Source organism: Adiantum capillus-veneris, chromosome 5, assembly GCF_014529385.1.
Source record: "Adiantum capillus-veneris isolate H3 chromosome 5, ASM1452938v2, whole genome shotgun sequence".
NCBI lineage: Eukaryota > Viridiplantae > Streptophyta > Polypodiopsida > Polypodiales > Pteridaceae > Adiantum > Adiantum capillus-veneris.
Window position 1 is genome coordinate 128,282,228 of NC_140935.1, and position 72,089 is coordinate 128,354,316.

A 72,089-nucleotide genomic window follows, 5' to 3' on the forward strand; every position below is an offset into this window, starting at 1 on the left:
TTTCCATCAATAAAAGAAACACCTCATGCAACAAAAAAATAAATATTCTAGCAGATCCCAAATTAACAAGAGGGTTGCACGTTACTCTAAGCCTAAAAATAGGCATGGTTGTCGAGCCATGTGCAGGAAACTTGGACATTCTCCATGGATTGACTAATGGCACAGAAATTCAGTATAAGAATTTCACAAAAACAATAAACAAAACAATACTCTAGGATTCATTTTGCAAAACCTATCATTGGAAAGAAAAAAACGCTACGAAAATCAAACACTATACTCATTGAGCATTATGAGAGAATGGAGTCCAATAGAACATGTGGTGCGTGAGTTTCAGATTGGCAAAAATTACTTGAATACAATGTCACAATCATAATTCCCACTGCAACCAACTAGTGCATGAACAATCCACCGTTCCCAAGGCCTCACATTGGAAACACTAGCTTTCAATCCCGAACACATACAAACACATGGCCTTGCATACACATCACTATCATGTGTTTGAGACCCATCAAACCTTCACCTGGTCGAAAGAATATAACCTTCATATATCAAAGTTGACCAAACCATGCTAGAATAATTAAATTGCTTACAAGTACAAGCCAAATGGATCTCCACCGAGAAGACATTGGAAGATTACTTCACTACAAGAGGCTATTCATATTAGCGACGCTCACACAGCGACGCTTTAAAAGAAAATTCCCGGCGTCGCTATGAGTGTCGCAAATTTCTTTGTAAATTTGCGACGCTCATAGCGACGCCGGCTGGGCTAAAAAAATAACCGAGCGCGCCCAAAAACTCAGATCTCAGATCTGAGTTTTTTGGCGCCCTCAAGCAAGGAGCAGGTAACGCTCTCCCTCTCTCTCTCTCTCTCTCTCTTTCTTCTCCACACACACACACACACGAGGAGAGGAAGGAGAGCCAGGTATGCTCCTTCCCTCTCCTCATTCTCATGTTCCCTTCCCCTCTTTCTCTCTCCCTCTCTCTCTCTCTCACACACACACATACACACACACACATAGTGTTTTTGAGAGAGAGAGAGAGAGAGAGAGAGAGAGAGTACAAACATAAACAAAAACGCACACACACATTGAGAGAGGAAAAGAGAGAGAGAGCATGCATAAACAAAAAAGCACGCATTGAGAGAGGAAAAGAGAGAGAGAACATGCATAAACAAAAAGCGCACACATTGAGAGAGGAAAAGAGAGAGAAAACATGCATACGATCCAAAAAAACGCACACACATTGAGAGAGAAAGAGAGAGAAACTAATTTAACGTCGTAGGAAACTAATTAAAATTAAAAGACCTAAAGATCTAGCCGACGAGGAGTTGAACTCAAGACCTATTATTCAAGAGGGAAATGGCATAATCAATCTATCATACTTGGCATGGGTGATAGAAAGGTTATACCATGTATCTCTTTTTATTGGCACACACATCCACACACGCGCACACACACAAGAAGAAGAGAGTTATAACGTCATAGGAAACTATCCTAAAAGACGTTAAAGATTAGGTTAGATGTAGACTTACGTTAAATTAGATTTAGGTTTATTTAAGTTAAATTAGATTAGATTTAGGTTTATTTTTAACTAGATTTACGTTTATTTACGCTAGATTTAGATTTACGTTATATTAGATTAGATTTAGGTCTCCATAGACTGCGATGCCTGCATGAAGCGGGTGAAGAAAGCCCTCAATGGAATATAGGGTATTGCTGCCTTCACTCATGGTGGGCTCCGTCGATCCAAAAGTAGTGGTGAAATGTCTTCAGAAGATAGGGAAGAAGGTGGATCTTCAGGGCGGCAAGAGTCACTACATCCCCGACACAATGACCATCTAGACAACCTCTAGTCATTCAACAGCAACTTCAAAGTTAGTAACAAGAGCAAGAACGGTCTAAAGGGCCAATTGCTGTCGTCACATGTGGATGGAGATGAGGCAGCGTCACCGCCGGAAGTTAACTCTCACATCTTTAGTGATGAGAATGCCAACTCTTGCCGAGTTATGTGAAAAATTATGTGTTAAATCAGTTTTAAGGTTCTTATAATCCCTGTTAGTTTAGTTCTTTGTTTTTAATATAACATAATTTACGTTAGATTTAGATTTATGTTATATTAGATTAGACTTAGGTTTATTTAGGTTTACCCACACACACACACACACACACACACACAAGAAGAATAGAGTTTTAACGTCGTAGGAAACTATCCCAAACGACGTTAAAGATTAGGTTAGATGTAGACTTACGTTAAATTAGATTTAGGTTTATTTTTAGTTAGATTTACGTTTATTTAGATTTACGCTTATTTACATTAGATCGAGTCCACGCAACAATTACTTACGGTTTAGGGTTTAGAGCTAGATGAACAGTGAAAAGATGTTAAGATGCTGTGAAGTGCTATAGCTAGAGCAGAGGCAAAGGGGTTTTGTCCACTACATGCAGTATCATGTAGACGTGGGTGTGTAGATTTCTTGTACCCACAAATATAGGATTGACCAATAAAGACGAGATTATAACCCGGTGGTTTTGATCTCCGTGCACCTCTAGACCGAGGTGTGCGGGGATTAGACATGACTAGAGAATGTGAGGTAAAGAGAGAGAGAGAGAGAGAGAGAGAGAGAGAGAGAGAGAGAGAGAGAGAGAGAGAGAGAGAGAAAGATAAGACGAAGAATTCCAATAGAATATTAAATTTGTTGTCCAGGTTATAAGATCTTTATCCTCATTATGAGTAGTGACGAGGATGTGGGACCGTCCAACCGAAACACCTATCTCTCAACGAGGGTCTTATGTCCTTGTAATCAATGCAAGCATGCTGTGCGACGGACAAGACGTGTTTCTTTGCAGCACATTCGCGAATTTGGCGAGTTCGATCCATCTATTATAGATCGAGTTGTTGCCAATTATAACTCGTCGGACTCTGACGCTGGCCAACAACCAGCAATCTTGCAACCCAATAGACGTGTTCGCAGGCGCTTTGGTCAAGCAGCATATGTGAGGCCACAAGATGTAGCCTCTGACAGCTCGGGGGATGATCATGCAGAGCACATTCCCAACGAGGCAATGTTTGAGCCCGAGATTGATGAAATGATCGAGACGATCATGGATTCAAAAAGGCTTATCTATGATGATATGAAAAGTGAAGCCGATACGCCATTGTATAATGGAGCACGTATGTCTAGATTGAAAGCACTACTGGTTCTTCTCAACATGCAGGCAAAGTTTGGATGGAGTGACACTAGCGTCACAGCGCTTTTCAGGTGATCTATTACAATTAGTTTACTTTAATAAAACTCTAAATGTATAATGATCTGATAGATTTTTACACGACTGTATCGTATTTTTATCTTGTGTAGATTGCTTAAAGAGCACATACTTCCAGCTGACAATGTGATGCCAGATTCCCGAGATGAAGCAAGAAAGATTTTGCAAAACTTGGGGATGGATTACAATTCTATCCACGCTTGTCCTAATGACTGCATTCTTTTCAGAGGGGAATACATAGACATGGAGAAGTGTCCAAAATGTGATTCCGAAAGATATCGAGTAGATCTCCACGGGACAAAAATTCCACAAAAGGTTTTGCGACATTTTCCTCTGCTTCCTCACATCAAGCATTTCTTCGAATGTAAGTCCATGGCCGCCCTAGCATCATGGCATGAGGAGAATAAATCTTCGGATGGTGTGCTACGAATTCCTGCAGATTGCGCAGCCTGGAAACATATAGATGGAACATGGTTGGATTTTGCCAGGGAAGCTCGAAATTTGCGCTTAGGCCTGGCTATGAATGGCGTAAATCCATTTGGTCAAAGATCAACATCTTACAGTGTATGGCCCGTTGTCATCGTCAACTACAACATTCCCCCGTGGTTGACTACGAAGAAGGGGCACCTATGGCTAAGCTTGATTGTGCCAGGGCGATATAAAGTGGGGAATATGGATGTGTATCTTCGTCCACTATTGGAAGAGATACAACAATTGTGGATTGGCATAGAGGTGGTGGATATGAGCCGACACACAGGACGACGGAATGCTTTGATCAGAGGCATTCTAATGTGGTCCATGCATGACTATCCCGGGCTAACAGAATGCTCAGGTGATCTATTGACACTCCTCACTCAGACAGTGTAAATCTTGTTTTTTCCCATAGTTGATCTATTATCATGTGTATACATGCAGCGCTTCAAACAAGCGGATACAGAGCATGTGTCACATGTGGACCTAGACTGAATGCACGTAGGGCACCCTCACTGAAGAAGAAAATCTACGAAGGTCATCAAGCGTATCTTCCAGAGAATCATGTGTTACGCGACGGCTTTTTGGGAAGAGAGCCACCAAGGATGTGTGCACAAGCATGGTTAGAGAAGAAGGAGATGTGCGATGACGGATTGCCTCCAGGGATGAAGAGACTATCTCTATGGTACGAGTTACCATACTGGCCCCGACTCATGATCAATCACTTGCTAGATCCAATGCACATATTCAAGAATGTGGGTAATGTACTATGGGACCATCTGACCGGCAAGAAAGATACTTTGGGAGCCACAGTTGACCTTAGAAATGTGGATCGTATGGAGCAATATTGGCCGCAAACAGCGTCTGATGGATCGATTAAACTCCCTAAAGCACCATGGATTTTCACAGGAGCCCAAGAACGCAAAGTAAAAGAGACCATTCGATCTTTGCGGACCCCCACTGGCGTAATGCACTCGCTCCGAACGTGTTTTACTAAAGAAGGAAAGCTTACCGGTTTGAACTGACACGATTGGCATAAAATGTGTCAGGTACGTTCATAGTGGACTTTAATATCATTGCATAAAATGTGGACTTTAATATCATTGCTGCACATACTTTACAGTTTATTTTACCGGTTGCCATTGAGGGATGTTTGTCTCTCGACATCCGTAACACAATCTACAAACTTGCAAAGCTGGTGCAATGGATCTCACAAAAGGAGATCAACGTAGACTCCATACCATTCGCCAAACTAAATGCTGCGGAGCTTGTGTGCATGTTTGAGAAACATTTTCCTACTACCATGCTAACCATTCAGGTGCATCTTCTTGTTCACATAGTTGATGAGGTGGAAATAGCTGGCACAGTTCATTCTAGATGGATGTTCTTCTTAGAACGTTTCATGAAAATGCTTAAGGGATATGTGAGTCAAAAGGCACGTTCGGAGGGTAGCATGGCAGAAGGTTGGTTGGTATCAGAGTCCCTAGTGTACATTGGAGAGTGGCTAGACGGATTTCATAAAGCCCGGGACACGCTATGGCGAACCATAGATGATGAGCGCATATCTGGGATTGTCATGTGCAATCTCGGTGTTGAGAAGAAGATGACGGAAGATCTAGAGGCTAAAATCAACCGATTTTGCATGCTTCACAATCCAGTGATGCAAAAGTGGATTTCACAATATGAGGATGCAAAACAAGAGCGACAAAGGGTACGAGTCGAGTGGAGACGGGGAAGACGACCACCGATGCACTATCCAGCGGTTCTGGAGAGCCTACCAACCTTCATGAGCTTAAGATGGTTGCACAACCAATTGAAAAGTGCACAACAATGCGGTGACGAAGTGACTGAGGAAGAGTGGGAGTACTCTCGGGGTTGCGCGACCAAGGTAAGTTTGCAATGTACGACTAGCAAGTGACTTTATTTATAAACGTTTGAACGGCCACTCATAATCTTTGTTCGTTGTAGTATAAGTCATACACATCAGCATGGTGTAAAGGTCGACATTTTAGGGTGGAACGAATCGACAAAAAGCGTTTTACTCAAGATTGTGGAATCATGGCAAAATTTGAACAGTCTAGTCGACGACGTTCCTCTGATGCAGATCCTGTGGTGGAGGAACTCACTTACTTCGGCACGCTGCAAGAGATTTTGAGGATCGATTACAGAGGATTTTTTGTCGACTTGTTCGACGTGCAATGGTTCAAGATAATCATGGAGGGTCGCAACGCTACTGTGCGTAGAGGAGAGTCTGGTTTTCTTGAGGTGGATTCTACTAAGAAATGGACTGACCTAAGAGACACTTTCGTACTACCCGAGCATTGTGAACAAGTAAGTATGTAAATAGTTAACATCCCCCTTTTACAAGTTATGTGCTTGAAAGCTCTCATGTAAGTTATGTGGGTCTGGCAGGTAATATTTCATCCTACAAAGTCTACATCAAACTGGTGGTACATCATAGAGGTAGCCCCTCGTAGTGCAAGGACGTATGAAGGCTACCATGTGCCAATCACAATGGCATCAATGGAGGAGATCAGAGAAGATGCTCAATCAGAAGCCGCTGCGGTGGTGCCAGACGAGCATCAAGATGCTACTACTCTATATGGGGTGCATGCAGAGGAGCTACAAAATGAAACAAAGGATATGTGTTTAAACGGAGAGCTCTATATAGATATAGGAAGTTATGCTGATTTATGCGAGGATGAGAGAGAGATCTCTTAAAGCCACAAATATTGTATTTGAACAATTTTGCTCCGTGTTGTAAAAGCTCTGGCTCTCTAAGTACCTTCCATGGTGTATAACGCTCTTTTCTACTCGCGCTCACATCTTTTGATTGAAAATTCTGAGTTTTCGAGTTTAATACAGGTATGGATGATGAGGAGTTTCTTTCTTCTTTGTCACCGTAGCAGAGACAATGGTATGTGGAGCGTCATCGCTCTAGCGCATCATCGCGCGTTCCTACTCCATCCGCATCTCCCTCTCTTTCGGAGCATTCGGCGCGCTCCGAAGCTTCGGCGTCGACGAGACGAGCTTCACACTCGTCCAGACACCGGCACTCTAGTGGTGGCGGTGGCGGTTGTTGTGGGGATTCCGCCACCGATGCCTCCACACCGCCTCGTGTTCGACGAGGCTCTTTACCCTCCCCTTCTTTGCCCGCCCCCACACCAGCCACAGCATCGCCATCTACGCCAGGTTTTGCACGACTGACTGTTCCTAGAAGCTACACACCTCTACCTACTCCGCCAGTAGCCACCCCACTCGACACTCCTCGCTTCGGGGCCCAGACGCCGTTGGAGACACCTGACGTCCGTACCCCCATCGACAGGCCGCTAGAGACCCCTGCCGGGACACCCAGGTTCACGCGTCACCGGCCAGAGGTCTTGTCTTACTCCGTCGACTTCAGCGGCGGCATCATCATGGATGATGACGGCAAGAAGGTGATCTCGCGCATGCGTGGTCTTTGCTCTCAGTTGTTTAGACACTACATACTAAACAAATGGAGTGAAGTACCAAGTGATTTAAAAAACAGAGTCATCAGCATACTTCATGATGAGTTTCCCCTTCCAACACGGGATCAGTGCTTCAATGAAGACCTGATGAAGATTCGAATGCGCGAATACTGCAAACACAAGCGTTCCGAAGTGCAAAAATCAATCAAGAATGGGTGGAACAGGCCAGATTGGCTGGCCAAAGAAGATTGGAAGAATGCGAAGAAAGCAGCGCGCGAGAATCCCAACAAGTGGAAGCAACAAAAGGATGCAGCCAAAGCGCGAGTAGAGGCAGGGAGCTCGCACCACTTGGGGAGCGGTGGATGGGCATCGTTTGAGGCCGATTTTGTAAGTGTTTTCGCATTGCTCTTTATGTTCGATAGTTTAGGGTTTATGAGTTTTTTAATTCTAACATAATGAAATCTTTGTATGTTTTGACAGTGGTCGATGACAGGACGTGATCCCACACCGTACGAGCGCGAGTACGCAGGCAGGAAGGGCTTAAACGCCTTGATGGACATTCTCAGTTCTCGCGGCGGCATGGTTAGTATTAGGGTTTACTCTTTTCTATTTTTTGTATTGTTTTATAAATGTCGTTATATGTTTATACTTACTGAAAGCTGTCTTATTGTCTTTTTTTGCAGAATCCGACAGATACGCTGCTTGGACGCGATGAGACGTCTGACTAAACGACGTCAGTTTAGTCGTAGCTAGATAGCATTAGTTTAGGGTTTCTCATAGCTTATGTATCATGAGACGGATTTTATACGTCTTTTTGAACCATGTATATTATTACATTTGTCACCGCAGTTCCTTTTGCCAATCAATTCTTTATGCCTATGATGTTGTATAATTGTCATTATTACATTTGCCAATCAATTCATTTTGCCTATGATGTGTACAATTGTCAATTTTGCAAACAATGCGTCTTGTGGGTGACTATTTTGGGTCTATTATCTACCCTTGCACTTTTTTTAAAAAGTGAATCAAGTACAATATGGTTGATGGGTGGCCGGGCATTCAATGCCCTGCCACCAAAAAAAAATTCTCTCGGGCGTCGCTATAACCGTCGCTATTTATGGCTCTGTAGCGTCGCTATAACCGTCGTTATGACCGTCGCTATAAGCGTCGCTATGAGCGTCTCTATATAGCGACGCATATAGCGACTCTCTCGTAGCGACGGTTTTAGCGACGTCGGGGGTTATAAAAACCTAGTGTATTTCCGTCGCTAACAGCGTCACAAGAGCACACAACCTCTTGTAGTGCTTGAACACACATATCATCATTCAATCACTAAGTGTCGTGTCTTTTAATAAACACATTAACAAGGTTATCACAAACTCCATGCTAATGGCATCACACGTGCTTTGCTTGCAAGAAAAAGACTAGCAAATAAGTGTGCCACATGCCAAACCTGGCTACTTGCAACATCAATTTAATGCAAATATGGGTGTTACACTACTCCATTGACAAAATCTCCCCCACTTGAAATCTAGCTATATCTCTCATCCATGAGTAGAGATATTGCATGCAACTATTAGGATCATAGTACCATAATCATTGAGGTCACCTCCCGTTATAGTTCCCCTGCAACAACACTACCAAATTTGATTAATATATTATCTATAATTCTCGAAAACCACAAGAAATCAATTCAAAGCATTATCTTGGGTGACTTCAACTTTGACATTAATGCTCAAAACACTTCATACAACTGTCTGTCCTCCACACTAAACAAATGGGACATCAGAAAATTAATAATAAATGTAACAACTATCCATGGATCCTCCCTAGACCACATCTAGGCTACCTCCGCAATCTCCACCTATGAAACGGGGAAGAACTTCATGTACTGATCAGATCACTCCTCAACATACATTATGATGCCCTATCAATACCTTTAATATTTCCATTCCACACTCAATCAACCTTGTGCAGGACATCGTGATTCTTTAGCTTGTTATAGAAAGGAAGTGGGAAGAAAAGAACTGTAAAGCATCATTTTTAGGGTGATCTTTTAGGGGAAGGAAAAATGAAGTAGAAGGGACATCAACTTTGAGGAGCAAGCTTTTCTTTTTGGGGTGGAAGAGGAGAATCAAGAAGAGAGTTTTGTGTGCTCACGGGTTTGAAGTCGGCACAAGAGGACGAATCGTCGTGAAGCGGTTGCAAAGGGAGAGAGCTGTGCAGAAGAGGGAACCAACAAGAGCTGCCGATAGAGTCGAGGTTGTGCCGATAGAGTCAAGCCGAGGGCAGTGTGTCCCTCTTGTATAGCAGGGTATATGGTAGTTGTACATGGAATTTTGTCAAGAAAGAAGCTAATCATTGCCAGGGTTTTGTGCCATCTATTCTCCCTTTCCCCTCTTTTATTCTTTTCTCTGCTCGAAGCCATGTGTGTACCAGTGTGTGAGCAGTGTATTGCCAGGGTTTTGTGCCGTCTATTCTCCCTTTCCCGTCTTTTCTCTACTCCAAACCGTGTGTGGTACCAGCGTTTGAGCAGTGTGTGCCCTTGAGCCGTTTGTGTGTGTGAGAGAGGTGTGTGTTATGAAATTGTGAGAGTCAAGAAAAATCGGGATGATATGCTATCTGTCAATTGCAAAGCGTGTGTGCATGGGTATGCATGAAAATGGTGATGTGCTTGCCAAAGTGTGCAATTTTGATTGTGATTTCTAGTGGATGGGGGTGTTGTGAGTACCTTAGCCTATAGAGAGGCGTCTATGTTGTGTTTCCATGTGTGTTCTTACTCCCCCTCTCCATCTTCTAGTGCTCCCACTGTGGAGCATCTAATTTCTCCTATTTGAAGGTGAAGTCACGGTTTCACAAAGCCAGAGGTGTATTTTTTGAAGAGCCGGTGTTGTAAAATATGGCATGGATATGTTTTCCTACTTTCATTGGGGTGGAAGATGGTGGAGGCTTGGTTACACAATTATGGTCTATCTGTGCTATAACACTCTTTTAGATGAAATGGGAAAATCCCACAACTTTGGGACCGATTTCACTGCCTATGGATTCCTATTTCCCATTTGATTTGGGAAAATTTCATTTAATTTGGGAATGTTATAGATAAGTTTTTTGTTGAGTACTTCTGTATTCTCAAGAAAATGGTGGTGTTGAGAAATACCCTTTTTTGTCCCATCCAAAATTTTATTTTCATGTTGGTGTTAATTAATACTTTATAAAAAAATCATACGTAGACACGCATTACAAGAAAAAAAAATGAAATTGAGATGCTGTTCAATTTCTCCTATTAAACTAGCTTGTGCTTTCTCCACAACATTGGATGGGATTTTTATTGCTTCTATAAGTCTTCCACCCCTTGGAGTCCATGACCAACAACTACATAAACACACTCCCAACTCTTTGGGTCGGCAAGATTGCAACACCAATTCTTTTTCCAACAATCCTCATATTGTTCTTGGATTGTAAATTTTTCTTTTCGATGTTTTGGTGACCAATATTGAATGAAAACTTTCTTGTAGTTAGGAAATGAGATGTCTACATCAACATCCGACTCTGCAACTCCTAGTCATATCGGATATTCTAGATTTGCGGGCCTCACAAGAACAAAATCCCCTTTCCTTACATTAATTTGAGGCCTAAAAGCTTCCTGCGGCCTTGCACTTTGAGGACCAACATAGTGATCATTCAATTCTTCATATCCTTGAAACTCATATGTGTCTTCCTCTATCTGCTGCATTTGATGACTCCCTATAGTCTTTGGCCAAAATGATGTATATTCACCAGTTTGTTTATTGGTTGGTTGTTCAAGCTCAGTAATTATGTTTTGACAATAAATAATAATTGGCTACATGTATTTTGTAGAATCGTGGTCCTTTCCCTTTAGTACAGTCCATATTTTCTAGAATTCAAGATATGTCTTAATCCCTTGAAGAACAAGCAGACTATCCCTCACATAGTCTGCTATAGGTACCATATCTGGATAGCCTATTGGCAGTTTTGGTTTCCCTTGATCATGTTTTTTCACAACTCAATTCCTGACTCCCTCATCATCCAATCAGGTGATTTTGGGTGAATTTTGTACTGCATTATTGGGATTTCACCTTGCATAAAGAAACAAAATTGAAGTGGCTTAGAGTGTCCAACAAGAGCATCTTGTCCATCACACATGTACCCTTTAACAAACGAATTGAAGTTAGGAACTTGCGTCATCAGAAATGGTGCTGGAGATGAGCTTTCACATTTTTGAAAATGTTCCATCAAATGTGGAAAAGTGAATGTCATTCCTCTTCGAAATCTCTCTGAGAACTTGCTAAACATTGCATCTATGTCCTCATGTGTATGACCCACCGTTAAGAATCCCAAATGCACGGTCTTGAAAACACTTTTTGCTACTAGCAAGGATAAGTATGCAAATAAATATCGATTATTATTTTCTTCTGCACAATTATCTAGCTGTAGCAAAAGATTCTCACGCAATTTTTGAAATACGGGAGTGGACATGGTATCAACAACACATTGAGAGGAGGATGATTGCAAGTTAGCAATCTCTTCATTACATCCTTCAATGGCCAATGGTGGTGTTATTGTTGATGCATTCCTCTCATGCTCTTGCCTCATCCTGTTTTGGTGGTTTAGAGTCGTCCTTGAGTTCAATGCATTGAATAATGTTACATTGTTGTGTGGCATACCATCATGGCATAAATATCCTAGTCCATGATTATCTGTTCTTTCCAAATTTTGTAAGCATAATGCAAGGGAACCAATTGTAGCATTGGGATCTGAAGGCCATAGACCATAAAGTGAGAAATGACCATACATCCCATGACCATGTCCATGTGTTATCATATCTATAATGATACCTATAGTTGATATGCATTTCCGTAGTCTTTTGAGTTCACATGCAATCTAGGTATTGCTATCTTTGTTTGGTCCATTTTATCATGTATAATGCATAAATACTTATCCTTTTGCAATTGCAAAAACTTATGCCATGTGTAGTACACATTCCTACTACAAATTTGTTGTTGCATCATGTGAATTCCATGTTCATCCTTCAAACATGCAATCAGCTCATCATCCTTTGTTGACTCTAGCTGAGACTTTATCTCACTACACACAACACATTTGGAGAACTCACTTGTTTTTGACAAAGTCACATTAGCAAACTCAGTATTCCAAACCCTATTGAATGTAGTGATAGACATTGGCTTGAGACTCATACTCTCAAGCATTTTATTGATATCATGTAAAATGTCTATTTGCTTGTATGTGTTTGGTATTGCAAGAAAGGTTTCCCTAGTACCATCTTCCATAGTTCTACTCTTATGTAGCATTCTCTCTGAGTTTTCCTCCACAAAAGAGCCTATCGTTGCCCTTGTGTTCGTGGAGGGTACATGTAAAGCGTATGGCCTTGAGCCCATAGGGTGCTAGCTATAGGTGTTTCATGGCTGATAGATATACATCCTATGGCCTTGGAGCCATATATAGGGTGCTAGCAATAGGTGTTTTGTGGTGGGTACATGTACATGCTATGGCCTTTGGGCCATAGGGTGCTAGATATAGGTGTTTCTTGGTGGCTATATGTACATCCTATGGCCTTGGGGCCATAGGGTGCTAGATATAGGTGTTTCGCGGTGGGTGCATGTACACCCTATGGCCCTGGGGCCATAGGGTGCTAGCAATAGGTGTTTCATGGAGGATAGATGTACACCCTATGGCCTTTGGGCCATAGGGTTCTTTATAGGTATTTCGTGATGAGTATATTTACACTATGTGGCCTTAGGCCTATAAGATGTTCTATGCAGGTGAAATATAGCGTCATATAACCATGACCCTAGGTTTTTAGGAGGCCAAGAAGGACTATGACGAAATGCTCTTTGTCAAGCTCTTAGGTCAACGTGTTTGTTATGTTTTTTTGTTGTATTTGTGATTCAAATATAAATGAAATCCCAATAGATCAAAATTGCAAAAAGAAATGTAATTTATTTTAAAAATTAAGATTTACTATTATCTTTTTTGTGGAAAATTTGATTTTTTTTGGGCCACCCTTAACTTTGTTGTAATGGGTTTTCAAGCTTGTTGATCGATAATGAGCAAAAAAGATAGCACACATTTTTGGAGCCAAAATTTATGAATTTTGACTATTTTTAGTGTACTTTTTACTATGAAGATTTTTGTCCCCGGGGTCTGAAATTGCTTCATGGGTGACGTTCCACTCGTGTTGTTGAGATAAGGACACTAGCAAAACCTTTTGCCAACATTTTGAAATTTTTTGGAGCCAAAATTTATGAATTTTGGCTATTTTCAGTGTATTTTTTACTATGCATATTTTCGTCCCGAGGTCTGAATTTTCTTCATGGATGTCGTTCCACTTTTATCGCCGAGATAAGGTTGTTGAAAAGCTATCGGAGTTTCCGACCCGACATGAGCTATGTCCCACTTCGAGCAAGTGCCTAGATCTCTAGTAATTAGAATTATACTATACCGACGCCAAGCATAAGCGTGTGAACAGCCACTACTTTCAAAATTTGAAATTTGAAGTGACCTAACCTGTCCTTATCTCTCTTCATCTCTCTCTACCACAACTTTTCGGTGTTTACCCTCTCTCTCTCTCTCTCTCCCAGTTTCTTGTAGAGAACCTGTTGCACACACAAAGCTCCGTCGCCCTCTCTCTCTCTTCTTGTACACACAACACCATCTCCATCATTGCCTCCCTCTCTCTCTTCCTACAACGTCGCCGCCATCACCCATAGCCGTCGATTTGTGCACAGATCTACCGGTTTTAGCAGTGGTCGTTGTCGTCGCTGCACAAATTTATGCTCACGGATCTTCCACGAACATCATCACGGCCGTCATCGTCGTTGCCACCATCGCCATCATTGTCACTGCAAACTGTCTGTCGTTGTTGCCGCACCGTAGTCTACTTCTCTCTTCTACTTCCACAAATCCCTCTCTGTCGCTCATTCATTCCCAATCTCACACTCAAGCACATAGGTAATTACATTCTTGATTACATTCTAGTTACTGTCTAATTACATTCTGATCACATTTTAATTGCTTTCTAATTAAGTTCTAACTAGATTCAGATCCCCCTCTCTAAACACAAAAAATAGAAAACACAAAAAACTCTAAAACTTTGATTAAGTTCTAATGGAAGTAAAATTTGTAACTCCTTGAACAGAGCACTGAGAGAGACAAATTGGCTACATTGTGGTCCTAGGGCCATAGGATGCCAAGAAAGGAGCCTCACAGGGGCACCTGGCCCCCAAAGGTACCTATAGACCATGAGAGACACAGTGGTTGTACTATGGCCCTAGGGCCATAGGGTACCAAGAAAGGAGCCCCACAGGGGCACCTAAGCCCCCAAGGGACCTTTTGACCATGAGACACACATTGGCTACATGGCTACAATGTACTGTTTAAGACTATGAAGGGGTTAGAAACAAGAGAATAGAGGCCCTTGAGGGGTCTCTGGGACTTCTATTTGCTTGAGTTTGAGCTCATGAGGTTGAGGGCACCCTATGGCCCTAGGGACATAGGGTGGCCTATGTGTCAATATAGAAGCTCTCAAAGAGAATTTGAACCACTAAAGGACACCTACATATGAACCACTACAGTCCTATGGCCCTTGGTGCATGGGGTCTCAAATTGGAATAGAGAGCAACCTTTGGCCCTTGAGATACATTGGCACCCTTTGGCCCTAGAGCCATAGGATCTCTCATTGAAATACAAGGAAACAACCTATGACCCTTATCCTTATACATTGACACCTTATGGACCTAAGGCCATAGGGTGGACTAGGTGTCAATGTAGAATCTCTCAAAGAGCATTTGGACCATTGAAGGGAACCTACATATGCACCATTGGAGCGCTATGGCCCTAGGGTCATAGAATCTCTCATTGAAATAGGGGGCAACAACCTGGTGCCCTCGAACTTATACATTGGCACCTTGTGGCCCTAAGGCCATAGGATCTCTCATTGGAATAGAGGGCAACAATCTAGTGCCCTTGAGCTTATACATTGGTACCCTATGGCCTTGAGTCCATAGTATCTCACATCATACTAGAGAGAAACTTATGGCCTTAAGGCTAGAGGATGTCCTACGGGTCAAAGAGCATTTGGGCCACTCAAGGGCACCTATATATGCATTACAGTATCCCTATGGCACTAGGACCATAGGATCTCTATTTGCAATAGAGAGAAACCTATGGCCCTTGATCTTATGCATTGAGGTACTATTTAATAGCGATTGATAGGTACTATGTAAGATTATGAAGGGGTCATAACCAAGTGAACTGAGGCCTTAGAGACCCCTCTGGGGCCTCTATTCGCTTGGTTCTGACCTCGTGAGGCCCTAGGCTTCGCAATGCTATATCTTTCAAAATATAGCATTTTGAAGCTTAGGGTCTCATGAGATCAGAACCAAGCAAGTAGAGGCACTTGAGGGGTCTCTGGGGCCTCTATTTTCTTCGTTTTGACCTCATGAGGCTCTAGGCTTAAAAATTCCATATCTTGAGCTAAAGACATTAGATTTCAGCGTTTTAAAGTGCTATTGTAAGGTTTTTGACGTTCCGGATGCATCTGTGCCATTATTTTTGTATTTTGAAAACATCTCTTATATGTTTTCTCTCATCACACATCACCATCCCTCATTAAGACTCACAGACATGGATTTTTGTGTATATTAAGTTGGGCTCTCAAAAAGCAACTTGTACAAGCATGCAAGCAAACTTTTACATATGTACTATGAAAAATAGAATTCCAAAAACCTACTTTTGTATTTTCTAGAATTGTAACATTTAATGGCCTAATAACTTATGTGTAGCGGAAATTAGCATGAACATAGTGGGCATTTCATTAGAATAGACTCCTAATGAGAATTACAAGATCGAGTGCTTGGGTGGAGAGAGCAACAAAAAGCATAACACCTAGTTAGATAGCATCAACAATACTTTCAAAAGAGAGAGAAATTAAGCTATTGACAACAGTTGAGGACCGGATTTTCATGGAGCCGGTCCCCCCTCCAAAAGGCTTTGTATTATGGTTTCTCCCATCAAGAGAGACATTGTACAATACATTCTTTGTGTTACTTCAAGACTAGCTAGTGCAATGAAGATGGAAACTTCATGCACTAAGCAAAACACTTAACAAACACAACTTGAATTATCCCCGTTCTCAGACCCAAGACCTCACACACCTTCGACACACCTTCGAAGATGGTGAGAGCTAGCAGGGTATGAGAAGAAGGAGTATCTTACGAGAAAGATGTACATCTCCTCACATAATCACTCATATTAGCATAGCTTAGCTTAGTAATTAGCTTGGTAGAGAAGATGAGCATGCATTGAAGCTTGGCTCTTGGTTGGATTTGCATCCACATGCCAAGAGAGTGTTGATGTAGGCTTCTATCTCACAAGCTTGGAGTAGGTGATGAGCTCTCCATTAAAGCTTGGGAGGAGATAGAGTATTCTTTCTTCACACATGAGCTTGTGTGAGTGTGTGTGTGATAATGCCTTGCAAAAATCAGCCCCCCCCTCTCTCTTGGGCGAGCCCTTCCTGCTAAATTGGTCTAGCTTTTGCCTCATTGGACCTCCCCAAGTCAAGCCAATGGGTGTTAAGCAGCATAAGTGATAGCCTTCTGACATGTGTCCCCCTTTCCCCTTTTGTGAGAGCTTTAGGTAATTAAATAATTAAACTAAACTCTCATTGGACCCCTTTGCCTCCTGGCCAATAGGAATCAGGCAAGCCATTGGGCTCCTGAATGCTCATTGGACCCCTTGGGAGACTGCCCAATAGTCTTCTAGGAGACTTAATTCTCATTGGTTTCTTTTATTAAATGTTTTTAAATTAATTAAACTAGATTTACTCTAGCTTAATTCTCATTGGTCCACTTCAAGGGTCTTCCAATAGGAATTGGGCACACCTTGTGGGCATCTGGCCTAGGGAGCTGACATGTGTCCCTAATTCCCTTTGTGTAAAGGGAGCCTGTGTGTGTGTGTGTGTGTGTCTTTCTCTCTCATCCCCTACTAAATGGGCTCGCCCCCTCCTTTGTAGGCTTTGAAGAAGACTTTTGTACACACACTAAGCATCCAATTAATCCTAGGGTTGACCTTTGGACACAACCTTTGAATTTTGGAACCTTAGCATTTTGGAAGTCTTAATGGGCTGAACCTTAGGGTCTTTTTAGCCCATTGTTGCACATGGATCTTTTGCAGATGGCCCCCCCTTTTGATCCCTATTTTCCCTCCTTTGGATCCCTACTGTGGCCGGTCTGCTAGTTTAACCAATATTCTAGTTTTTTCTCCCCTGGTACCTCCCCACATTAAATGATCAGTTTAATATGAGAAAATCATTTAGGAGAATTAGATATTGATTATTATGACAAGAATTACCTCTCTCTATGCGGATTTGGCATTCCAAAATTGAGTCCAAGTTTCTCCTAATGAGGATCTCTCACTGGAATAAAGGGAAACAATCTATGGCCTTTGACCTTATACATTGGCACCTTATAGCCCTAAGTCCATAGGATCACACATTATACTAAAGGAAACTCTATGGCCCTAGGGACATAGGGTGGACTATGTGTCAATTTAGAAGCTCTCAAAGAGCCTTTGGGCCCTTGAGCATATACATTGGTACCCTATGGCCTTAGGGACATAGGGTCTCACATCATACTAGAGAGAAACCCATGCGCTTAAGGGTAGAGTATGGCCTAGGGTCAATGTAGAATCTCCCAAAGATCATTTGGTCCATTCAAGTGCACCAAAATATGCACTATGGTAGCTCTCAATAATCATTTGGGCCAGCCATTCAAAGGCACCAACATATGCACTACGGTACCCCTATGGCCCTAGGACCATATGATATCTAGTTGCAATAGAGAGAAACTTATGGCCCTTGAGCTTATGCATTGGCACACTGTGGCCCTAGGTCCATAGGATCTCTCACTTGAATATAGGGAAACAACATATGGCTCTTGATCTTATACATTAGAATTTTATGGCCCTAAGTCCATATGACTTACATCATCGTAAAGGGCACTCTATGGCCCTAGGGCCATAGGGTGGACTATGTTTCAATGTAGAAGATCTTAAAAAGCCTTTTGGACCTTGAGCTTATACATTTGTACCCTATGGCTCTAAGGCTATAGAATCTCACATCATAATAGAGAGGAATCTATGGCTTTAAGGCTAGAGGATGGCCTAGGGGTCAGTGTAGAATCTCTCAATGGGCCATTCAAGGGAACCAACATATGCACTATGTTATCCCTATGGCCCTAGGATCTCTATTGCAATAGAGAGAAACCTTTGGCCCTTGAGCTTATGCATTGGCACCCTATGGCCCTCGGTCCATAGGATCTCTCACTGAAATAGAGGGACACAACCTATGTCCCTAAGTCCATAGGATCACAAATCATACTAAAGGGCACTCTATGGCCCTGGGGCCATAGGGTGTACTAGGTGTCAATGTAGAATCTTTCAAAGAGACTTTGGTCCCTTGAGCTTACACATTGATACCCTATCGCCCTAAGGCCAAAGGATCTCACATCATAATAGAGAGGAACCTATGGCCTTAAGGCTAGAGGACATCCTAGGGGTCAATGTAGAAGCTTTCAAAGAGCATTTGGGCCATTCAAGGACACAAACATATGCACTACATTGGCCATATGGCCATAGGAACATAGGATCTCTATTTGCAATAGAGAGAAACCTATGGCCCTAGGGTCAAAGAGTCCCAATGTAAAAGCTCTAAAGGGAATTTAGGCTACTAAAGGACACCTACATGGGCACCATGGACATATGAAATCTAAGGCCATTAGAGGACACTTATGGAACTAGGGCCATAGGGTGCCAGTGTGGAGGCTCTAGTGGGGAATTTAAGCCATTCAAGGGCTACTACTTTGGTACCCTATGGCCACAAGGTTCCTCTAATTTCATAAGAGATACTATTATCCTAGGGCCATGGGGTGGTCTAGACGCGCTTGTATAACCATTTTGTTGGCACCCTTTGGACCTACGGCCATAGGGTTCCTCAGAATAACATATAGGAGACTTTATGGCCCTAGGTCTATAGAGGTGTATTAATATCCATCTTGAAAAAATATATGTTGTTATTTTTATAGAAAATGGAACCTAAGATAATATCAAAGTGAGTTGATGCAACATGCTCAACACCAAGTTCTTGGTATCTAGATTTTCACTTACCAAATGGTGGAAGTGATGAAAGGGTCCATTTATTCTTTCAAGATAAATAGCAATCGCCCTTCAAAGACTGTGGGGTTGTTAAGGAGCTAAAGAAAGATTGTTCAGATCTTGAAATGTCTCCATATCTTGGAGTAAATCTACTGAATAGTGATTCCTACTTGTTGGAGCTTGTGGCCTTTGCTCAAGGCTTGGTGAAGTTTACAAGTGATGGACTTTCAATGTCCAAACCAGGGTGGGTAGATCTTACAGAGGAAATTTCAATTGAGAACTTCATAGACATATAGATTGAGGGCTTTAAGAAAGCCACTTAGTATTTGGGTAAACTGAGCAACACAAAGAAGAACAATAAGTGGAAGAATGACGATATAGGTAAAGTAAGTCAAGCTAAGACTCTTAAGGAGAGTGAGAATCCCTCACTTGGAGAAAATAGTACAAATGTGGCCCAAGAAGATCTTGCAGTTATACCCTTAGAGACTCAACAAGCAAGACATCTCAATGTAGTTGTAAACACCACAATTGAAACCCCCTCTATGGCAATGGTCGTGGACTCAACCTCCTTAGTTGTGCTAAACTCTATTGTCCAACCAAAAGAAAAAGATCTTGATAAAGAAGTTGCAAAAACTTCTAAGAGTGGGCTGGATGGATATGTTGGAATTCCACATTATTTTAAATTTGGAGTGCAATTTACCCAATTGATCCCAATTGACCAATGAAACCTTACACCAGAAGCCTACAAATGCAGACCCTTGTCAGATATGTATGTGAAATACCTTTTAAAGAAGTTTGCATGGCACTCTAGACTAGTGTCCACTCCAACAGACCTAATGCCATATAATCCAATTACAAAAATGCCTCTCCAAATAGTTGAAGTGCATGGAGACAAGCTAGCTACATACCACTATTGGATTCTCTCTAGCCAACATTCCATCATAACAGATAGAGCTTTTCTATGCAACAAGAGCACTAAGTATGCTTCCGGGTAAGAGTTCTACAAGTTCAGAACTGCAAGGATAGTGGTAGATGCTTCCAAAGAGGTTGTTGTTCGAATCTCCAAAATGGAGAACATGGAGAGAATAACAGCATTGAAGCACCAACCTTATGTGAAGGTCTTAAAGCATGGTCATAGTCAATGGATTGCCTACTCTAAATCAACAAAACCCAAGGTAGGAGTTCCTGTCGGTCATGTGATGCAAGCACCTTGGGATGTAAGTTTCACTTCCCTATGCTCATTTTCTTTACATATACGTCTTGAAATAAAGTTATTATTATTAATTTTTTTGAAGGTTTTTGTAAATGTGGCAAACATCACATTCAACCAGCAATCATTTTCCAATAGAGAAGGACAAATGGTCATGTATGATGATGAAATCTATGAACAATGGTTAAATATCTTGGAGAAGTATCAAGATACATTTGCTCGTGAAACAACGATGAATAACAACCTTCAGATGCCTAAAATATTTAGAATATAGTGATGTCAAGCTACTACAATAGGGGTCGATAGAAGTGAAGATATGCTTACTGAGGCAACCACATCAAGCATACATGCTTGACCTCTCTCCACGTGCAATGAACTTAAAGCAGACCAAGGTTTTTGTGGCTCAAATGTTGATGGTGTTTAAAGATCTGGATTCATTAGCAACAATTACCTCATGGGAAGAAAGTAAGTATCATTATAACATTACAGATGAGATCTACAAATCTCTCTTCTCGAGCTATACTCAATGGCTTAATATTGAGCTACAAAAAGCAAAGGAGAAACATCCACTTTTAGAAATCACTAAGGGATATGTGCAATGGATCATTACACAAAACAATGGCACTTCTAATTTGCAGTTAACTTTACCATGGACAATCAAGTGCATTGGAATGAATTTGGAAGACATTGAGTTTCTTCGTAGTGAGAATAGCTCTAAAATTTGTTTTGGTGTCTGTATCATAGATACAACACACAAAAGTATTATATATAGTGGTTGGAGTGCTATCCAATTTGGTAAAGTAACTGATGGAGTATATGGGGTGGCACATCAACCATCAGAGTTTTTGATCATTGGCTTAGTCAAATATCAGCATGCTCATGCCTCCCTAGAGAAGGCAATTTCTAAAAAAGCTAGATGGTATGAAATGCATGTCCTACCTTTGAGATCCTTAATAGCATCAGATAACTTCCAAACGTGTGCTCTTCGTGAAGTACTTTTTGGGGTTTGGGCATTCTTTAGTCAAGGAGAGCAATACACCAACTATTCCAATGTTAAAGAGTCATTGTTGGAGCCAATGCACTTTCTCTGGATCAACGACGACGAGTATGATGGTGTGACCACGGCCAAAGTCCTTTTTTGTGCATCGTGTAATCAAGTTCATATGTGTCAAAGAAGATGATCAAGTATCAGACATCTGTCCATTAGGCTATGGGACTAAAGAGGCACTATAACAACAGAAAAAGGTAATATCGGTTGCATGTACCGATGATCAAATGACGTAATTAGAAGTTCTTTGTCATTCCACAGTGGATGAAGAACTTGATCTTAGACGGTGGGCAAGTGTAGATACCACATAGATAGTCAATGCCAAGGAGTCAGAGAAAGAATAAATTCAAGAACCATTGGATGCAAGTACTGATGCCATTCTAGAAAGTCTACAGGAAACAGGTTAAGCTAGCCATCCATGATATGACATCATTGATGCTTAGATTATTAAATTTATCATTTTATCTTACTTTTACCATTTCAAATCCACTCATATTGTTCAAAACAGTGATATTTAGTTTGTTCTTTTTCTCAATTTATTTGAAAAATGTCAACTTGTGAGTTTGAGTTTTTCCACAAAAAGTGTACTTAGGCAAATAGCACCCTACATATATATGGCCATAAGACATATATTATGTAATACTTTAAAGCTAAGTGAACATAAGATGTTTATTATATTCCATTTATAGTGAGTCGATTAAAGCTATGGCTTTGGTTAGAATACCCTATGACATGTCCCCTTATGGCCTTAGGGCCATAGGATACCCCAAAAGCATTTGGACTACCCTACCACCTTAAGGCCATAGGGTGATGACATAGAATCTCTAGAAGGGAGCATTAGAATTTTGGATACCCTACGACCTTAGGTCCATAGGGTGCAAATCACTTGTCTCTCTATGAAGACACCTTATAGCATATCACATGACTAAAGACTGTTTCAGAGTCTCAAAAAAATTGTCCGTTGGCCTAACTATCTTGGTAAAGATCTTAGGGTCATAGTCTGTTGATTTTAGACCAAACTTATGGAAGAAGATATGCTAGCTTATTGCCTTGGAATCATAGGGATCATATACAATAGGGACATAGATTCCCTAGCTTGTGATTAAGGTTTTAATATTCTTGTGAGAATAAAATGAGCTTAAAAAGCAATAAAAGTTTTTTTTTGCAAAATTACAAAAATCTAGATTAAATGTATATTCAACATTTGTTAGATATGTCAAATACTTCCCTAGATAATGAACATTGAGTATCAAAGCACACATGGTTTATAAGCATTTATTTGTTGGTTTCTGTGAAGCTAATTCCTCAATTGCAATAGGGTTTTATTCAAAGATAGAAAGTGTGAGTATCTTGGTTAGAACTATGGTTTTGTTTTTCTTCTAAGATGATGTATATAATTAAAATGGATATCTTGAATTTGTTTTAATATAGGGAATCTAGGATTAGTATAGTTGTTTAGCTTGTCTTATAGCAATTAGAACATTGTATCAAGGTTTATTGCAAAACAATGGTTGTATAAATCATGAGAATTATTTAAGTTTGTAAATTGGATTGTATATTTAGTGGTTAAATTCAAGACAAGCAAACACATTGAAGTGTAAAGCTTAAACCTATTGATGAACTTTGTGGATGTGTTTGCACTTTTAAAAAGGATCCTTTTTAATTATGTTCCCTTGCTTAGTTTCATGAGGATGTTTTTCTAACATATTAAAGACATGCCACCCTTTCAATTCTTTTAAAACTTCTAGCATCCAATACTTTGAGGATTCTGTCAGACAACCAAATTTACATAAGTGATTATTAAGAACATTGAGAAAAGTAAATGTGTTATCAAATTTAATAATATACAAAATAATTTTTTGTGATCATGTGACTTTAAAATCAAGGAAAATCAAAATAATTTTTTGTGATCATGTGACTTGGCAATCTATCTATTGTCTAAAACTAGCACCTACAAAGCTAATGTTGATTCCCTTTTCAATGGTCCCCTTTGCAATTTAAAAATTGTTGTTAGTATTATTTGTACCCTTCAATTTCCATAAGTACATAGGTTATTATTCAATTCCAAATTCCTTTTATAGTATACACTTGCAAAGGACCCTATGGTGTTGAGACCATAAGGGTAGCATAGTTTAGCTTTTTTATGTAGTCTTCAAGATGTGTATCAATAGCATCACATGTTTTTAGCTTATTTAGGTGTGTTGTGTGATGGTCCAAGTGACACATAAGAAGCAAAGAAAAATAGGATCTATGTAACACTACAGGCTATTATGTTCAAAGAATACAATACCATGTTATGGTCATAAAACCATACAATGGATACCTATTGACATTGGCCATAGAGTTCCAATATAGATCACCTACAAATATAGTGTGATCACAAATGGCCTTGGGGCCATTGAGCACTCTTTACTTGTAGTGCATTAGGATGTTAAAGGGCACCTTTGTCACCCTATGGCCATCAGTTCATAGGGTTATCTAACTATGATCTATGTTATTATGAATCCTTATGGCCCTTGGTCCTTAAGGTTTTAATATACCAATACATAAAAATAAGGCTATAATACCTTATGCTCAAAACAAAGCATGTTATGGTCATAAAACTCATATAGATGGTACCCTCTATGGTTCCACAACCAAAGGGTGTCAACATGGATGCTCTAGAAGGACACTTTGTCCACCATTATCCTTGGGGCGATCGGATAATTTTCATATGTATTATGTTATTCTCTTAATGGGCACCTTGACCACCCTATGGTCTTAGGGAAATAAGGCTCCAACAAACATAGAACGCACCATTTGTCCTTAGGGTCTACATAATGCTAAGTAAATAGGAAAAAGGGTTGTTTCACTAAATTATATCATATGGTCCAAAGGCTATAGACTAGTTCTTTTCATGTATAAAGTACTCCACAAATGCTATATGGCCTTAGTGCCATATAGTGGTACATACAAAAACCACCCTATGGCCTTAGGGCCATGCGGAGCTACATGCAAAAAGTACCCTACAATGTTGAGGTTATAGAGTTCTCTCTTTTTTATACCTGCAAAAGTTACCCTACAATCTTGAGGTTTTATATTATAGTTCTCCATATATTTCCTATGGCCTTAGGACCATAGGGTGACACATTCAAAAGGTACCCTACTACAATCCCAAGGTTATATAGTTCTCTCTTTATTATATATACAAAAAATCCTATCCCTATGGCCCTAAAGACAAGTATAGACATATTTTAGGCTCTTATAGTTCCCTCTATATTATATATACAAAAAAACATATCCCTATGGCCCTAAAGATAAAGATAGATATATTTTAGGCTCTTATAGATTCTTAAAGATACCAACACCATAGGATGAAATATCGTTTTCTTAAAAGAAACTTATTATCAACACTCTCTGCTCTAGGAGATCCTATGGCCCTTGGGCCACATGGTGCAAATACTATAGAGGTGCATTTTATACCTCCATTTTATACCTATAAAAGATCTTATCCATATAGACCTAAGACCATGAAAAGGTGTATTCTAAGCTCTTGCCAAGTCTTCAAGACACATACAGAGAGTACCTATGTAGTTTTCTTCGACAAACCTATGATCAATGTGATGTGTCCCAAGGGCCATTCAAGGGCACCTATATGAGCACCATGGAAGCCCTATGGTTGTAGGGCCATAAGATCTCTCAACCTATGGTTCTTGAGCTTATACATTGGCACCCTTTGGCCCTAGGACCATATTCAGATCTCTCTTTTGATCAAAGGGAAACCTAAGACTCTTGAGTCCTATGGCTCTTGGTCTATAGGATCTCTCACTACAATGAACTGCAATCTATGGTCCTTGAGCTTATGGATTGACACCCTATGGCCCTATGTTTATATAATCTCTCATTATAATAGAGGGAAATGTACAACCCTAGGACCAGAGAGCGGCATAGGTGTCAATGTAAAATCTCACAAAAATCATATAGGTCATTCTAGGGCACCTACATGGTCAGCATAGCATCCCTATGGGCCTAGGGCCACATGATCGCTCATTAGATTAGAGGGCAACGTATGGCCCTTGAGCTTATAAATTGGCACCCTAAGGCCCTAACACCATATGATCTCTCATTAGAATACATGACAACCTACGGCCCTAGGGCCATAGAATCTCTCATTACAATAGAGGGTAACCTATGGCCCTTGAGCTTATACATTGGCATCCTATGGCCATATGGGCATATGATCTCTCATTACAATAGAAGTCAACCTATGGCCGGCGGTTACACATTCACATCTTATGGCTCTAAGTCCATAGGATCTCTCATTGGAAGAGAGGGCAACCTTTGGCCCTTGAGGTTACACATTCATATCTTATCTCTCTAAGTGCATAGGATCTCTCATTTGTGCTCTATTGTAATGAAGGATCCTATGGTACTAGGGCCATATGATCTCTCATTACGCCTAGGTGTCAATGTAAAAGCTCTCAAACATCATTTAGGCCATTCAAGGGCACCTACATGGGTAACATGGTAGACCTAGGGCCGTAGTACCATAGGATCCTGTTAAGTATGGAGCCTGATTTACCCTTGTAATTTTCTTTGGTAAAAGCGCACATTTGTAAGGCCCCCATAATGAGGAGAAGCCATCGTGCGTGAAGGAAAATCACTCACCGGAAACCAAAATTTTCACGGACAAGAATCAGGGGCAACTTTAAAGGCCTTGGGGGCGGAGGCCCCCGAGACTTTTTTTTTTGCCGGAATATTATGGCCGGACGGCGGCCGGAAAGTGGTCGGTTGGCCGGTGGCCGGTAGTCAATGGCCAATGGCCGGTGGTCAGAAGTCAATGGCCGGTGGCCGGTGGCCGAATTCAACAGCGGACTTGTCTTCTCAAGGGCGGCCACACATGGGCGGATTGGAGGGTCCGATTTGGACTTATTCGCACAACGGCGGCTACACATGGCTGTCTCTCATAAGAGAGGGCAGCCCTTTTGGCCTATAAAAGGAGGCCATTTCTACACAAATTTCATAGTGTGAAGTTGATGCAACAAGGTGAGTGTGAGGTGGTGAGAGTGAAGCAAGGCGGGAGCTCTATCAAGGGTTTAATCCCTTTGTAAACTACTTCTTCTTTTGAAGTGCTAAAGCCATTGAGTGGCTGCTTTCCCTTGGACGTAGCCCACATTGGGTGAACCACGTATATGGTTTGTACTCTCTCTCTCTCTCTCTACTCTATAATCTCTTGTGTGTGAAATCTATCTCTCTCCATTAAATAATCTACTCAATGATCTATTTAGCTACGTCTTATTTCCTAACAACTGGTATCAGAACAAGGTTTGCTCGTAGCTAAATTATCTCAAGGAAATGATTCCTTGAATTGAGTGGGAGTTATGGCGGAGGAAGGGAAGCTCAAGATTGAGAAGTTCAACGGCAAAAACTACCAACATTGGAAGATGCATATTGAAGACTATCTCTACCAGAAGGACCTCTATTTGCCACTAGGCGGTCTTGCGAAGAAGCCCGCAACAATGGCAGATGAAGCATGGATTGTCCTTGATCCAAAGGCACTAGGAACAATCCGGTTCAGCTTGGCGTCAATGGTGGCCTTCAATGTTTCGGAGATGAAGACCACGGAGGACTTGATGAAGTCACTTGACAACTTCTACGAGAAACCATCGGCATCCAATAAGGTATTTCTTATGAAGCGCTTGTTCAATCTAAAGATGGCAGAGAATGGTTCAGTTGCAGAACACCTAAATGAATTTAACACAAACATAAGTCAACTTCGATCAGTGAAAATCAATTTCGATGACGAAGTGCGAGCTCTCCTTATACTATCATCTCTACCGGGGATAATTGGGACAGCCTTGTGATGGCTGTAAGTAATTCTATCTCTGGCACAAATACTCTTAAGTTTGATGATGTTGTGGGTGTTCTTCTAAGCGAGGAAATGCGAAGCACATGAGAATCATCAAGTGTTGCACTGTCAGTGGAAACAAGAGGAAGGCTTAAGGAGAGGTTCAAAAACCAAAAGGGTCGTGATCTCTCAAGGCGGAGCAAGTCACGCACAAAGTCAGTTCTTGAATGTTGGAACTGCGGCAAGAAGGGCCACGTCAAGAAGGATTGCTGGTCCAAGAAGAAGAAGGAGACAAAGTCTCAAGACAACAAGCCAACATCGGAGGCCAATGTGACAGGTAAAGTAGAGCAAGATGCTCTAATTCTCTCATTAGACAATGTGTCTAATTCCTGGATAGTAGATTCCGGGGCTTCATTCCATGCGACACCACACAAGCAACATTTCCAAGACTACGCCAAAGGTAATTTTGGGTATGTATACTTGGGAGATGATGAAGCTTGTGAGATTGTCGGCAAAGGTACAGTTTCTATCAAAACTGCTAACGGAAATGAATGGAAGCTTAAAGATGTTAGGCATGTTCCTTCTTTTCGCAAAAATTTGATCTCTACAGGACAATTGGACGATGAAGGTCACAACATTGCATTCGGAAACAAACGGTGGAAGATCTCAAAGGGATCTTTGGTGGTTGCCAAGGGTGAAAAAGTCAGTACACTTTACTTGTGTGCTGTTAGCACGCAACCTTCAGCTTGTGCAGCAACTACAGAAGTTGACAGTGCGGTGTGGCACCACCGACTTGGGCATATGAGTGCCAAAGGAATCCAAATCCTTCAAACAAAGAAGCTTCTACCAGGTTTGAAAGAAGTGGACTTCGAGTTCTGTGAAAATTGTGTTTATGGTAAACAAAAGAGGGTAAAATTTCAAAAATCAGGAAATGAAAGAAAAAATAAAAAACTTGAGTTGGTTCATTCTGATGTTTGGGGTCCTACAAGTACACCATCACTTGGTGGCTCATTGTACTATGTAACATTCATAGACGATGCGACTAGAAAAACATGGGTTTATGTCATGAAGAATAAATCCGATGTATTTTCCATATTTCAAAGGTGGAAAGCCTTTGTGGAGAATGAAACAGGTACCAAGGTTAAATGCCTCAGATCCGACAATGGAGGCGAATATTGCAGCCAAGCTTTTGAAATATTTTGTGCTAGCAATGGCATTCGGAGGCGAAGGACAACCCCAAGGACACCTCAACAAAATGGGATTTTGGAAAGGATGAACAGGACAATCATGGAACGAGCACAAAGCATGCGGCTACATGCAAGCCTACCGCTTGAGCTTTGGGCGGAAGCTGTAAGTACGTCTGTGTACTTAATCAATCGGTCACCCTCAACGGCATTGGATGGGGGAGTTCCAGAAGAGGCATGGGCAGGTAAACCGGTGAATTATGCATTTCTCAAAGTGTTTGGGTGTGAGACTTTCATGCACATAGATAGAAGCCTAAGATCAAAGTTAGATGCAAAGTCCAAAAAGTGTTTCTTCATTGGCTATGGAGAAGGAGACTTTGGGTATCGCCTATGGAATCCTGAAGATGGTAAAATCTTAAGGAGTAGGGATGTAATTTTTAACGAACAAAATATGTACAAAGATTACTTGGAAAGAAAACAAACAAAACAAACAGGTGATGAGTACATGGAGTTTGAGGACAGTGAAGACTCAAGGACTGCAAACGGTGACAATGTGCAACAACGTCAACCAAATGAGGAGCCTCAACCTATTCCCCGAAGATCTACAAGAGCAAGTAGACCTCCAGAAAGGTTTGTTCCTTCCTTCAACCATCTCTTGATCTCAGATTCTGGAGAGCCAGAATCATATGAAGAAGCTATGCAACATGAATCCAAAGAAGAATGGATGAAGAGCATGCAAGTGGAGATGGACTCACTACATCGCAACCAAACATGGGAGTTGGTTGAGTTGCCTAAAGGTAAGCGGGCACTTCAAAACAAATGGGTGTACAAGGTAAAGGAAGAAGAAGGTGGGAAGAAAAGGTACAAGTCTAGGCTTGTGGTAAAAGGTTTTTCTCAAAAGAAAGGTATTGACTTCAATGAAATATTTTCTCCTGTTGTAAAAGTGAACTCAATTAGGCTTGTCTTAAGCCTTGTGGCTGCTCATGATCTAAATCTTGAGCAAATGGATGTAAATACGGCATTCCCTCACGGTGACTTAGAGGAGGAAATCTACATGCTTCAATCAAAGGGGTATGAAGTAAAAGGTAAGGAGAAAATGGTTTGCAGATTAAAGAAGATCTTGTATGGTTTAAAGCAAGCATCAAGACAATGGTACTTGAAGTTTGATTGATGGATGTTGGATCATGGATTCACAAGATGCAACTCGGATCACTGCGTCTACACGAAGAATTTGGGAGATGGTAAATTCATCATCCTAATGTTGTATGTTGATGACATGTTGATTGCAAGTGCTAACATGCAGGACATCAAAGACCTAAAAGAGGAGCTGTCCAAATCTTTTTCAATGAAATATTTAGGTGCTGCAAAGAGGATACTTGGTATGAAAATATCAAGGGACATGACGAAGAAGACAATAAAGCTATCTCAAGAAGGTACTAGAAAGGTTTGCAATGCAAAATGCAAAACCAGGTTCTACACCTTTGGCTGGTCATTTTAAACTAACAAAGGATATGTGTCCAACGACACAAGAGGAGATAGCCTATATGTCTAAAGTTCCATATGCTGCAGCGGTAGGTTCTCTAATGTATGCTATGGTCTGGACAAGGCCAGACATTGCACATGCAGTGGGAGTTGTGAGTAGGTTCATGGACAACCCAGGTAAAGAGCATTGGCAAGCTGTGAAGTGGATACTTAGGTATCTAAAATGGACAACAACAAATGCTTTGTATTTTGGAGGAACTGATATTTTTCTAGAAGGGTATGCTGATGCAGATATGGTAGGTGACAAAGATACTCGAAGGAGCACTACTGGCTATGTAATCACGATTGGAGGCACAACAGTAATCTGGGCTTCAAAGCTGCAGAAAGTGGGTTCACTTTCTACCACGGAAGCAGAGTATGTAGCAATGACGGAGGCAAGCAAAGAAATTCTGTGGCTTCACAGATTCTTAGAAGAGCTTGGATTCAAACAAGACAATTGTGTCTTGTACAGTGATAGCCAAAGCACTATCCATATTGCAAAGAACTCAACCTTTCATTCAAGGACAAAGCACATTGAGGTGAGATATCACTTCATACGCACTCTTTTGGAAGAGGGACAACTAAAGCTAGGAAAGGTGCATACAAGTGAAAATCCTGCAGACATGTTTACAAAGGTGGTCAACAAGGAGAAGTTGAGCTTTTTCTCATCTTCAATTGGCATTCAAAGATAAGAAGCCAGGATGGAAAGCAGTCACAAGTTTGGTTGGGAGATCAGTCTCCAAGTGGCAGATTGTTAAGTATGGAGCCTGATTTACCCTTGTAATTTTCTGTGGTAAAAGCGCACATTGTAAGGCCCCCATTATGAGGAGAATCCATCGTGCGTGAAGGAAAATCACTCACCGGAAACCAAAATTTTCACGGACAAGAATCAGGGGCAACTTTAAAGGCCTCGGGGGCGGAGGCCCCCGAGACTTTTTTTTTCGCCGGAATATTATGGCCGTACGGCGGCCGGAAAGTGGTCGGTTGGCCGGTGGCCAGTAGTCAATGGCCGGTGGCCGGTGGTCGGAAGTCAATGGCCGGTGGCCGAATTCAAAAGCGGACTTGTCTTCTCAAGGGCGGCCACACATGGGCGGATTGGAGGGTTTTATTTGGACTTATTCGCACAAGGGCGGCTACACATGGCTGTCTCTCATAAGAGAGGGCAGCCCTTTTGGCCTATAAAAGGAGGCCATTTCTACACACATTTCATAGTGTGAAGTTGATGCAACAAGGTGAGTGTGAGGTGGTGAGAGTGAAGCAAGGCGGGAGCTCTATCAAGGGTTTAATCCCTTTGTAAACCACTTCTTCTTTTGAAGTGCTAAAGCCATTGAGTGGCTGTTTTCCCGTGGACGTAGCCCACATTGGGTGAACCACGTATATCGTGGGTACTCTCTCTCTCTCTCTCTCTCTCTCTCTCTCTACTCTATAATCTCTTGTGTGTAAAATCTATCTCTCTCCATTAAGTAATCTACTCAATTATCTATTTAGCTACGTCTTATTTCCTAACAGATCCTTCATTACAATAGAGCGCGACCTATGGCCCTTGAATTTATACATTGGCACCCTATGGCCCTAGGGCCATTGGATCTCTCGTAAGAATAGAGGAAAAACTAAGGTCCTAGCGCCAGAGGATGGCCTAGGTGTTAATGTATATTAATCTCAAAAATAATTTAGACCGTTCAAGGGCACCTACATATGCACCATGATATTTCTATGGCTCTAGGGCCATAAGATCTATAATTGGAATAGAGGACAACCTATGGACCTTGAGATTATGCATTGCCACCCTATGGCCCTAGGACAGCATGGCCTATGTGTCAATGTAAAAGCTCTCAAGGAGCATTTAGACCATTCAAGGGAACCTACATAGGAAGCATGGTAGCCCTATGTCCCTAGGGCTATAGAATCTCTTATTACAATATGGGGCAACCTATGGCATTGGACCTTATACATTGGCACCCTATGACATATGCCCATATGATTGCTCATTAGAAAAGAGGGAAACATATGTCTCTAGGGCTAGAAGGTGACCTAGGTTCAATGTAAAATCTCTAAATGAGAATTTAGGCCGTTCAATCGCACCTACATGGGTACCTTGGGAGCCCTAGGACCATAGGATCTCTCATTGGAATAGAGGACAACATATGGCCCTTGAGCTTGTACATTGGTACCATATGTCCCTAAGGCCATAGGATCTCTCATTAGAATAGAGGGAAACCTATAACCTACCTATGATCAACATCACGTGTCCTAGAAAACATAGTGAGATCCCCTATGGCCCTAGTGACATATAGTGCTAATATAGAGGTGCAAAAAAATTTAGGTTCAGAATAAGCACATTATGGTCATAGAATCATACTGAAAACACCCTATAATTCTAAGTCCAAATTTTGCCAATGTAGAGGGTCTAATGGGTATAAAGTACCCTATGGTCCCAAGACTATAGGCTGTTATATTTTTAATCATCTACAAAGAAAACTCCTTATGGACCTGAGACCATAGAAGACACATTTTAAGCTCCAAAGTAGTCTTCAAGATACCTACAAATGTCACACTAGGACCCTTATGCCATAGGGTAAAATGCGTTTTCCTTCAAGAAACCTATTATCAACAGCTTGTAGTCAAAGTTGACCATGCAACCATAAGGCCCTTTAGGGTGGTCCTAAGTTTTCCACTAGCTATATTGCAATAACATCTTTGGTCTTATTAAATGTATTCTCAGATATCTATTAAGTTTATTCTAAGATAGTAAACTTGTCATTTGGATACTCTCTAATTTTCTTCCAAGGCCGTGACAAAGCTAACAATAGGTGTTTGTTTAAACTTGGAGTCCTTCAACACAATATTGCGATTGATGAAGTTTCACCTGAGATTGTTGGTACAGAGGATTTTCAACCTACTAAACCTTTTGAGATTGAGGTTGTGGAAGTTTTACCTGAGATTGTTGGAACAAACAAATGATTTTCAAGAAATCAAACCTTCTACGAAAGAGTCTATGGATTTCCATAGCAACCAAAGAGTTCTTGAAGAGGCTAACAAAAACCTACAAGTTCCTGAAGGTCAGCCATTGCAGCCATTGGAGAAAATTTTGAAGAGTGATACTATGGAAGTAGAAGATTCTATGGATCTCAATAGCAACCAAACAGTTGTCGAAGAAGTTGACAAACATCTAAAATTCTTTAAGGTCAACCATTGCAGCCATTGGAGAAGAATTTGAACAGTGATGCTATGGGAGTAGAAGGTGATGCAAGTTCCAAAATATATACAAGGTTAGAAGAAGAATGCATCCATAACATTTTAGTAGCTCAAGATCTGGGAATTGGGATGCATGGTGATTTGGACTTTTCATCCACTGACAGACCAATGCTAACCATACTAGTGAGCTTGGGTGGATTTCTTCTGAGATGATGCTGACACAAGTCCAAAAAAATAAAGATCTTAAAGTTTCAACATGAGTATATTGTTTTACGATCAGGATGCATTGAGTTTTTAAAGACTCTACTTAGTATATGGTCAATTGCTAACGATACACATGTAATGGACATCATCAAGATTCTAGAGAAGGAGGTCGGAGAAAAGTTTCCATTCTTTATGATTTGGGGACAAAGCCAATGTCAATCATGTGAAGAATCAAGAATCACTTGCCCAGATAAATTAGGAGTAGAAGCATTTTTCAAATTGTTGGCTATTGCATCAGCAAAATTTGAGATTGATGCAAAAAGAATGCTTCTAGTAGATAATGCACCATTGAAGGGATGTGTTAATCCTGCATTGAATTTTATCTTTATGCCATCATTCAATGTTGATGAGGAGAATAATATCCTCCTTGGGGATTTGTTGCCATATAATCAAGCTCTTCATCATGTCAATGACATTCACACAATTACAAGCTCTTATTTATATAGACAAGCACCCATAGTGAAAGGACACGAACTTTATAATCATGTTAACAAGGTTGTTGCAGAGTGGTAAGAGAAAAATTTGGTTTGTCTAGGGAAAAATTACTCCACGCGTAGACTATCATAAGCTTTACGTCCCGACGATGAAAAAGGTGCAGCATCTAGCAATGGTGGAATGTCCACTCAAAGTCAGGACAGGAAAATCCTAATGCAACTTGATCGAGAAAAAGTGAGGCTTTTAAAGAGTATGAAACCTTTATCAGGCTTAAAAGGTATTGAAGCAATTATGCTTTCTCAAAAATTGGGATACAAGGAGCCTGGTATCAGAGTACATGAGACCAAGAATTATATAAAACAATTAAAGATTCAGTATAATCTCAAATAGATCTCCATTGAGGAGATGATCGAGTAGATTTTTGTAATATTATGGAATCTGCAAAAGCTCTTTATGTATTTTTCAGAGTGCTCATGTAATTCGTCTTTCAATGTTATATGTAACTTTTTGTTGGAATTAGGGTTGCAAAGAAACACACACAGCTTGGAGAAGACGAAGGAAGCTCAAGACACACAATAGAGAGTGTGTTACTTAGTGTGCAAAGGAAAAATAGATAGCCCTAGAGTGATGGGCGTATATACAATGCACGGGGGAAAAAACCTCCTAAAGAGGGAAAAAATGCCCCGACGGTCCTAGTGTGTTCACACACATCACTACCACATGTATATGGTAACAAATCCCCCCTGGAGTGATGCGGTGAACGAGAGCTGGCACATGAGTAAAGGGAAGTGGCATGCCCTGAGGACAGGATCAGTCCACAAAGGGGAGTAATCCCAAAGCTTTGCGAAAAGCTTCAAGATTCTTACCAGACAATGCATTTGTGAAAAGATCTGCAAGGTTGTCCTGTGTTGGCACATAAGCCAAGTTGATCTCTCCTGTTGAGAGCCTCTCCCTGACATAGTGCTAATGCACCTCAATGTGCTTTCTGCGAGCATGAAAAACTGGGTTCCTTGCAACTGCCACTGCGCTCTGACTGTCAGTGTAGATAGTGTTGGCAGTGTCCTGTCCAACACCCAAATCAGCCATAAGGCATCTGAGCCATACACACTCAACCATAGCTGTGAAGACTGCCCTGTACTCAGCCTCACAACTCGAAGTGGCCACAGTAGGTTGCTTCTTGCTCAACCATGATATACATGAACAGCCAAGCATGAAACAAAAACCACTTGTGGACACTCCCGTGTCAAAACAACCAACCCAATCTGAGTCCGAAAAAGCATGTAAGTCTGGCGGCAATGATCCCCCCTTGGGATAAAACAAGCCAAGATGTAAAGTGCCACTAAGGTAGCGGAAAATCCTCTTGACAGCTTCCCAATGGTTAGACCCTGGGCTATGCATATATCTGCTAACCTGTGAGACTGCAAACTGAATATCCGGCCTCGTCTTGCATACATAAATGATGCAGCCAACAGCAATTTGGTAAAGAGTGACATCAACAGGATCGCCAGCATCATGTAGACTCAACTTCAAACATTTTTCCATGGCAATCCTCAAGTCCAAACTTACATAGCAATGTCTCTATGTAACTTTTCTGACACAAGGCAATACCACCATCACACTGCTTAAACTGTATACCCAAATAATGATGCAACAGCCCCAAATCTTTCATCTTGAAAGTAGCATTCAAATCAGCCTTAAATTCAGCAATATGTCTCTCATTTGGTCCAGTGATCAGCAAATTATCAACATAAAGAACCACAATTAGAAGTACATCACCCTCACGCTTTACATACAATGTGCTTTCTGTTGGACTATTACGAAAGCCTTGTTTGACCAAATGAGTGTCAGCTTTCTCATACCAAGCACGAGGAGATTGATTCAACCCATACAAAGCCTTGTTACATTTTCACACTTTGTCCTCTTGTCCTTTTATGACAAAACCGCGAGGCTGCGTTACATAAACTTCCTCAAATATGTCACCATTCAAGAAAGCAGTAACAATGTCTGATTGATGTACATCCCAACCAAAATGAGCTGCCAATGCACATAGAAAATTCACAGTAGTCATACGACAAGTGGGAGCAAAAGTCTCTTCATAATCTATGCCTTTTTGCTTTGCATAACCCTTTGCAACAAGTCGAGCCTTATGGCGATCAATCTCACCATCCGGTTTGCGTTTCAACTTGTAAACCCACTTTGTACCAATGGCCTTTTTGCCAGGAGGCAAATCACATAAAGTCCATGTGTCATTTTCTATAAGTGCATCATATTCTGATTGCATGGCAGCCATCCAATTTTCTGATTTTTGTTCTTCATCAAAAGATAGAGGCTCCTCAACATCATGTAAACTAGACACAGCCAAAGCATAACAATTTGATGCATAAGATGCATGGCGAGAGCCTGAACGAGTACGACTAGACAAAGGTCTTACTGTCACGCAAAGTGTGCACCAGCCATTTTGGCATACCTCTAGCCTGCTCATTTTCAGCCCTTTCCTCATCAAGCACATCATGTACATCTGCATGAAGGCTCATTGCAATCAGTCAACATGACATAGTTCATAGATGGAACAAACCGATGAGGAGGTCACGTGATACGTCCATATCTATGCAAAATAGGTGGCTCAGGCTCAGGCTTAGGCTCAGGCTCAGGCTCAGCGACAACCTGTGGTTCCAATCTATCTTGTCCTTGCTCCTCTTGAGCCCTGACATTTTGTCTTGCACGCGCAGGTCCATCTTCTTGGAAGACAACTCTTCTAATCTCCTCAACCCTCTCTGGTTTAGAATGATATTTGGATTCATTAAAGTGAACATCATTGCTGCGGATAACCTTTCTGGATTCGAGATCCCAAAGTCTATACCCCATCTCACCAGAATTACCATAGCCTAGAAAGATGCACTTTCTACTCTTTGGCTCAAGTTTGTTCCTAAATTCCTTTGGAACATGAGTATATGCCTCATATCCAAAGACTCTGAGATGCTTGTATGAGGGCATTTTTCATGACCATACCATCTCTGCCACTGAATCCTTCTGCAAACCCTTGCTAGGAGATCTATTTATAAGATGAACAGCTGTTGATACAGCTTCAGCCCAAAACCCATTTGGCAGTTGTGCATTAGACAACATACTTCTGACCTTCTCTTGTATGGTCCTATTCATCCTCTTAGCAACACCATTTTGAGGAGGATTGTAAGGAGCATTAAGTTCACGTTTTATACCTTTTGACTCACAAAAGTCCTGAAAGGCCTTTGAAACATACTCTCCACCATTGTCAGTGCGTAAGCATTTAAGCTTCTTGCCACTCTGATTCTCCACAAGTGTCACAAACGTTTTGAAAACACTAAACGCTTCATCCTTGTGATTGAGAAAGTAAACCCATACTTTTCTCGAGTAATCATCTATAAATGTCATAAAGTAAGAAGCTCCCCCTAGAGATAGGTTAGGTATAGGTCCACACAAATCACTATGACCAAGTGCCAACTATGTATCTCTTCTACTGCTTCTATGCTTATGTGGCTGATGTGTTTGCTTACCATACAGACAATGTTCACAGAATTCAAAATCATTAAATGACAAGCCAGGCAAATAACCAGAACGAGACAAGATTTCCATTCCCTTCTTGGACATATGTCCTAATCGGCTATGCAAGAAAGAAACGTTTGGCTGCTCGCTTACTTTGATTACATTTTTAGAGACATTTGATACATAAATCATGTAAAGTCCTCCAGACTTTACTCCATGTGCTACTATCATAAAACCCTTGGATATATTCCACATATTCTGTCCAAAAGTGGTGACGCATTAGGAGATTTCGGAGGTCTTTTGGAGGGCCTTTTGGTAGAGAGAGGAAAATAAGCTCCTCCAATGAGAGAAGAGCCTATGTTACGTAGAAAAATAGATTGATATTAACAAAAATATAAAAGGTGTCCCTCTCCTCATTTAATAATCTAGTGGTCCTTGAAGACGAGCACTCTCTTTTATTTAATGCGAGCACCTTTTTCAGAAGGTAGATGCGGTGCATTTGATACGCGCTACGTCATCACTAGAACTCAAAAAGTCACAAAACTATCAAGTGGTGGAAGATTTTGAAACTTTTGATACTGTCAATGCGTCCGGAACGCACATATCTCCTAGAAATGAATGTCCAATTGCCTCGCTCAGACATCCAAAGAGGCCAAAAATGTCAAAAACCCCTAAAAGAACATTTTACTAACGGCGCGCGAGGGGGCATTCCAAAATTTTGGAATGCCTCCTCGCGCGCCGTTAGTAAAAAGGCCCTTCATTCCTCTTTTTAGGGAGCTTTTTGAGAGGAAAATGTCCAAAAATCTCTAAAAAGGGGCTTTTTGGAAAGATAAGTGTCCAAAAATCACTAAAAGGAGCTTTGTACTAACAGCGCGCGAGGGGGCATTCCAAAATTTTGGAATGCCTCCTCACGCGCCGGTAGTAAAAAGGCCCTTTTTTCCTCTTTTTAGGGAGCTTTTTGAGAGGAAAATGTCCAAAAACCTCTAAAAAGGGGCTTTTTGGAAAGAGAAGTGTCCAAAAATCACTAAAAAGAGCTTTGTACTATCGGCGCGCGAGTGGGCATTCCAAAATTTTGGAATGCCTCCTCGCGCGCCGTTAGTAAAAAGGCCCTTTTTTCCTCTTTTTAGGGAGCTTTTTGAGAGGAAAATGTCCAAAAACCTCTAAAAAGGGGATTTTTGAAAAGATAAGTGTCCAAAAATCACTAGAAGGAGCTTTGTACTAACGATGCGCAGAGGGGCATTCTGAAATTTTAGAATGCCTCCTCGCGCGCCTTAAGTAAAAAGCCCATTTTTGGGGGTTTTTTGACATTTTTTGCCTCTTCGGATGTCGGAATGAGACAAGTAGACATTCGTTTTTAGGGTATTTTGGCGTTCCGGATGCATTGGTGGTGTCAAAATCCTCAAAATCTATCACTATTTTACAGTTTGTGACTTTTCAACTTTCAGTGATAACGTAAGCTGCATTAAATGCGTCGCACCTGCCTCCTGAAAAAGACGCTCGCATTAAATTAAAAAGTGACCGTTTTCAAGGACGATTGGGAATATAAATCTACTTTTTAGAGTGTCTGGTTGTCCTTTTGGATGTACTCACAAGGTGGAAGTGCATTTTAAAAAAAGTTTCTAGAGAGAGAAATACAATTTCTTACAAGGCCCTCCAAATGACCTCCGAAATTTTCTAATGTAGCCAGCATCATCAAGTAAACCTGTGCTGATCAAGCTCTTTGTAATTGTGGGAACATGTCTCACATTCTTCAGCATGAAAGAAGAGCCATTCTGAAACTTTAATTGAACATCTCCAACACCTAAGATCTCACATGTCTGCCCATTGCCTAGCCGAACATGATCTTTAGTGGTCACATAAGAGGTAAACCACTCCTTGTTTGGAGACACATGAAGTGATGCCCCTGAGTCTATAATCCATTCACTCAGTGCATTTCCATCAGATGCTGTAAGAAGAGATGAGTCCATTGTATTTTTCAAGAAGTAGATATCTCCTGACACTAGACTGTCATCCTCTGCAACAGTGTTTGTCACATTTATTTCTTGAATCTTCACTGAGGAATTGTTCTTCTCACCATGGTCTTCTGCTTTCTCTTTGCCTTTTTCTGCTTTCCATTCTCTGCAGTCTCTTTTCATGTGACCCTTCTTGCCACAATGGTAGCATTCTATGTCACTCTTGCCTTTAGCACTGCGGGACTTGCTACGAGACTGATCCCTCTTTCCACCTTTGTACTTTTCTTTGGTCCTTCCCCTGACAACTAAGGTTGTTCCTTTGCCTTTGTCCATTGTCTTTCTGTTGGTTTCTTCAGTAAGCAGACTGCCTTCTACACCTTCTATGGTCAAACCATCTGGAGGTATAGAATTAATCAAAGCTGTGCGAAAAGTGTCCCAACTTTCCGGCAATGTGATCAACAGGAACATAGCTCTAACAGGTTCATCAAACTTGACACCTTGAGCTGACAACTGACTGTAGATGGTGTTGAATTCATTCAGATGATTGGACATAGGTGTCCCTTCTTTCATCTTCAAGTCAACAAGCTTCTTAAGCCATTATACCTGTGAAGCTGCACTCTGCTTCTCATAAAGATCACTCAGCTTTGTCCGTGCTTGATAATCCGACATCTCGTCTGCTACATTGAAGTAAACACTTTCTGCCAAAGTCAGCATAATGGTAGAAAGTGCCAATTCATCCATTTCGCTCCATTCATCTTCGTCCATATCTTGTGGTTTTATCCCCTTGAGCTTTATAGGTTTTATTTGCTTCTTTTGTACCAGCACATGCCAAATCTGCTTCTTCCACAATGGGAAATTGGTTCCATCCAGCTTCTTGATATTGTAAAGAGCAATGTCCTCTAATCCAGCCATAGCTACACTTCACAGTAGTTTACTTTCCTGGGAAAAATTTGCAGAGTTTCTCCTGTAAACTGACCTCTGAACCAATATCAACCTGTCAAATGAACCAATAAAGCTTCAGATTTTGCAAAACTTTCGGCAGAGTCTCCTTTGTAAAATGGCTCTAGTGTACTAAAAACAGACCAAAAACAGCTCAAAAAACCACTATCTCTCTAACACTTTACGCTGTGGGTAAACCTATCCTGCACCTGTATTGTCTCTCACTGTCTTGTCACTATCCTATAAGCATAGACTGCGACAATGCCTCAACGGCAGTAAAGCAAAGATGCAATCCCAACTGTCTAACTCACAGTTAATACATCCTAGCTACCTATCTAAGGGTGCTCGAGGGATCACTCCAAGACCTGTATCACCAAAAGGATCTCAACATTCGAGAATCCCCCAGCTCAATAAAACCTCACTCGACCCTCAACAAAGGCTGCAGTAAATCTGACAGTACATAGACTTCCCACAAAGTCATACATCCACAAATTTCCCACTATAGGTTGTAACCGCTGCGGCGATTGTTTGCTGCGTGACTCACAGCCAGCAAACCCTCAACAGACATACATCATCTCTGACAATACATCCCATGTGGAAGTACCTACAATGTCAGGATGAAATCTGGAATATCAAGCAGCAAACACAAGCTACCTGATGAACTAGTGGATGTCGCCTACAGTCGGTGTGTAGATGCGCACGTGTCATATGTGACACGCCTCCAAGAACTGTGAGCCATCCTTCGATGTGTAGACAGCCACAAATCAACACTCTGGGAGTGCCGATATCCTCAGCACCTGCAGTCGTAGGCCGAAAATCCAAATTTGCAGAGTCGGATTTGCACCCGCTGAGACCACGTAGTCGAAAATGGCTTGCGCAGAACTTTGTCAAAGCCCAACGGTGGCCGAGATGACCTCAGAATGAAATTCTGATCACACCGAGCCCTTTGGGCTCACCCACAAGAATTGGGGCCATGTCTTCGCCTGTTGAATCTCACTCCAATCTGAGCAGGTGACTCTGGCTACCTGCAAATGCTGCCCCAAGCCTCGATCTGAGCTCTGATACCAGTTGAAGGAGTACGAGCGGAAGTGTGATGCGAGAGAGAGTGCGAGAAGAAGAGCACGACAATATGGTGAACTCGCTCTACTGTAATGTGTAGAGCATAGTGAGTTCTTATTAGGTTTTTACCAAAGAATATGTGTACATACCTGGCGGCCCGCCCACTTACCTGGGCGACCACATTGGGCTTGATACCCCAACAAGTTCAGGAGTGGGTGGTGGTGAATTGGGCTCCCCATGGCTTGGCACGGGGGACTTGGTAGGCATTGATGCGTTGGGCTCCTGAGGATTGGTTGTCTTGGGTGACTTGAAAACCTTCTTTGGCAACATGAATGGTAGCTTGAAAGGTGAGCTAGGTGCCTTCCCCTTACTGTTCTTAGTTGTATGACGCTTTTGAACCTTGAATTTCAATGGTGAGTGGACCTTTGTATATGCTTCTCCTTTTGCAGGGCTCTTCTTCTTGGTGGGACTCTTCCCCTTTGCAGGACTCTTCTTGGCATGGCTCTTTTTTGTAGGACTCTTTTTCTTGTGATCCCTTTTCTTTGAAGGGATTTTCTTTGTATGGATCTTCTTTGCAGGGGACTCTTCTTCTTGTGATCCCTTTTCTTTGCATCCAAACCCTTGGTGGCTCTACCTTTCTTTGGTGGCAAAGGAGACTCTTTTTCATCTGTAGTTGATTCCATAGGAGATTCTGGATCATTTGGGTTTATTGATCTTTCCAAAACCATAGAAACAGCCTTCTCTCTTACCCACGTGACCCAAGACACTGGATAGTCATGCAACTGCAACAAATAGAAAAAGAAATTAAAGGACATGAGTACATACATACATAGTTAAGAAGTAAAAAAAAAACCAATGGCACATGAGATACACACTTACAGTGAGTGTAGTCATCTTGCACCTTGACTCAAGATATCTCCATGCATTGGCAAGCACCATCCATCCACAAGATGTTGAGTCTGTTTTTTGTAAAGGCACTTTTTGATTGTAGTACTTGAAACCTTCTATATTGTAATCCTTATTTGTGGTTGGAATTGGAGTTGATCTCTTTAGATAGCTGATTACAGTGTTAGAATTTAGAGCTACTGGTAAGTCGCCAGTTCAGTCAGTGAAACTGGGATAGAGACTAGAGACTGGACTGAAATAGTCATCTGAACTGAAATAGTATACTGAAATGAGAGCCAGACTGGACAACTAGAGAAGTTTTTGTAGTTTTAGATTCATAGTTCAGGAACAACCAGTACAAGGTATACGGATTGAAGCTTAAATGATTACAGCAGCATTTACGTAATGTCAGCATTGGGTTTACTACAGAGTCTCCTTGGATCACGATATTGAAGCCAGGACCTTCTGGATAAGTTGATAAATGGCCTCCTGCTCAAGCTGATCCCCCCTTGCTGTGGACATCTCCAATTCATAAGGCATGAGAGAATTATATGTTTTGGTTTCAGGATCATACAGCGTGCGTCTACTTTTGTCAAAGGGCATCTGGCCGATCCACTTGTTCTAGTTGTTGAGGATACAAAGCTGGGAAAAATCCAGGTAGCTCAGTCTCTCTAGCAGGCAATGCATACAGGAGAACTGAGGAATCAGGTGCAAACTCTAAAAAGTTGAGAACAGCCTGGTTCTCCTGCTGCATCATCTTCCAAGTGGCTTGAACCAACTGAAACAATCTTTGGAGATTAGTTGCATGTTCTCCTACTGTCATTTGAGTTTGCGATCCTTTACTACTAGAAGCATAATCTTCAATAATAGCTTGTACCCTCTGGCCCAGGACTCCTCTGGAAATTTTCATTTGCAGTAGGACTTCTTTCAGTTGATTTCTGACCTCTTTCATACATTTATATGTAGGCATGTTCCCAAGCATGAGCTCTAATTCATTGGCTAGGGAATGACAGTCTGTAGTAGACTGCCACTGCCAATGTGGATTGACCAGCTTATAATCAGAGGTTAGTGCCCATTCAGGTACTCTCTCTAGCAATTGAATTTTGCTAGGATGCTCAGGTAATTGGCACAACTCCTGATTATGGAAAGTGGCTGATTTCCAATGTTGATCATTTCTCTGGCGTCGACATATAGTCTCTGAAAACGTTCCAGATCAGAAAGAAGAACATCATCCTCCAAATACATCCTAGTTATAGGATCTTGCTGATGTCTTAGCCTCTTGTTCAGTGTGATGAGTTGTAATGAATGTTGCTCATCACCTTTCAAAGTCGCAGTCACAGCTTTAGCTTTCCCTTTCACATCTGAATTGTGTTGTGACTGGTGTACTAGAGAATCTTCAGTGTGGCTTGGTTGCTGATCATTAGCCCTTTGGTCTCCCGTTGTTGATCCTTATACTGGTCTGGCTGGTCTGTGTTGGGTTGATTGCCCCATGTGGCAGCTAATCCACCTACACCAGATCTTGAAGCCGGAGATGGAGGAGAGTCATTATCATCATCATGTTTATCTGCTAGTTTATCCTCCCTCTCTTCATCCTTCTCTTTTGCTTTCTCAAAATCCTCATCAAGGTCATTCTGCTTATCAATATAGTCTAGAATAGCTTGATTTGCCAAAGCACTATTATATTTAGAAAGCTTATCCTACAAATCACTCTACATTGTTTCCATGAGCGCCTTTAAATTATCTATATTGAAAATGGCATTGGCTTCTAGATTCAATATAATATCATCCAAATTATTGTATATGTATCTTTCTATTTAAGAGGCTTTCAATGCAGTGTGGCTAGTCAGTAATGAGTTGAAATCGACTCTCTTCATCCTCAGCATAGTTTTGAATCTGTCAGCAGCTCTCTCAGTCTCTGCCTTTTCTTCATTTTACTGCCTCATCTCAAACTCAAGCTTGGACAACTTAATTTCCAATGTCTGAATTGTCCTGCTAACTGATTTTCATGAACACTATGCCGCAAGGATTGTGCCCCTATATCTTGTTTCAACTTCTCAACTTGCTCCTCGCTATTCCTCGGTTCAATTTTTAACTTAGTCACTTCATCAGTAGACACTGAGGCATCCATCATTTGTTCCAAAGCATGGACAATCGTATTCCAGGATGAATGGATAAGCACTGAGAAACCATCTATGACCGTCGCTGGGGTAGAAGCAACTGGCTCATAAACTGTAACAGGAGCCATATATGGTAATGTGGTAAAGTCAGGTTTGTGCAAGACTAATCGTCCTGTGAGAGGATGAGTCTGCACGTGTTGTAATCTGTCCTTCTTGGTTAAGGCTAAATCCAATTCACTGAAAGGGATAGTAACTTTACTAACTACACTAGCAGGTGCGGGACCTTTTCCCTTATCAGTATGAACTACCAATTGCTCAGCACTGGTCTTGTCTGGCTGGTCTTTTTTTGCACTAGTGTTTGTTGAACTCTGCCCTGCTTGCTGGCTGGTCCCAATAGTAATCTTTACTGGAGGCTGTTCTGCCTGGCCAACTGGCCTACTGAAGATTTTTCAGTAGACACAGTTTTGACCTGACTTTCTAGCTACTTCAAGAAAGCACTGCTCTTGGCCAATGTAGTTTTCGGTCTTTTGGAACTACCAGCTTCCATCTATGTGGCTTTTCTCTTTTGTCTAGTGCAAGCCAACTGAGTACTTGGGGTTTATTCATCTGAGGATAAATCAACATTGCTAGTTGTTGGGATGGGTTTTCGACTCCAAGCCATACGTACCTGGTCATGAGCATTAGGATAAGTTGCCCAATAAAGAAACTGCCAGACATACCAGGCTTTGAAAACAATTTGAGACTTCAACTTGGCAAGCTGTTGAAGCACATTATGTGACAAAAGCTGACATAAGTTGATTGAAGCTGTGGCATCTAATCTCTTTGCTGGTAACATAGCACAATTTCTCTGAGACATATGTGGGGTTATTTTGCAAACTCACACCTTCGGCCACAAACCGGTAAGCAACGAGACATCCAAGGGCCTGCTATTGGAACCCCTTGTGCACTAGTCTTGCGTTTTTTCTTGGTTGCTTCATCTTCCTTCAAAGTTGCACTTAACTATTCTGTAGTTGCGACAATCAGCTTTGGCTCATTTGGCATCTTGAAAGCATAGGCAATGTCATCTGGAGTTGTTGAGACTTTCCTGCCATATACTACAGTGCTGCCATCATCAACATTGATAGCTATGTCAAACTTGATTCTTGTGGCTTGCGCAACCACATGCAAAACCCAGAGTCACAGCAATGCTTCTGCTTGCTCAGTAAACACATACCGTTGTATCTTACTATGAGGAATTAGTGGTAGAGAAGCTTTGATAGAGGTGATAAGTGCCGAAGTTTCATCTATAGTGTCATGAATCTTCTCCGACATTTTTGTTCTGCCCATTCAAGGTGAAGATGAAGACGATGACGCTATAGAATAAGAAGAAGATTTACCCGAATATTCAAATCCGTATCCAGTTGTGTCTGGTAAAGACGAACAGCAATCGAAAGTTGCTTCTGATGAAGAAGTTTGTGGTTGTAAGGAAGAGGCTTCGGAGCTTGGCAATGGTGAATGTGTAACAACAGGCAGACGTCGTGCAAGAGAGTTATGAGGAAACATGCTTACTCTCCTTATTGTTATACGCGTTCGCACCATAAAAGCTCCACTACTTACCGTTCCTAGAGTTCTGTGCACTGCCAATGATGTTGCATACATGCAGTGGCTAATACTCTCCATGTTCTTTGAAATGATTATCACAGACAGTTCGACTAGTCCTTTTTTCCATAAAAACTGATACTGGCTCTGCACTTTACTGATTCTGCTACTGACATGTTTTTATTGTGCTGACACTTTTCTGACCCTTTGACTGGCTCTGGTACTGGTTGTACATGAAAAAGGCTTAAAATAACTGATTCTAAATTTTCCTGACCTTCAGTTCCCAGAATACCAATATCATTAGTCTTGGAAGTCTCTTTGTCATTTGAATAATATAGCCTGATCTTGGCCCCATTATACACACCTGGCAGCAGTAATCCTAATAAATCTTTCAGTCTTATTGTGCCGCTAGAGAACACCCAGTCGACTTCATATGGACCAGCCCATGCTATCTTTAAGTTTTGTTTCTTAGGATCCAATTTAGATTGATAGAGTAGAACCAAATCTCCTTTCTAAAACTCCCTAACTTTGATATGTCTATCATGCCAATGTTTCCTTCTTTGCTGAATAATTTCTTGTTCCAGCATAGCCCTCTCTCTTAACTCATCCAATTGTGTTAACTCCTCCAGTCTCTGTTTATGATTGTGGTTAAAATCCAATCCATATTCTACTACCATCCTGAGACTAGGAATTACAAATTCCATAAGCACAACAGCTTCAATGCCATACACCATTCTGAACGGTGTTAGTCCAGTGGTGATCTTATAGGCTGTGCTATATGCCCAGAGAGCAGTCTAGAGCTTTAGATCCCATTGGTGTGGCTCCTTCTGTACAATCTTAGTGAGAATGGTCTTGACAGTTTTGTTACTGCTCTCTGCTTGCCCATTGCATCTGGGATAATATGGTGTTTATTTTTTATGCTTTACTGAGAGCATTTCCCTTAGAATGTCCATAGTATCATTCACAAAGTGTGTTCCCTGATCAAACACAATTACCACAGTACATCCACAATGGCATATAATATTTTCAAATAAGAATACAGCAATGGACTTCGCGGTGTTGTTGGGAAGAGCCTTAGCTTCCACCCATTTGGTGACATAACAAGTGGCCATCAATATATACCTATTCTTCCTTGTAGTAATTTTCTTGAATGGACCCATGGCATATAATATTATCAAATAACAATACAGCAGTGGACTTCGCAGTGTTGTCGGGAAGAGCCTTAGCTTCCACCCATTTGGTGACATAACAAGTGGCCATCAATATATACCTATTCTTCCTTGGAGTAATTTTCTTGAATGGACCCATGAAATCCAGACCCCATTTCATAAACACTCCTAGTGGCTGGACTCGAGTTAGTGGACTAGAGTTAGACGAGTCATATCTGCTGTTGTGGGTTTACCCATCCTCTAGCATATATCACATGTCTTACAAAACCTTCTGACATCGGATATTGAAGTTTGCCACCACAATCCAGCCTACAAAATCTTCTTGTAAGTGATATCGGTAGAGAAATGTCCTCCAGAATCCCGATCACGTGTCTCTGAAATAACTTGCATTCTCCCTTCCATAGGCACACATCTTTGAAGAACCCCATCTACTCCCAGTCTGTAAAGTGATCCGCCAATGATGGTGAACTTCAGACTCTTAATAATCAGAGCCTTCTTCTGATTCTGAGTCCAGTTGTCTGGGAATCCTCCCTTAGAAAGAAACTAATATACATCATACAACTCTAAATCAGTTGTTTCTTCAGTTGTTATATGAAATAGTTCTGCATCCACTGGCTCATCTTTCAAGGGTGCCTCAGAGTAGCCATCCGTACTTGTGGATAGGAAATCAGCACCACAATGGGTTTTATCGGGCTTATGAAAAATGCAAAACTCAAATTCCATCAAGAACATCATCCATCTTATCAGTCTGCCTTGAATAATGACTTTTTTAATCAAAAATAATAATGCCTAATAATCCGCATAAAAACAAAATAGCTTGCCTGGCAAATAGTGTCAAAATTTGGTAGCACTAAAAACCATTCCTAAGGCTTCTCTTTCAGTAGTGGTATATCCTTGTTCAGCCTGACTGAATTCCCGACTGGCAAAATACACTGGATAATCAGTCCTCCCTTGTGGTTGAGCTAAGATCGCTCCCATCACCAGTCGTGAAGCATCTACATGTACATGAAAAATGACATCCCAATTTGGTTGTCGAAGTACTGGCTTACTGATAATAGCATCCTTTAAATTCTGAAAGCTCTCCTCACATTCAGGAGTCCAATTGAACTTGTTGTTCTTCTTTGTGAGCTCATACAAAGGTAATGCCTGGGAAGAAAACTAATACACAAATCTTCTATAGAAATTGATATATCCCAAGAAAGAGCTTAGTTATGATGCATTGTGGGGCACCTTGGCCTGTTGGACACGCTAAATCTTGTCATTGGCCATTTCTAGACACTACATGTCCTAGTAGCTGTCCTTTTCAGACCAAGAAAACAGATTTGAATGGATTTAAACAGGTCCGCTTTTCCTGACAATGTTGGAAAACCATTTCCAAAAACATTAAATTCTTATCCTCTGCTGAATATACAATGAGGTCATCCATAAATATGGCAAGAAATCGGTGGAGAAATTCACTAAATATTTCCATCATACATCATTGGAAAGTCGCTGGAGCATTGCAAAGACCAAACGGCATAACCAGATACATGAATGCTCCCCACTCAAAAATATAAGTAGTTTTACTCTGATCCTCAGGAGCAATGTGTAACTGGTTATAACCACGATAACCATCCATAAAGCTATACATCTCATAACCTGCAATTTCATCAAGCAGCATGTCCATAAATGGTAATGGAAAGGGATCCTTGATGGTCTGAGCATTCAGCTTTCAATAATCCACAAAGACCCTAAGCTTTCCATTCTTCTTGGGCACTACCACAATAGGCAGTCACTACTGGCTACTTCAGTAATGAACCCGGCCTTCAGAAGTTTATCGATCTCTTCCTTGACCTTCTTAGCATAATTTGGATTTATTATGTATCTTTGCAACTTCACTGGTCTGGCATCTGGCTTCAATGGTATGTGATGTTGACATACCTCTAGATCTACTCCCTTGAGATTAGTATTTTCCCATGCGAACACATCTTTGTACTATTTGAACATGTGTCGGGCCTTCTCTTTCATTACTGGATTCAAATGCTTGTTGACTTTGATCAATCGAGGATTTTCCTCAGAACCCAGTTTCCATTCCTCTATTTCTTGATCATCTGGAAGCAACCAGTTAGGCCCTCCACCCTTTCTTTTGGTTGACTCCTCCGCATAATCCCAAGACGGTCCTCTGAGCTCTAAACTGCTATTCTAATTTCCAGTATCTTCTCCAGAGTGTGCTTGTTCAGAAGCCGCTGGCGTACTGGAATCAATTGGTTTTTCCGACCTTCCAGTTAGCTGAACTGATTGTTCCCTAGACTATAGTTCAGTGAACTGATTGTTCCCTAGACTTTAGTTCAGTGAATTGATCTGGAAATTGCTTCGTTTGCTTTTCATCCTGATCTTTATCCAATAATACTGCGTTGAGATCTATTTCAGCTAGTGGAAAAATATTCAATGCCACCAACATCCTCTCAATTTTCCTTCACCTTATACTTCTAGCAAAGCTCTTCTGGTTGCAACTCCTTTCTCCAGCTCCTAGTGTTGTTTCTCTGAATCTGAATTCTGCTACTGGCACCTTGTATTGTCAGAATCTGATTGGCATAGTCATGAACAGCCTGTGTAGTTTGCAACCATGGGCACCCCAGTAGCATCCCATGTGCGCCTTGCACATCTAGTACTAGGAAGCTGGTCTTGAACTTTTCTTTGCCTACTCTTATCTGCATACTCTCTATCATCCCAGTTGCCTGCACAACTCAATGATCCACCATTTGAACTTTGAAAGGAGCTGGTTTCATATTTGTGATACCCATTCTTTGCTGAAGTTGTGCCCCCAAGATATTTACTCTTGCTCCTCCATCCAGCATGACACCAGATAGTGGCTCCCATTTTTTCCTAACCTTGTAGTCTACTTGGATCATCGGCACTTCATCATCTCTGACAGTAGCCAAATCAGCTGCTCTGGCTTTCGCTTTAGCCTTCCTTCGCTGTTTGATGAATTTCGCTGCTTCAGGCAAAGTTTTTCTAATATCATCTAATTCAACTGTGAGTTTCTGAATCCTGTCACAAATTTTGCATGAATTTCTTCCCTCTCTTTATTAGAGTTGTTAACTTGAAGAATCAAGAGTATCTGCACAGTACCATTTCTCTATTCTGGTGCCTTTAATGACTCTTTCAGTGTTTTTTATTGCAGTTATTCCAGTTCACAGAGGATGTCCTCATCTCCTCTATTGTCTAAATATTCCAGTCCAAAAGCTTTGAGCAATTTGTTGTATGATCTGAGTTGGCAAGCTGGGTAATGGTAGTACCATTTCCTTGCTACATCCTTTAGTGTCTGAGGAAAGTATTCAGCCCAGTCATCTTCATCAATATTTTTTAACTTAGCATACTATTCAAAATCTTGGATATGAATATCTGGATCATCTTTCTTTCCACCTTTGAACATTGGGAAAGAAATTTTCAATGAAGAGATATAATCACGCTCGTCAGCATCTTCTTTGCCTTTTCTGACCTTCGAAACTTGACTCCGTCTTGAGGACTTTTTGTAATGGTCCGTATGAGTATCCCGATCAATTTCCTTGTCAATCTTAGTTTTTGTCTCTTCTCTGGATTTTCTATTGGAACTATGATGACTAACCTTGCTGCCTTTGGCCCCACTATCCCTATGTGTGGTCCGAGAACTCCTAGCCTTCCGTTCTTCTCTCTCAACCCTTCTCCTTCTGGACTGGCTGGAGTGTTGAGAGTACTTTGCCTCATCAGCATGGCTGTGCTCCTCCTGAGCCTCAGTCTCAGTCATCGGGTCCTTCTTAGGATCATAGTCTCGTTCTGATTCCTCAGGAACAGGTTCAACGCGGTGTGATGGTTTACGACCATGACTGGTTTTGGGTGCCATCACAACTAAATTCTAACTGGGAGAAGAGTTTTCTAGTCAACTAGCAAATAGCTTTAACCACCATGATCGCCAAAATGGAATTGGAGATGATCTCTTCATATAGCTAATTCCAGTGTTAGAATTTAGAGCTACTTCAGTCAGTGAAACTGGAATAGAGACTAAAGACTGGACTAAAACAGTTATCTGAACTGAAATAGTATATTGAAATGAGAGATGGACTGGAAAACTCAAAAAGTGTTTGTAGTTTCAGATTCATAGTTCAGGAATAACCAGTACAAGGTATAACGGATTGAAGCTCAAATGATTACAATAGTAGTAATGATTACAAGGTGAAGTTACAGGCGAAGAGATTGTAGCTCAGGAAATACTTGGACGGCTAAAACCAAGAGAACTAAGAAGTAAGAAGCAAGAAGCCCGATTACAATGTAATGGGTCCTTTTTATAGCCTTCTAGAAGTTATTGTAGTAAATGCCGTGGTAATTACTGATATGTGATTGATCCACTGTTTGGATTTCCAAGAGACAGTTCCCGCTTGTTGGGACTGTCTTCGCCTTCTACAGTGGTACTCAGGTGACCAACGATAAGTTTGGCAGCACTACTGCAAGTGACATCAATCAAAAAGCTACTAATAAAAAACAATGGGCCATCAAGCATAGATCATACTTCATACTTAGAGTTTAATTCTCCCATGGATACTTGACAATGAATTCATAAATATAATATCTTTCTCCAAAAGATTGAAGATAATAAGACTCCAATGTCCTCTACAAAAAAATAACAATTAGTTAGGAATACCACAAAATGTTATGAATTTTTAGGAGTTACGATTTACCCTTCAACATAGGGGTATATTATGTAATTGCAGGTGAGCATTTTAAAATCTTCAAAAAAACTTGAAAGTCTTCCTTGCTTGTTAAATAGACATTGTGTCACTAGAGGATCAAGTATGGAAATTTTCATAGCTACTCTAGAATATCCCTCATAAGACACCTGAAAAAGAAAACACATCTCCCAATGAGGCCCTTGTGCCTGCACATGCACTGATAATTATCAAAGCGGCAACACATACCTGAGACAGATAGAGAGCAAAGTATCACCAAGCTCAATGTTGGGGTTTACAAGCATACTTGTGTCTTGAGGGAATATGTTACAGTACCTCATCATCCCCACACATGGAGACATCCACAACCATTTGGCTTGTAACTTTTTCATAAAGGAGAGAGTTGGATGCTCTTAAAAAAATTTCTTGCTCTGTAAGGATAGCATCCTTGGACATCATGTCTTGCTCCCTCTCAACCTCCTTGCCTGCTTTGATATCCTGGGCCTTTCTTGTCTCATAATGATCTGTAACATCTTCAATGACAACCCCTGAATTCTTCTACTGCCTGGAAGGGGGGATATTTAAAATTTGGATAGAGAAAAACTCTCTAATTGATGACGTAAATTGAAATTGGTCACCATTGTCAGACTTGTCAATATTTGATGCCATGCGTGAATCTTCAACTTCCAATGCTTCATGGTAAAGTGTCTCTTTGTACTCGGTCTCAAACTGCCATAATTCGCTTCTCTTTTTAAGCAACTGTGTTTCTGTATCCCTGAGCTGCTCTGTAGAATCTTTGAAGGACTCGATTGATATAGCTTCAATTGTGTAAGTTGCATTTTGGAAAAAATTGTCACTATAAATAGAAAATATGTGTGTCCCAGCTTTCAACTCTGTTACTTCACATGGCTGAAGACCATCAAGCTTTTGGAAAAAGGGTGCTTCAAGATCTTTTGCCTTTGAAGGGGGGCGTGAATGGGCTCTTAAGCCAAAGACAACAAATAACATGGCCAATTGTGTGACAGCTTTCCTGCACTTCGACCCGGCGAGCTTCTCCTTCCCAAGCCTTCGTGCACATGTAGTTTTTCCTTGCTTCTTCTTTGACCCCGACTAAGCAGGCATGCCCGCCTCCATCTCTCGGTAGAACTTGCCCTAGGTTTGCATGAGCATGCTAAAATTTGGGGTCCACGACCCACTGTGCCTAGAATAGATTGAAGCTCTGATACCAGTGAAAGGCCCCTGGTGGGACTGCTTGAGAATGAACCTCCCATTAGATAGCCCCTTGGGTCTCATTCCCTATCCACACTTGCAGTCGGCCCCTTGGGCCTGGTCCTTGGCCACCGAGCATTGCCCTTGGCATGACAGTAAGTCTACTTGTATCCACTATGATCATACACAAATCTCACTCTTGCAAAAGTGGATAAAAGAACACCAATCTGTGTTCAAAAACAACCATACGCTTGTCAATGTGGAAGAAAATTCTACCACAACAACTTACAGGGAATCGCCTGCAGCTCAATCCAATGACTATAAATGCATCAAAAGAGTGTATGACAGCACCTTCACTTACACACTATCTTGCATAGTGTTTTTTGGGTTTCCATAAGAGTATACATCACTCTCAGTTGAGCTCACAAGCTCCCATTGCGTTCTCACAAAGATTCTTAGATTTCTTGATCCACTATCTTCCACAACGTTTTGTGGGCTTCCACAAGAGCATACATTACTTTCACTTGAGCTCACAAGCTTCCATTGCATTCTCACAAAGCTTCCAATCTTTCTTGATCTCTCCATCACCAAGAGCAAGCAAGCTATTGCCATGAAGCTCTTGACATTGCCGTGCTACCTATGATTACCAAGTCCTAGCTCTACCTACCACTTGAAGAGTGCACAAATGCAATGCGTGTGTAGAGAGGGTGAAAGAAAGAAGAGTAAGAGAGAGAGAGGGGGGGGCAGGGGGGGGGCAGCATACTAAGAACAATTAGAAGTCTCAGAGAGAGAGAGAGAGAGAGAGAGAGAGAGAGAGAGAGAGAGAGAGAGAGAGAGAGAGAGAGAGAGAGAGAGGGGAGGGGGGGGGACAGCATACTAAGAACAATTAGAAGTCTCAGAGAGAGAGAGAGAGAGAGAGAGAGAGAGAGAGAGAGAGAGAGAAAGAGAGAGAGAGAGAAAGTGCATCATATTCTGATTGCATGTTAGCCATCCAATTTTTTGGATTTTGTGCTTCATCAAAAGACAGAGATTCCTCAACATCATGTAAGCTAGACATAGCCAAAGCATAACAATCTGATGCATAAGATGCATGGCCAGAACCTGAACGAGTACGACTAGACAAAGGTGCATCCAATTTACTATCACGTAATGTATGCACCGGCCATTTTGGCATACCTCTAGCCTGCTCATTTTCAGTCCTTTCCTCATCACGCACATCATGTACATCTGCATCAGTAATAGGCTGATCTGTAACATTTTTGGAAACCCCCATAGGCTGTACATATTCCTCATTGGAACTTACATTCGGACTTTCACCACTGAAAAGAGGCAACAAAGTGTCATAAATGTGATGTGAGCTTACACTACTGTCTCTAGTACATGACAACAAGGGCTGAACAGAATCTTCCACAAACACTACATCCTGTGAAACCAAAATACACTTTGTTTGTGGATGATACGACCTGTAACCTTTGCTTTGAACACTATAACCAACAAAAATACATTTGACTGCCTTATTATCCAATTTCTGCGTTGTGTTGTTTGTGGCACCAAAGCATATGCCAAACAACAAAAAACACGCATGTGGTCAATAGAAGGCTTTCTATCATGCCATGATTCATATGGAGTAATATACTGCAAAGCTTTCGTAGGACACCTATTAGTACATAAGTGGCACACATGATGACCTCAAGCCAAAACGAATGCGACAAAGCTTGACTTTTGACCATACATCGTGCCATTTTTTTAAGTGACTTGTTTTTCCTCTCAGCAACGCCATTTTGCTGAGTTGTATAAGGCAATGTACATTGTTCTGTTATCCCAAGACTAGCCAAAAATGCATTAAATTCATGAGACTTATACTCCCCCCTTGATCGGAACGGAGGGTGCCCATAGTACATTTTGAAACATTTTCAGCCATAGCCAAAAATTGATTGAAGCACATAAAAACTTGGGACTTTGCTTTAAGTGGAAATACCCATGCATGCCTAGAGTAATCATCAATGAAAGTCACAAAGTATAGGTAATTGCCCAAGGATGAAGTATGCATGGGCCCACAAACATCACTATGCACAAGCTGCAATCTATATGTGGCCGTAACTGAACCATCCTTTGGAAACTTAGAATAGTGCATTCTACCCAAAATACAGCCTTAGCAAACATGTTTGACAGGTGCTTCAAGAGACGGCAAAGAAGCAACCATATCAGATTTTTGCAAACGTAGCAAACTGGCAAAATTCAGATGACCAAAACGTGCATGCCAAAGTTTTGCATTTGAACTAGCCCTTGCATCTACAACTGCATTTGCAAAATTTTATCCACACTTGTCATACAAAGTGAGATTATACAGCCCACGGCACAAAAGCCCAGATGCAACAATTTTATCACCAAAACTGAGATCATGAACTGTACATCACTCATCCACAAATTTGACTGTAAGTCCAAGTCTAGCAAGTGCCAATACAGACAAGAGATTCTTCTTGATCCCAGGTACATAAAGTGCATCAACAAGTGCGAAGGAATTGCCATTTGCAGGAGTAAGCACAATCTTTCCAACTCCCTGAACCGGATAAGAGGCATTGTTGGCACAAGTGACTGAATTCCCATGAGGGACAGACTCAAGAGAGGTAAACAATTCACGATGTGAGGTAGTGTGATTTGTAGCACCACTGTTGAAATACCACACATGTGAATCTGCAGCAAACTGACAAGCATGCATCATGGACAGCAGGATTGTAAGTGCACTCTGCGCTAAAAGCCCATTCTGCATCAATATCAGCAACACAGTCTCCTTTCACAGAAGACTCAACAATGGCTGCATTTGTAGTGGAACCAGCATTTGCAGTGGAACCACCCTCTTTTTTCTTAGCCTCTTTGGCCTTCAACTTAGGACACGACTTGATCAAGTGATCATTAGCTTTACAATAATGGCAACACATCTTCTTTTTGCCCTTATCATCATAATTTCCAGATGAAGTGCTGCTAGTAGAAGCATTGGGAACAAAAGTTTTGCCACTTGCAGCAAAACCATAAGAAGTGGCTGCATTGGTGTTACCACCCTTTCTTTGAGAAGCAATAAAAGCATGTTCAATTGCATGCTGTCTAGTCCTGTTTTTTCTAGAACATGACTCTTGCAACAACAATGTGCATAATGCATCAAACTTGACAACTTCAAGATTTACTTGGGTCATAAGTCTCCAAGTACTAGCAAAAGTCTGGTAAGAATCTGGTAAGGCATCAAGAACAGTCTACACAAGGGAACTGTCTGAAATGACTTCACCTATAGAAATAAGTTGCATATTGATATCCTTGACACCAGCAAGGAAAGTTTCCATAACATCTTCCTCATGCATAATCTTCGACTCCAGCTCTTTACATAGCAAAGCAATTTTAGCCTCATTGTGACTTGCATAAAGACCATTCAAAATATCCCAAGCTTGTTTTTGCATATTTTTCTGAACGAATGTGAAGAACAATGGTGTGCTTCACAGACAACTCAATCAATGCATGAGCCTGCGTATCCTTTGCAACCTACTCTGATACCAATTGTTGGAATTAGGGTTGCAGAGAAACGCACATATCTTGGAGAAGACAAAGGAAGCTCAAGGCAGCAATGGAGAGTGTATTACTTAGTGTGCAATGAATAGATAGATAGCCCTAGAGTGATGGGTGTATATACAATGCACGAGGGGAAAAACCTCCTAAAGAGGGAAAAATGCCCCGGCTGTCCTAATGTGCTCACACACATCACTACCACATGTATATGGTAATAGAAAAATCTATTAGCAAAAAGTGGATCGAGATTCGAGACTATTGATTGCTGGGGATAAATATGCCCATCTTTATGAGAGCACTGCTAGGGCAGGAGATTCCTAGTGTTGATGGCTTGTTGGAGCTTCTTGGTGTATTATAGTAGTAAAACTTTCTTGAAAAAGGGAAGGGGTCTATTCCCCCTATCCTAGCCCGTGGATTGCGTGGCAGAGAAATATTTGAAGTGATATTTAACACAAGAAGGGAAGTCTTGTGTGAGAGAGGGTTTGAGACATCCCATGCATTGGTAGGCTTGGCATTTGGAGCATGAAAATTGAGAAGCCCCATAAATGATAGACAAAACATCTTGCCCCTTTATGGCAAGTACGGTGGGTAGGCTTAGCTTGTTAAGACATATCTTTAGCAATAGGTTATGGTTAGGGTTAACTTCTCATATTCATCTTCACTCTCAAAGTGCTCAATTATGAAAAAAGACTCCGTCGTTGCATCCGAAATGTCAAAAAACAAATTTTGGAATAATTCTTTTGTGGTCATAACTTTAGCTCTAGGGCTTGGATTGGGGTGACTTAAAGCTTGATGTTAGTGTTTTTTGACGTTTCAAAAGCAAAAGAGAGGTCATTTCTCTCAATTGAATACTTCTATCATGAGTTCGAAGACTTGCAAAGTTGATGACCCAAACATTTGCTAGTGTTCCAACTAATTAGGTTTTTTTTCAAACACATAAATAAAATGGCACCACATGCTCTTCAAAGTTATTTTCAAGGACACTAGGAACACATCCTTCTAAAAAGTTTCACATGCATGTATACTTATATGACACTTGATAGGTACCTGGCTAGCTTATAGACACTAGTACATTTTTAACTAAGGAAAAAGATCTTATGTGCTCTAGTTGTGATGCTGCCATCAATTTGAATGCAAGTTGATTAAAGCATTGTATGGGACAAAATAGGTTCCAAGGGCATGGTAAGGATTGTTAAAAAAAATTCAAACACAAAGGTATTAAAACTCTTCATATGCTAATCATTTTTCTGTTAAAAAAGATAGCGAGCGTGTAGTGATTGTCTTGTATATACTATGACTCAATCATGTTGATGATCATGAGGTTCTAATTTAGCAAATATGAATAAGATTAGATAATGAATCTGGAATGGAGCATCAACTAAGTTGCATTATACATTATACGGGAAACGTATAATATGTCATATGCGTGCATATTTTACTTGACCACATATTATACAGGCATATAATATGGTGACACGCCAACAAAAACGGCCAACATTTTATTTTGTCAATTTTTTGAATCAAAGTATCTTTTGATCATAAGATGTTTAGGACAAAAAAAAAATCGATCAAAAGACTTATTGATCGAAAAAAAAGTATATATACCGGCAACGCACCTTGTTGAAACTAGTGTTCCTCACAAAAGGTATTCCATGTCAATAGAAGACAAAAAAAATTGAATTTTATTTCTAATTTAAAAAATAAAAAATCAAAAAAAATTATTTTTTGATCAAATGTAATGTAATGTTTTGTTAAAATTTTATTAATTATTTGTTTTAAAATCAAATTATGTAGACTTTGTATATTGTGTAGAGTTCAAACTCTCACCCATACAAAGTGTTTATTTTTTAGGAGTCACGTACTACGTGCTCAGTTTACTAACACGTGGAAGTCAATTAGTGATATAATTTAGAGATTACCGTTGTGTGCAGAGTGTACTCTCACATGAGGTTATCTGTCAGAAAAATATAATAGAATAGAGGTCAGTTTTATTTAGGTAAGTTTGATTTTGACATGCAGATACTTCTCACCTCAAAATGAACATAGATAGAAATTTTGTTGTCCTATGTGTAGAGCCATCACACTATGCTCTCACTCGAATCAAAATTTAGGAATCTCATGTCCAAATACATTGATATTACATTATCTTTATTTGGATTACTACGTCTTCTGTGTGATTGTACACGTGCATCAAATGCAAATAGATAAGCTTTCAAAGATCTACCGTGGAGTGTGAGAACTTCATGTTCGCAAATTCAGATAGATATGACAATTGTCAAAGATCGCACTTAATCCTCATTTCCAATGAGAATCAATTGCCAGATTTGAACAATATTATCGGTTATCATAATGTGTAAAAGTTTTAATCTTGTAGTTTAGATAAATCAATATAGTGCAATGGATAAAAATTATCGATTATTGTAATGTGTGAAAGCCAAAAGCTTGCACTTTAGATGAATGGATATAGTGCAATGTGATTGAAAAGTTTCATTTGAAGTAATGAAGTTATTTAGTGCATCAAAATATGATTTGATTGACATGAGTTTATTGAAGAATGCAAAGGCTATTATTGTCTATTGTTAATTGATAATGTAGCACGAGATTAATTGATAATGTGGACATATTTTGATCAATAGAGCATTGCTTGTGTAGTTTGTTGCTTTGAAGTAATTTTGTCCTCGAAATTAACAAGTGGGTTTGTTGATGTGGCAGCTTAAATTTATCTGTCAACATGGTGAAAGGACATGAGTGGAGCTATGTCCAGAAGCTGCGTGCTGGAAAGAATACATCTCGATTGAAATGCAAGACATGCGGCCAGGAGTTCAGTGGTAATGTGACTAGAATCAAAGAGCATTTGTTTAAAGTCCATGGTAATGTGTCCGAGTGTGCAGCACCGCCAAGAGATATTCATGCTAGATTGCCAAAGTCCACGCGCGTTGCAGAGCAAATTCTTACAGCTAAAAAAGAAAAGTATTAATGCCAAATAAGCTACACTGGACGTTGAAATGTATTTTGTGAATGAGAGGACATAGCATGTGCCTATGGAAGCAAATGATCACACTCCCCAATCAACTCCTTTTCACGGACATGCTTCAACATCAGTAGCAGTAAATTCTAGCTCAACTAAAGTTAGTAAAGTATCATCCAATGGCCAAACGCTATATGAAGTGATAGATAAGCAATGGTTGCTTGAGTTGCACTTGAAATGGATGCAAGATTTTGTGGTGTGTGGTATACCATTCAATGCTATGCGCAACCCCATATTTCAAGATGCTTTAATGAGCACGACCAAAAAAGGATTTGTGCTTTCTAATTATAATAAGATGCGCACAGAGTATCTAGATAAAGTGAAAGACAGTAGTGAAGCCATCCTCAAGCGCACAGTGGTAGAGTTTGTTCTTGCATATGGTTTCACCATAGCGTTGGATGGATGGACCAGTTGTCAAAAGAAGCTGTTCATTAATTTGGTGCTTATCAATCCTAGAGGGTCTATGTTCTTAGAAGCCACAGACACCTCTTTAAAAGAGAAGATCAGTGATTATCTAGCAAGGATATATGAGCGTGCCATAGCAAAGGTAGGTGAACCAAAGAATGTGACTGCAATTGTCACAGATAATGCATCCAATTACAAGGCTGCACGAAGGCCTATCCAAGTTAAGTACCCAGAAATTACTTGGGTGCCATGTGTCGTGCATACTCTTAATTTGCTATTAAAATACATTGCAAAAATGGTCATCATCATTACACTACAAGAGGTACTTCACATTAGTAACGCTCGTAGTGCAATACTCAAAAGTGAAAATCCACGGCGTCGCTATGGACGTCACTATTTTCTTTGTTACATAGCGACGCCTATAGTGATGCTTATAACGACGCCGAGAGGGGTAAAAAATAAATCGAGAGCACCAAAAACTCAGATCTTAGATCTGAGTTTAGACACTCTAGCGAAATAGGTAAACCCACGCTCTCCCTCTCTCTCTCTCTCTCTTTCCCACACACACACACACACGCACACACACACGAGGACAAGAAGGAGAGCCAGGTATGCTCCTTCCCTCTCCTCTCTCTCATGTTCCCTTCCCCTCTTTCTCTCTCTCCGTCACACACACACACACACACACACACACACACACATTGTGTCTTTGAAAGAGAGAGAGAGAGAGAGTACGCACATGCATAAATGAAAAACACATACATACGCACATGCATAAACAAAGAATGCATACACACACACATTGACAAAGGAAGAGAGAGAGAGAGAGAGAGAGAGAGAGAGAGAGAGAGAGAGAGAGAGAGAGAGAGGAGAAAAAACCAAACAGAGAGAGAGAGGGGGAGAAGACGTAAAGACAGAGTTAAGGGGACAAAACAAAGAGAGAGAGAGAGAGAGAGAGAGAGAGAGAGAGAGAGAGATAAAAGTAGAGAAAATATGAAATGAAATGTTATATTAAGATTTAGGGTTAGGATAGATTCAAAATTACATTTAAGATTAGGTTAGATTAAGATATAAGATTAAGTTAGATTACATTTAGCTTATATTTAGAATTTATGCTAAGTTTAAAATTAAGTTAGACTTAAGATTAAGCTAAGATTTAAGATTAGGTTAAATTACATTTATGTTTAGGTTAGATTTAGGTTTATGTTGAGTTTAAGATTAGGTTAGATTTAGATTTATGCTAGATTTAAAATTAGGGCAAGATTTAAGATTAGCTAGGTTAGATTTGAGTTAGATTATATTTAGGTTTAGGATTTAAGATTAGATTAGATTTAGGTTTATGTTGAGTTTAAGATTAGATTAGATTTAGATTTATGTATTTAAGATGAAGACAACATTTAAGATTAACTAAGCTAGATTTAAGATTGGATTAGATTTAGATTTAAGTTAGATTACATTTAGGTTTACGTTAGATTTAAGATTAAATTAGATTTAGATTTATGTTGAGTTTAAGATTAGATTTATGTTAGATTATTTATGTTAGATTTAAGATTAGATTTAGGTTAGATTTTAGGGCATGTCAATGAAGGCTTTGCCCAAAGAGCAAACACTAGGTACACAACAATATGTATATTCCCATCAGACTCTGACTCCTATTAACTCACCCACTAACCATGTTCAATTAGCTAAGAATTACCATATGTTCAATTAGGTTAGATTTAAGATTAGAGTTTGGATCTAGTTTTATATTAAAGTCTACCTTTGGGATTACATAAAAAAATTAGAGTTAGACAAACGGTGATCCCTCTCTTCCTCTTTGGATGTGACCTTAAGTTGGAAAGCTTTCACCAGCATGATACTCAGATTGGAGGCCAACATGTAATGTGCTAAGTAATCCCTCGAACAAGGATCTGCTGTGAAGAGATGTTAAGATGCTGTGAATTGCTACAGCTAGAGAAGAGGCAAAGGGGTTTTGTCCACTACATGCACTGTCATGTAGACGTGGGTGTGTAGATTTCTTGTATCCACAAATATAGGCATTGACCAATAAAGACGAGATTATAACTCGGTGGTTCTGATCTCTATGCACCTCTAGATCGAGGTTTGCGAGGATCGGACATGACTAGAGAATGTGAGGTAGTTTACAGTGTAAACAAAGAGAGAGAGAGAGAGAGAGAGAGAGAGAGAGAGAGAGAGAGAGAGAGAGAAAGAGAGAGAGAGAGAGAGAGAGATAAAAGATGGTGGATGCCAATAGAAGATTAAATTTATGTCCAAGTTATAAGGTTTTTACATTCATTATGAGTAGTGACGAGGATGTGGGGCAGTCCAACCGAAACACCTATCTCTCAACAAGGAACTTATGTCCTTGTAATCAATGCAAGTATGATGTGCAACGGACAAGATGTGTTTCTTTGCAACAAGTTTGAAAATTTGGTGAGTTTAATCCATCTATTATAGATCGAATTTTTGCCAATTATAACTCGTCAGACTCTGACGCTCGCTAACATGCAGCAATATTGCAACCCAATAGACGTGTTCGCATGCACTTTGGTCAAGCAGCATACGTGAGACCACAAGATGTAGCCTCTGACAGCTCAGAGGATGATCATGTAGACCACATTCCCAACGAGGCAATGTTTGAGCCCAAGATCGATGAAATGATCGAGACGATCATGGATTCAGAAAGGCTTATCTATGATTATATGAAAAGTGAAGCCGATACGCCATTGTATGATGGAGCACGTTGGTACAGCCAAACTGTCAAACATAGGAGGTGACATGGCAGATATGTGTAGGCTATAAAAAGCATGGCAAAAGATTGGAGCACACTACGGAGATCATGGGCTGACAAGTAGCAGAGGACATGTATGACTGATGCATCTTATAGGCCAAGAAAGGCTCCAAAAGGGGCTAATTTGGGGAACAAGTGAAGGAGATGCAAAGTGCAGCTTTTGGGTCCAAGAATGTGGAGATTAAAGTGCTAAAGGAGCAGGTTTAGATGGCTCATCAAACAGAGCTACGGAGCCCAAGTTATTGAAGGTTGAAGGTTCAGTGTGTTGCAGATTCTTGCCGGACAGGGCAGCTGGGGACATGTGGTCCAAGTGGAAGTCATGGTATAGGTGTATAGTGCTCTATTTATGGAGCCTACCCATACTTTCAAATTGCAGATCAAAGCCACGGATTGCATTTTATGGCCAGTTGAAGGTTTGCGTGCGATCTGGCGTCTTTTGAGCCTCGACAAGGTTCTAGAGCAGCGTTTGCATCATACGGAGCTAGCAAGAATTGACTACATGTCAAATAGAGCCCATAGCAAACAGTTATAGTAGTAGGAAGATTAGGTGCCTTTTGTTAGGAATTGGATCGAGCTAGCTAGGGTGGATGAAAGAGAAACATAATGTCAATGTGTGAGTGTGTGTGTAAGCAAGGTTATCACTCAAGTGAATTAGGTTCCAAGATAGGATTAGCTTGGACTCATAAACACAATCTTGAGTATTGACTTAGCTTAGCACAAGCTCACCATAGACAAGCATGTAGTGCAAAATGGAGTTGTTGTTTATTCATGAAATGAAATGAGCTTTAAGTAGCTCTACCGCCTTGCTCCACAATATGTGGGATAAATCCACTCTCCTCTCCTTGACTCACACCTTAGGAAAAAGCTCACACTCTACAACCCTCCCCTTGAGGTTTGGACTAAGACAAGATACTGAAGATGCATGATCCACACATGCTAACAAAATCCACATAGGATAGTGATATCCACACAGGAAAATAAAGTCCACAAAGGATGGTGATGTCCACACAGGATGATAAGATCCACACAAGAAAAAGTCCTCCCCTACAAGTAGAGAGTCTGCATCTTCAAAATGGGTCTTCATAAAAGACAATGTTGCTCTCGTCTTCATCCTTTTTGTCTTCTACGATGTGAGTTGATCCTCTGTCACGTCTCTGGCCTTCGTTGCTTCTGCTGTTACTTTCAACTGCTTCATGGTTTTTGACTTCGTATCCTCCCCTCAAACGAGTGCTTCTGTCCCCCTTTTTGTTGTGCAATAAGGCTTTATTCCATGCGTCATAATGACATGCAACAATATTCTAAAATGTCCTATGAAAAGGTTTATGCAAAAATTAATGCTCTCTTCCATCTTGGTCATACTCCAAGAGCCCATGCATGCGGTGTTTCTCATACTCATTGTCACAAAGTCTTCACACATGGAGAGATTTTAGCAATTTGGAGACTCCTCAATGCCAATGTCTATCCCATTACAAAAGCACATAATGTCATCCATGCAGACAAATACAATTACATAAATTGCAAAAAGTTGTTGTGCTTGGCTACAAGATTTCAATTTGTACTTTGGATTTTCCCTTCAAATGTGAAGCTCCTCTTCACTGTCAGTGAAGCCCCTCTTCACAATGAAGTAATGCTCCTTTGGATGCTTGGTGATCTCTTGAAGCCGTGGGAGTGCTCGAGGCCCGGGAGCAGCATGGGAAGAGCCTTTTATGAGGTGCTTAAGGCTTCGAGCCTTTAGAGTAGTGGGGCCGCGGGATAGGGTGCTAATGCCAGTGGGCGGGCTTGAAGCTCTTGAGGCAACGCGGGAAGGGGCGCCCAACAAGGGCTTATCTTGGTGCACAAGGTGGGAGCACCCCCTTGTGGGAACCAAGCCTTTGAGGTAGTCGGATAGCTGACAGCCAAGGCGCGGTGCTTTTTGGGCAGTCGGTCAACCGGGCAAGGCGGGTAGGCTGGCAGGAGTGCGGGCAGACGAGCAAAGCCAAAGAAAAAGCGCGCCTTGGTGGGACTCCTCCCCATCGGACCCGCTAGCTACACAAAAGCCTTTTCTATTGAGAATTCGGGTCCGCCCGCATAGCCCAAATTAGCCAATGGGTTTTGACCCCGAAACCTCAAGCCGAGAATAGGATTCCTATTTTGGGCTAGCCAACAAGCCCATGGGCTTCCTTGTGAAGGATCCTCCAAAAAGCAAGTTGTTAAGCAAGGTCGGCAGTCCCTTTCCCACACAAACTCACACACACACACCTATTTTTAGGCAAAATTGGGGATGGATTTTTAGAGGGTTCTCGAGCTCGGATTTGAGTGCTTGCAGGCTCTATGGAAAGCTTGCGAGGAGAGCTTCGAGATGAGGTGAACAATGCAAAAGGAAAGCGGGTTTAATGAATTTAATTGAAGGGGAAAATGATGCAAAAATTGATGCAAAAAAGGCAATCTAAAATGCAATTCAAATGATGCTAATCCTCTCTCTAATCAAGTCTACCTAGCCATGGAGGGCAGTGGCCTCTTGGGTGCGCCAAGGACATGCCCACACATAGCTAGATTAGTGCTTAATTAGTGAGATATGAAACTTAGCTATGAAACTATTAATGGGCCGTGACAACAATTATGCAATGCTAATAGATCTAATGGAGATGCTAATGATTAACACACACTAATGCATAATGACAATCGTAGCTAGCACACCATAGCTCTGATACCAAATGTTAGGAATTGGATCAAGCTAGTTAGGGTGGATGAAAGAGAAACATAATGTCAATGTGTGAATGTGTGTGTAAGCAAGGTTATCACTTAAGTGAATTAGGTTCCAAGATAGGATTAGCTTGGACTCTTAAAAACAATCTTGAGTATTGACTTAGCTTAGCACAAGCTCACCATAGACAAGCATGTAGTGCAAAATGGAGTTGTTGTATATTCATTTATGAAATGAGATTTAAGTAGCTCTACAGCCTTGCTCCACAGTATGTGGGATAAATCCACTCTCCTCTCCTTGACTCACACCTTAGGACAAAGCTCACACTTTACACCTTTGATTGAAGTTATTGCAGATGAACTTTGGCATTTTTACGGCCTCGGTTCGATGGCTTGGGGAATCTCTAAGTGCGGCGAGCATGGGGAGATTTGAAGTGAAGAACCGGCTTCATCGGTCGAGCTTTGCAACAAGAGCACCGGATGTCCGAGTGAGAAGTTGCAGGAGGTTGAAGGTGTCTGAAGAGTAAGATTTTGTTTAAAGGGGAAAAAAACGTTAAGTGGGGAGTTTTCAAATGGCTCAAGGGGCCATCGGTGAACGGCTGCCATGTGGCAGGTAGCAATCCCATATGCATTGTGTGGTGACCGGCACGTGGGGTATAAGGGCCATGGCAGGCGCCCATTATGGGTGTCTCAATGAGTTCGTGAGCTTGGAGCTCAGTGATGGCGGGCCCCGAGGGGCACTCTGCCTTGCCCGAGGCGGCCAAGGGTGCACGGTGGTGTTTTTGGAAGGGTGTGGCGGTGCAGTTGTGGTCGTGGCAATGTGGTCGACGGTGTCGCTATTGTGACCATCGGTGATATTGACATGGCATGCGCATCCGCAAGGACCAGGTCCCGCAGGCCTAAGGCTACCAAACATTTTTGAGAGGGAAAGGAGTCCCCGCCAACAGCAATGTCTCTATTGCTTAGGGGAGGGGTCCCGCGAGAAGTGTTGAGTCAGAGGGAGAGATAGAGGGAAAGTTCAAAGGCTTCAAGGAATCAAGGGCAATACAAAGGGGGTCATCCCATGGTAAAGCAAGAGAAAGAGGTCGGATAGTGCAAGTCTAGCCGAGTTGGCCAAATTGAGCAAACAAAGAGTCAGGAGGTGTGCACCATGCAGTTACCAAAAAAATCAAGTGTGCCAAGTGGTGGCAGTGCAGAAAAATTCTAAAGGAAGCCTCAATTGATTGTACGAGCTTGATAGCTCCTTGTTTTTTCTTTTTTATCCTTAGCCAAGTCTTGTAAAAGGACATAGAAGTGATTTTTTGGGGGCTTTTTAGCCAAAGACAGATGGGAGGTTTGCAAGCCTGTGTATTGTAAGCTTGCCATTGGATCTGCATACTTGAATGTATTTTCTCCCTATGCATCAATACTACTAAGCATTGGCCCCTATTTCTCGTGTTGCTTCTCCCCATCCCCCTTCGTTTCTCTCGCTCTTTGTGTATTTGCCAGTGTTTGCAGAGGGTATGCCTGCAGCTTGAAGGGTGTTACCAAGAGGGCAGAATCGGGGTGTTTTGTGAGTCGGGAAGGGCGAGTTGAGCAGTGTGGGTGCATTTGTGCTGCAAGGTGTTTTTGCACGGTATGAGATAGTTCTTATGTGTGCTAAGGTGGATCTGTTAGTGCAAATTAGCCAATTTGAAGGTGTTATTTGAGAGGTTAGGGGTTATGTGGATACCCTGAGTTGTAGGGAGGCTTTGTGTTGTGTGTTGGGTGTGTTCCCTATTCCCTCTCCATCTTCTAGTGCCCCAATGAGGAGCTACCTGATGCTCCAATTTGTGGTTGGAAGCAGTATTTTTTAGCCGACAAAGCAGTTGATTGATGGTCGAGGTGTTTGATGGTCGAGTTTGAAGCTAGTTTTGTGAGTCGAGAAGGGTGAGTTGAGCAATGTAGGGTATGAGATAGTTGTTCTATGTGCTACAAGGTGTTTTTGTAGGGTATGAGATAGTTGTTCTATGTGCTAAGGTGGATCTGTTAGTGCAAATTAGCCAATTTGAAGGTGTTATTTGAGAGGTTAGGGGTGTTGTGGATACCCTGAGCTGTAGGAAGGCTTTGTGTTGTGTGTCGGGTGTGTTCCCTATTCCCCCTCTCCAACGTGTGTCTAGATTGAAGGCGCTCGTGGTTCTTCTCAGCATGCAGGCAAAGTTTGGATGGAGTGACACTAGCATCACAGCACTTTTCAAGTGATCTATTACAATGTTTTTACTTCAATAAAAATCTCTAGATGTATAATAATCTGATAGATTACTTACACAAGTGTACCGCATTTTTTTTGCTGTGTAGATTGCTCAAAGAGCACATACTGTAGTTGATAATGTGATGCCAGATTCCAAAGAGGAAGCAAGAAAGATCTGTGAAACTTGGGGATGCATTACAATTCGATTCACGCTTATCCTAACAACTGCATTATTTTCAGAGGGGAATACATAGACATGGATAAGTGTCTATATATTGTATTCACGTGGCTTTTGGTCCATTTCTGTCTATATGCTATACTTGAGAAATTTAAACTGTGTTTAATTGTCAATGCTTCCACTTCAGGTATGCTCCTTCCGTCTCCTCCCTCTTATGTTCCCTTCCCCTCTTTCTCTCTCTCCCTCTCAATCTCACATATACACACACACACTCTGATATGTCGACTACGTCAGCTCGAGGCCGATGCAGCACTGCGCTCCAAGTGCAATGGAGACTGAGGTTGCAATCGCAAAGGAGGTGATCCATCTTTGCTCATAGATGTTGCTCGTCCCTCCACTAGATCTAGTTGATGTGCATATACAAATGCTAAGAAGCACTCTATGTCCGCCTTGCTGGGGCGAGCACTATTGCTGCCATGATCACTCATACTGATGGAGTCCGAGAATTTGCAACTGCCCAAGAATAGAGAAAACTGCATATACAAAATAAATTAAACATACCGCTCTCTCTCTCTCTCTCTCTCTCTCTCTCTCGTAATAGATAAATATATGTCGCAAGTAATCGAGAAAACTATGGCAAATAGAAAGGAAATTTAATTTATGACCAGAGTGTCTTGTCACAGCTACACATAAAAGGCATGTTGTCCAAGACATAGCTTTTACAAGATACGTAGAATGCACACGGGAGACAAATTCACAAGAACTTCATAGGAATCTCTCTACACAGGAATCCCTCCCCTTGTATGAGTCCTCTCTCTCTCTCTCTCTCTCTCTCTCTCTCTCTCTCTCTCTCTCTCTCTACACAAGAATCCCTCTCCCTATTATCTATAGTATAGATTATAACTTGTCCATGTTTTCTTTTTCTCCATTCAATACTCAGATCAAATGTTCATGTGTTTAATGCAGGTATAGATGATGATGAGTTTCTTTCTTCTTTGTCACCCCAGCAGAGGAGGTAGTACGAGGAGCGTCATTGCTTTGGAGAACCATCACGTCATTCCACTCCTTCAGCATCTCCCTCTGTTTTGGGGCATTCAGCACGCTCAAAAGCTTTGATGTTGACGAGACGATCTTCACACTCGTCTAGGCATTGACGCTCTAGTGGTGGCGGTGGCGGTTGGTGTGGGGATGCCACCGCTAATGCCTTGACACCGCCTCGTGTTTGACGAGTCTCCTTACCTTCCCCTTCTTTGCCCGCCCCCACACCAGCCACGGCATCACTATCTATGCCAGGTTTTGTGCGGCTATCAGCCGTTCCTGGCTACACACCACTAGCTACTCCTCCGGGAGTCATCCCAATCGACACTCCTTGCTTCGGAGCCCAGACTCCATTGAAGACACCGGACATCCATACCCCCATCGAGACGCCGCTAGAGACCCTATCGAGACACCCAGGTTCATGTATCACAGGCAAGAGGGCTTGTCGTACTCGGTCAACATCAGCAGTGGCATCATCTTGGATGACGAAGGCAAGAAGGTGATATCTCACATGCACAGTCTTTGCTTTCAGGTGTTTCGACACTACATACTAAACACTTGGAGTGAAGTGCCAAATGAATTAAAAGACAGAGTCAAGATGAGCGCTTCAATGAAGACCTGATGAAGGTTCGAATGCACAAATACTGCAAGCACAAGCATTCTGAAGTACAAAAGGAAATAAATCGTGGGTAGAACAAACCAAATTGGCTGGCCAAAGAAGATTGGAAGAACGCGAAGGGAGCAGCGTGCGCGAATCCTGACAAGTGGAAGCAACAAAAGGAGGCAGCCAAAGCGAGAGTAGAGGCAGGGAGCTCGCACCACTTGGGGAGCAACGGGTGGGCATCATTTGAGACTAATTTTGTAAGTGTTTTTGCATTGCTCTTTAGGTTTGTTAGTTACATCTATTTGAACTTTTAAATTCTAACATAATGGATTCTTTGTATGTTTTGAACAGTGGTCGATGACAAGACGTGATCCCACACCGTACGAGCGTGAGTACGCAGGCAGAAAGGGCTTAAACGCCCTGATGGACATTCTAAGTTCTCGCAGTGGCATGGTATTCACTTTACTCTTTTACATTTGTTGTACTTTAATGATAAGCTAAGAAAATAGATTGTTTTGTAATTATATGTTTATACTTACACAAAGTCTTATTGTTTTTTTTTTGGGTAAAATTCGATAGATGCGCCGCTTGGATGCGATGAGACGTCTGATTAGATGACGTCAGTCTAGCCATAGCCAGATAGCATTAGTTTTCTTTTATCATAGCATGTATAATGAGATGACATTTGTACGTCTTTTTGTAACTATTGAAAAACCATGTATTTTCTCAATAATGACAATTGTGTTGTAACTATTACATTTGCAAATCTTAACATTCAAGTGAATTTGCTATGATTGTCATTGATTTACTTTCGTCAATTTTCTTTCGTCCAATTACTTCTGTCAGCTTTGTATCTTTATTCTGCAAACAATACTATGCATGATGGAGTTAATGGTTATATTGTCTTGTGGGTGACTACTTTGGGTCTATACCTTGCACTTTCTTTCAAAGGTGAATCTGGGCTTATCTTGGATTCATTTAGGTTTACTCTATTCTGGAAACATTCAATATGGTTGATGGGTAGCAACGCATTCAATTCCTTGCCACCCAAAAAAAATTACTCTCGGGCATCGCTATCAGCGTCTCTATATAAGGTTCTACAACGTCGCTATAAGCATCGCTACGAAAGGGCTGCAGGTGTTTCTATATAGCGACGGTTATAGCAATGATTATAGTGACGTTCCCATAGCGATGCTGTTAGCGACAGTCTTAGCGATGTCGGGGAGTATAAAAACCTTTGCACGTCGCCCTTCACATAACATAGCTTCTCCTAACTTTCATAACATTAAAGAAGATGGTCTTTGGAAGCCCATATCTTTTCGTGTGAATGGCTGGGTAACAATGCTTCCTTCATGCAAAGGTGTACACAGAGTGAAGAAAACTAAACGTGACAAAGTAAAAAACCATTGGAAAGGTCACGTTCTTGCTTTCAAAGTCACCGAAAATGGCTGGCTAGCTAAGGTTCAACATGTGTACATGGCCAAGGATATGGTGTTAGACTTGGATGAACATCCCACACTGCATTCTTACTGTAAGTTTAAAAAAAAATTCTATTTGATACAATGAATTTTTCATACTCCCATTGTTTTTTCTCATTTTTTTATTCCATTCTAGATATATTTCCTTCAACAGCTGTGGAATGGCAACCTGTGGAGAGTCTAAGTGGGACGTTCAAAGCAATGCATAAAGGGATTGCAGATGCTATGTATGTTGACAATCCACCTTCTTTTTACAAAACAATAGATTTGTTTGTCTATTTTGCAGAATACAAGGTTCCATCACGAGAAGGTGCATATGGAGAACTACATCAGTTACCCGTTCCCACCATAAATTCACTTGACTGGGAAACTCCTGATGCATGTACTATATCAAGCTTCAAATCCAAGATTAAAGAAGACATCCTTAAAGCTATGTCTCCGGGCAGGATATCAAGAAGGATTAAAGTTCAATGGTTCTTGCCTATACATGTCTCTGTGGCATGTTTCAAAACAATGGACTTGCAGAGGACAAAGACGATGTGGCTTAATAGAAGACTTTCTATGATTGAACTAGATAATGTACTTGGAGATGGATGGAGTACCAAAGAAACTTTCCAAACAAGCGATAATATTCGTTGTAGAGTAAGCCCAAATTCTATGTCTATCTCATATCAACTATGTTGTCAATCATTAGTCTGGGTTACAACTATAGGAGATGGAGAAGCAAATTAGGTAGTTGGGTTCCTCTTGACTCTGAGGAAAATTGTCCAGAGTTTGAACTAAAGGTCACAGTCCATCCACATATCGAGCATAGAAGCCTTATAGTAACAAAAAATTGGAGACTACAGGATGTTAGAGAATCTCTTGAGTTTCTTGATGAAACATCTCCTGAGTATAGATTCAAAGTGGATGGAATTTTGGTGAGCACAAGGATGGAGAATTCAATCTCTTGC